Source organism: Mesocricetus auratus, unplaced genomic scaffold, assembly GCF_017639785.1.
Source record: "Mesocricetus auratus isolate SY011 unplaced genomic scaffold, BCM_Maur_2.0 Super-Scaffold_100004, whole genome shotgun sequence".
NCBI classification, from domain to species: Eukaryota; Metazoa; Chordata; class Mammalia; order Rodentia; family Cricetidae; genus Mesocricetus; species Mesocricetus auratus.
The window spans coordinates 41352374-41424462 of NW_024429189.1; the positions used below are offsets into that span (position 1 = coordinate 41352374).

At 43.4% G+C, this 72089-nt stretch overlaps 2 long non-coding RNA genes and 1 pseudogene across 3 annotated transcripts; all 3 read left to right on the forward strand.

Annotated features, from left to right (window-relative positions):
* The first annotated feature begins 13752 nt into the window (after positions 1 to 13752).
* Positions 13753 to 19343, forward strand: LOC121140386. Of its 2 annotated transcripts, none has more exons than XR_005877196.1 (4): positions 13753 to 13996; positions 14559 to 14736; positions 15016 to 15144; positions 18686 to 19343. It is a non-coding gene; the product is annotated as an uncharacterized LOC121140386 (long non-coding RNA). The 2 variants fall into 2 exon arrangements; XR_005877195.1 differs by having other exon boundaries at positions 13754 to 13996; positions 17772 to 19343.
* Positions 19344 to 33188: 13845 nt separating this feature from the next.
* On the forward strand, positions 33189 to 42218 carry LOC110342703. Its single transcript, XR_002384853.2, has 3 exons — positions 33189 to 33328; positions 34640 to 34702; positions 41924 to 42218. It is a non-coding gene; the product is annotated as an uncharacterized LOC110342703 (long non-coding RNA).
* A 16343-nt stretch (positions 42219 to 58561) lies between these two features.
* Positions 58562 to 59185, forward strand: LOC101838819 (annotated as a pseudogene).
* Positions 59186 to 72089: the final 12904 nt, after the last annotated feature.

The following is a 72089-nucleotide window of genomic DNA, read 5'->3' on the forward strand; positions in this document are numbered from 1 at the left end:
TCCATGAGCAAACGCAAGACGGCGAGGAGAGGGTTTGTTGGGCTTACACTGCTACATCACTGTCCATTGTGGAGGTTAAGTCAGGACAGGAACCCAAACAGGGCAGGAACCTGGCAGCAGAAGTAGATGCAGAGGCCATGGAGGGGCGCTGCTTACTGGCTTGCTCCCCACGACCTGCTCAGTCTGCTTTCTTACAGAACCCAGGACCACCAACCCAGGGAAGGTCCCACCCACAATGGACTGGGCCTTCCTCCGCTGACTACTAGTAATAATCTTTTAAATGGCAAAGAAAATGGATATGGATAAGCAATTAAAAATGATGTTTTAACGACTACAAAAACTGATAAGAAAGAATACTTTAAAAATTTTTTTAACTTCTGAAATTTTTTCAGTCTTATTTTAAACATATTAATCACCCCAAGACTAGCCTGGGAGGACCTTGGGGTAACCTTAGTGACAGGAACGCTTACTTTAGACATCTTATTTCTATCATTCTTAGTTCCTAAACTGTGGTGCTTTTAAATTATTGACTAATGGATCTTTCAGTGCTGAGGGCCACACGTTCCTTCCCATGAGCCCTTATCTGTAGAAAACAAACTGCCTCCAAGTCCTGCCTTGGCTTCACTGAGTCAGGAGAGGAGGCCAGGTTTTCAAGATTTCCCTGGTGCTATGAGCATTTTGGATCTGTCTCCGAGAGAGGCTACACAAGGCTTAGAGTATCAATTTAAATTCCTGAACTAAAAAGCCGCAATAAAAATCTGGCTTTCAAGAACTTCCATAATAGCATGCACTTGCTCGACTTCTACCAAATGTATTTAGTTAATCCTGACAATAAAGTTTTTTTCTTCTTCTTGATGCATGAACTAGTGATTCTCGCTTCTAGCCTAATCTACAACCTACTTAAAAACCAAAGGCCTGCGTAGCACACCACCAGGTCAAGACAGACAGTTGTCAGCTAGGGAAGGCTTTCACCAGATGTTGCAGCCAGAGGCGTCCAACAACACTGCTCGTTACAGCCTTCAATCACCCCATTTAGGATTTACAACAAACTGAGCAGAAAGCCATTATAGCACCCTCAGAATCAAGTCTTCCTTTGGGCGGCAAGCAGAGTTCATCAACGAACGGATGCACCATCTGCTCCAAGTTCACGTCATTCTTTTGTAGCCCTTCTGCCAATAGGAAAGAGACCCGGATAGAGTCTAGAAACATAAAGAGGTCATTTGCTGTCACTTGGGGAACATTAAAATCCCTAAGGGTTTCCAATAACACCTAGAAAAGAGACTTACACCATAATTAAATGAAATAATAACAAACCATAATCTAAGACATAAAATGAACAAACATTATGAATTAATCATACTTGGACAATTACAACCCATATGGCTTGTTAAACTCAATCTGCTACCTGTAGTGATATGGACTGCACACTGTACAGCCAACGCCGCAGCTTATCCCCCTGCCCCAAGGATATGATGACTTAATTTTGTGAATGAGAAAATGGGGGTATAAATGGTAATGTGCTCACAAGTTGGTGTCTGTTTAAGTCTCCCATGTGGGATCAAAGGTGGACCTGCTACCCATGGCTCTGAGGACGTCTGTATTCCCCCTTTGGAGACAGCAGTGCCTTCAGAAACAAATGTTCTTCTCCTTCCTACCCCCATTCTGGCCTCCCCATCATCTCCTGCCCTGTCTGAGGTTGTGTCCTGACTTCCTTCAGTGATGAATAGCAATGTGGAATTGTAAACCAAATAAACCCTTTTTTACCCCAACCTGCTTGCTGTGGTGGTTTGAAAAAAGATGGCCCCTGAAGGGAGAGGCACTATTGAGAGATGTGGCTTTGTGAGGGTGGGTGTGGCCTTGTTAGAGGAAGTGTGTCACTGTGGAGGCGGGATTTGAGGTCTCCTATATGCTCAGACCACTTCCTGTCGCCTCTCAGCTCCTTCTCTAATACCATGTCTGCCTGTGTGGTGCCTTGATTCCCACCGTGACAATAATGGGCTAAACCTCTGAACTGTAAGTGAGAAACCATAATTCAATGTTTTCCTTTGTAAGAGTTGCCATGGTCATGATGTCTCTTCACAGCAATAGAAATCCTAACTAAGAAACTGGTCACAGTGTTTTGTTACAGCAATAGAAACTGTAGCTAAGACAGTGACTTAAAACAACACAGTTGAGCCCTGGAGCTGCATATCTCAAATGCATCTCAATGATCTAAAATCAGGGTGTCAGCCAGGGAAGTTCCTTCTTCATACCTGAGGGCCCATTTCATAGTCTTTCCCACTCCTTCGCTTATGTCCTAGAATCTGTTCCTGTTGCTGTGATAAAACATCGTGGCAAAGAAGAAAGGCTTTTAACTCACTTCAAGTTCAAGGCACTGTCCATCAAGTTAGCCGTATGAAGGCAGCAGAAACTTGAAGCAGCTCGTATTATGTTCTTAGAGTTAGAAGAAAGCAGTGAATGCATGCGTGTTACTGTTCAGCTCTCTCTCTCTCTCTCTCTCTCTCTCTCTCTCTCTCTCTCTCTCTCTCTCTCTCTCTCTCTCTCTCTCTCTCTCTCTCCTTATACAGTAGTCCAGGATCCCTTCCCCCAGGGAATGGTCCCATCCAGGACTAGGATAGATCTTACCATGTCCATTAAGATAATCAAGATAATCCAGGCAGGCTTGCTCAGAATCCCAGATGATTCTGGGTCCTGTCAAGCTGACAGATGGCACTAACCACCACAGCTCAGGACTCCTTCCGCTCCCTGTGTTGACTGAGTCACCTCACACTCTCCATCACCTGCCTGTCTTCCACTCACAAGGACCTTTGTGAATATGTGGGGGCCGTCGAGACAACCCAGGGTGCTCAAGACCAGCAAGTAGCAACGTTAATTCCCTCTGCCGGAGGAATCTGGAGACCCCTGCGTGAGCATCCCTGGGGACCATGAGTCTATCCAGCAGAGTAGTCCTGCTAAACAGGTTCTCACACACTCTGTGATCCGAACTCGCTGCTACTGTGCTCACCACACACTCACTGTGACTCATGAGAACAGGTGCTTCTCCATGTTTCTCTGACCACTGTTGCCCTTCTCTCTACTCCAGCCATACTGGTTCAATAAACCAAGCAGCAGCCACTTCGGGATTTGTGCACTGAATGAAAAAGAGAGTGGCGGTGGAGAAGGAAAGGGAAGAAGCGAAGGGAATGGGGGAATCCAAAGAGAAGACAAAACAAGTCTGTGAATATGTGCTCATCCTCACCAATGACTTCATTTAAAACATCATACAAAGCAACGGCTAAAATGAGAAAGAAACTACCAGGTGTTGACGAGGACGTGGATCTCCACACACTGTTGGTAGAGGCTGTAACTCCTTATAGCTACTTCAGAAAATTTCTTAGCAGTTTTTGCTAAGGCTGAACATATCCATATCCTAGGCTTTAGGAATATCACATTACATCTTATTTGTTTTTTATAAATTCCATCTCTCACCAGCCACAAGTGCCTCAAAGGAAGGCATTGTCTGGTATACAGTTGAATCCTAGAATGATAGATAGCATACAGCAGGTGCTCAAAAAAATATTTGATATGAATGAGTGAAGTCCTCTATCAGAACAACCACACCTAGGTTGCTCCTGAGTTTGTCCATACCTGTTTTGGCTCCCACACAAAGACCAGGCTTCACCAGGCGTTGGTGGTGTACACTCGGGAGGCAGAGGCAGGCAGATTTCTGTGAGTTTGAGACCAGCCTGGCCTACTGAGTGAGCTCCAGGACAAGCTCCAAACAATACAGAAAAACCTTGTCTCAAAAAACAAACAAACAAACAAACAAACAAAAAAAGACCAGGCCTCCCTAAAGATCTGAATGACTGAGTAAGTGGGAAAATGGAGAGAGAGATTCTCAAGCAGACAGCCATAGTGGAGAGCTGACTACATTTCTCAGGCTGTGGGCCTCGTCTCTGACCCCTGAAACTCCCTCGAGCCAGGGGAGGCCTGGAGCACTTCAGATGGCGTCTATGCTGGCTATGTTCTCCCTGTGACCATATAGTCATTTCCTCGTCCCTACTTTTCTCAGGGTAGGGGTCTACATTTGCATATTTCCATGTCCATTGCTTATCTTTAAGCCCCTTCTTCCAGATGCCAGCTGCTCTTCTCTGTCTCTGTCACCCACAGCGCCCTGCATGTTCCTACGCACCAATCCAGCCTTCTCTATAACACCGAGGCACAGACGTTCCTCCTTGCTCCTGCAATATTGAGAGGGCGGCCCCTCCAGTTTGTGCAATACTCTGTCACTTTCCTACAAAACTAAAACTGTTCCCGTGTCCTCTGCCTGTGCTAGCCATCCCTGAGGTTCAAGGGATGGCAACCTCTCAGTCCCCTCCCCTCTGACCTAACTTAACACAACCAAAATCCTGGCAACGTTAGGCAACAACTATGGGTGTTCCCCATTGTTCCTCAGTTAATCACCAGCATAATCCTGTGAGATCAGTTCTATTTTTAACTCCACTTGGCAGAGGAGGAAATGAAGGCATGGGCAGATTAAAGACTTGTCTGAACTCACAGAGCCAGAATCTAAGGTCAAGTATGCCTCAACCTCCCACCTCACCCCACCCTATCCCACCAGTCTATAGCAGCAACAGAAGAAGAAAGGCAATGCCAGTTTGGTGTGCGGTGAGTACTAGGCCCTATTCTGAATACTTAATAGCTAATGCCCAAGATCTTCCCAAGAGCTAGGTTTGTGGGGATTTTGTTGGTGGTGGTTTCTTGAGACAGGGTTTCATGATGTATCACAAACTGGTCTCAAACTCAAAATGCTCCCTCCCCTCCTGAGTGCTGGGGCTCGTATGTGCCAACTCGTGCTGTATTACAGTCTTTTCAATAGAAGCGAAGAATCTGATGTGGGGGGAAACGTTCAGTATTGCCCAAGCTCCTGCAGTTTCTGAGTGATGAAGACAGCTTTGCAAGCCTTCTGCCTCTGGGTCCCAGACTTGCCACCTATGTAAGAAGTAGCCTTTGCCTGTGGAGGGCCATGTGCCCAGGAAGGTAATGAGGTCCACCAAGAATGCTTGCACCCCCTGATCCCAGCTTGTATCTGTAGTGTACACCCCATCTGGAGTCATGCTACACCAGGACCTGTGCTGTATGAACAACTTACTGTTTTTCTCCACACTGACATGGAGATTATATAGTCTTTAAGGGCCGCTTGAGTTGATATAGTCTCTAAGATGGCTTTCTCTTAAAAAAAAAAAAAAAAAAGAAAGAAAGAAAGGTTTCATACCAGAGTAGAGTAGTGTGGCCCAGGCTTGCAGAGAGTGACAAAGAGAGGGACCTGTTTACGTCCTTGCTGGCTCTCAGTCGGCTTCACAAAACTCTTGCCAAGAGCGCTCCGAGGGGAAGGCAGTGTATTTCCAGTCTGAACACGTGAGTTTCTTCTTTCTAGTTCCCAAGGAGAGAGTTACTTCCTGTTCACATCCCTGTACTCAGGAAGGGACCACGGCCCATTTCCCCAGAGCTCTGGAAAGGCAATACAGAGCACAGACAGCAGCTGGTCCCGCAATAAGTCCAGCCAAATCTTACTCCTCACAGCCAGGCTCTTCTGAAGTTTGCTACAGGGTCAAGGAGAAGATAAGGGTTTTAAAATAAATGTGATTAAAGGTAGGGACAAAAGGTCACACCTGTCACCTGCTAAGAAGGCAATTGTCAACAGAGTGTATGAAGACAGACATGGATAAACTCTCTGGCAAACATCCCAGAAACCAAAAGGCCTGTTGCCAACAATTTCTCATGAAATGTCAATTCCTGGAATCACCAACACTATCAAATTACTTCTGTGTGGTAAAACACAGTGGGCCTTTGTAAGAAGACATACCAAGCCCTGGATACTATGGAGATGCCAGTGAAAGCACGAACAGCTATATAGGGCAGCTTGGGAACATGTGGTAGTTTGAACATAAGCAGCCCCCGTAAGTTCATAAGGAGTGGCACTGTTAGGAGGTATGGCTTTGATGGAGTAGGTATGGCCTTGGAGTAAGTGTGTCACTGTGGGGGTGGGCTTTGAGGTCTTATATATGCTCAAGCCATGCCCAGCATCTCAGTGTACGTCCTATGGCCTCCAGATCAAAATGTAGGACTATCAGCTCCATTCCTAATACCATGTCTTCCTGTATACAGCCATGTCCTACCTCTGAACTGTAAGCCAGCTCCAATTAAATGGTTTCCTTTATAAGAGTTGCTGTGGTCAAGGTGTCTCTTCATAGCAATAGAAATCCTAAGACAGTACATAACATGGGCCCTGTGATTATTGGATGAAGAAATGTTCTAATTCAAACCTTTTTCAAAACAAAACATGGGTGCTCTCTTAGAGTTTCTATTGCTGCAATGAAACACTGAGACCAAAAGGCAAGTTGGGGAGGAAGGGTTTATTGGGCTTACACTTCCACACTGTGGTCTGTCACTGAAGGAAGCCAGAACAGGAACTCAAACAGGGCAGGAACCTGGAGGCAGGAGCTGATGCAGAGACCATAAAGGGGAGCTGCTTACTGGCTTGCTCCTAATGGCTTGCTCAGCCTGCTTTCTTATAGAACCCAGGACTATCAGCCCAAGGATGGTACCACTCACAATGGACTGGGCCCTCCCCCATTGGCCATTAATTAAGAAAATGCCTTACAGCCAGATCTTATGGAGGCATTTCTCAATTGTGGTTCCCTCCCTAGCTTGTATTAAAACCAGCCAGGGGAAAGTGCTGTGTGCCTATTGCTTAAAGAATTTTTTATTTTGTGAACCCATGGAGCCCAGACAAGATCCGAGGAGTCTTCATTTTCCATGCTCAGCACCCCACCTTAGCCTCCATGTCTCCCCATTATGTGCATATGCTGGAGACATCAAGTGATGCGAGTTTGTTACTATTATTTATGATTGAAAAATAAATAATTCTGAACATAATGCTGATGGAACAGAATTTTTCCTTCAACACTTTTCAGAATAAACAAACCACACTACCCAGGTACCTACAAAAGGCCCTTTGTCCTATTATGGCACAGACATAGACTTCTTGAGAAGCTCAGTTTTGTTGAATTGGACTCCCATCCAAAGGATGAGGCTGAGGCTTTTATTTTTTATCACATTTGTTTATTTGGAAGGAGTTGTGCATGTGTGATACAGCGAATGTATAGAGTCAGAGGACAGTTCTCTCCTTCCACCTCGTAATCCCCAAGGACAGAACTCAGGTCATCAGGCTTGGTAGCATGTGTCTCTACCTGCTGAGCCATCTCACCAACCCAATGCCATATTTTCAATGACATCTTAGCTGCTATTGTTTAAGAAGCTTCAATGACCAATGATTAAAAATCAGATGAGATATGAAGACTTAAGTGTTTATTCTGTCTTTAATACATGAACTATATTTCAGAATAACAGATTAATAATTGATGAGGGAAACTTTTCTATGGCGTTCCAGATAATAAAAATAAAAATAAAAACAATCCCCCAAAAACATCCTGTTGTAACTCCAATGTAATAATGTAATAGTTGACTAAGGCAGTAATAACCATGGATGCTAAGACAGGAAACGATAAAGAATAGGGTGTTTTCAGTAGATTGTTTCTAGCACTGAGAGAAAATACCATGTTGCAATGGAAGGTCTATCTCTGGCTACACTCAGTGACTAGCCTCGGTATCACCAAACTTCGGTGGCCCCTCTATTTCCTGCCTCCTAATGTGATAGAGCATGAAGAAAAATCAAATGTTGTACCCCGGTATGTTAAAGCCTTCATAGTTAAAATAGAAAGGATAGAGCTAAAACCAGAACCTCGGCCATCTGAAGAACAAAAGTCTCTTGAAATGAGTGGCATGAAATAAAAGGGAGTGTATGAGAGCTGCTGAAGGAAAGAGAGAGACAGAGAGAGAGAGAGAGAGAGAGAGAGAGAGAGAGAGAGAGAGAGAGAGAGAGAGAGAGAGAGGGAGAGAGAGAATCCATCATGTAGAAGCCAGAGGTTAACCTTGTCTTCGGCAGAGTTCCCACCAGCCTGGAGCTCTCCAATTAGGACAAGCTGGATGCTCAGTGAGCCTCGGGAATCCTCCCATCTTGCTACCCACCCCACCAGGATGACAAATGTGCACCACTGTGTTTGACCCTTTTACATGAGTCCTGTGGATTGAACTCAGGTCCTCATACTCGTGTGGCGAGCCTTTTACCAGCTCAGCTATCTCTTGGGATGACTCTGGATTTGAAGAGACTCACCAGGTATACAACCAGAGGTGATACTGATTTGAACAAAATGAGTACATAAACTGGGAGGAGAATTTGGAAAATTCAATGTGGACAGGCCATTTTAAACAATACTAAAGAATTGTTATTGGAATGTGGGGCAGTTTGAATATGAAATATCCTTCATGGCCTATGTGTTGATGATCTGGTCACCAGATGGGAAACCACAGGTGGGGCCTGGCTGGAGGAATTGGTCACTGGAGGCCATATTCTTTGGGACTGTGCCTTATTCTTCATACCTCTTCCCCTCCCCCTCCCCCATCTGCCATGAGGTGAGCATACCCATCTACATAGTGTTCTGTGTCAACACAGGTCCAGCAGTTGACTCAGGAATTTGTCACAGTGATGAGAAGAATGATAGCACAGATTGCCATGAAGGAGTGAAGTCAATGCGTGGAACTCATTTTAAACTTTCAGCAAAAGACAACACTGGCCAATCACACATAGCAAAGTAAGAAAACAACTGCAATGAAATAAATATGTGAGGATTTGCTGTTTTTTCACTCTTCTTGAATGAGTATTGGAACTTTTTAAAATAGTTTTTTTAATTGGACTAAATTCCACTTTGGTTCTCAGCATTGAAGAATAAGAGGCGTTAGAGTAAAACCTTTAAAATCCAATGGGAGAGCCAATTCGTAGAGTGAACTCCACTGCTGGTGCTGAAACTCCACTTTCAAAGAATCCTTTCCGCCTTTGATGTTTGTTAATAATGTGAACACTGCTAAAGTGAAATTGTAATATTTATAGATAGTTCTGGAGTATGTATGTACCTTTTGTCTATAAAAAAAATCACTGTCCTCTCTAGTTGACCAGCTGATGGTCGGGAAATTGAAAAATGCATATTCACTGGGCCATTAGAAAAAAACTTAAAATCATATTCAATTCTCACCAAAAAAAGGAGCTGTAAGGCTCTCTGGATGTTTAATGCTTCCCACATATCAAGGACTAAAAGTCATGAATAGGTCATGGTATCATAAAAATTTTAAATTGAGATAAGAATAATAGGTCAGCTAGTCGATCAGTTTAAATTTTTATACTCTGTTTGAAAGGGTTCATATGGAAAGGGTTGCAAAAATCTTTATGAAACATGTATTCACTGAATGTGCAATTCACCAAAGCAGCAGCTTTGACGTCATCAGATATATATGCATTCATTGTGGATCTTTGCCAGATCTAATTGCAAATAGACCTCTCTGGACCCAGGCAGTGGTGAATTGTTTTGATATTCACATTAAAAAAGGAACTAGATTCAACTAGATGTGCTGCTGGTATACACCTCTAATCCCAACATTCAAGAGATAGAGGTCAAAGAATCAGAAGTTCAAAGTCAGGAAAGTTTGAGTCCAGCAAGGGCTAAATAGAGGCACATACCTCAGAAGGCTAAGGTAGGATGATTATGAGTTGAAGGCTAGTCTGGGTTATATAGTAAGACCCTGCCTTAAACAAAAAAGAATTGCCCATCAGCCATCATTTCTTACCCCTGACATTACAATAAAAGTGACTGATAAGATTCTGTAAAACAACACAAAGTCAGGAAGAGGGGTAGGATAGGCTATGGCTGTTGGCAAGAAATTCTTTATGCAAATCAAAAGGAAAATGCGACTATAAAGCAGGAGAATTTGCTACTTTACAAAACAGCTCTTCAGTCACTCCATGCAGCGTGCAGTATCTGATAACCTAAGTATAACTAGCCTACTCTGCTACTGACCTGCCCAAGTGGCTACTGATGCTGGCTGTAGAGATCTGTCACATGGTGGAAGCTACTGAGTATCATAGAGCCAGAAGCTCACCACCACCTACTCACGTTTAACCCCAGGCCCCCAGAGGGGGAAATATTGTAAACTCACCAATTTCTATTTGATTATGACTCTTCTGGCACAAGTAATCAAAACTCACTCAAACGAACCAACGATGCAAGAGGGGTCTACCACAAGATATTAGATAAACACTCTGACAGAAAATGGAGACAGGCCTCACATTGGATGGGCCAAGACTAAGACTAAAATACCTGTCCAGAACTCAGCTGTATTCTTTTCCTCTAGAACAGAACTTTCTGGGGGAGCAAGAGTGTATTTTTGTTTTATTCTTTAATGCTGGGATCTTACTGTGTAGCTTTGGCTGGCCTGGAGTTTACTATGTAGACCAGGCTGGTCTTGAACTCAGATCTGCCTGCCTCTGCCTCCTAAACGTTGGGATTAAAAGTGTGTGCACTGTACCCAGCTGGATTGCATGTCTTGATGCCACAGAATCTCCTGCCTGAAAGAGAATTTGTTCTGGACACCAAGCTAGCCTTGAACTTAGGGATCTGCCTACCTCAGCCTTCAGAGTGTCAGAATTAAAGGTGTACACACGCACGGCCAGCCTGATATTCTTCTATACACAGAGCCAAGCATGGCCACTCCCACAGCTTCTGAGTGTTCACATCAGTAATTAAAGAGATTGCATTAACCAAGTAAAGTAACTCTTTCAGGACTAATTTTGTGTTCTCAAAGGAAAAATAAAAACAGTAAGAACATCCCAGTTCAGGCTGGGCTCTGTTCCTGATCTAACTGACTGCACCAGGGAATGTGCTGGGTTGAAGGAATCCAGACCTACCTCGTGGGGTGAGTGGGATCCTTATGGGAGGAGCTCAGGCTGCACAGGCAGCCCTAAGTGTGCTACGATCACTCGCTTGGCTCCTGTGCAAATAATCAAAGGTTGAAGGTAATGCTCTCTTAGGGTGTTAGGATGAATCCATGGTAAAGCAAAACCATGAAATCAGCATAGACAAATTAGTACTTTCTCCTGGAATCCCGTTACAGAAAGGGAGGAGTGATGGGCAAAGGTGTCAAGACCAGGCTGGAGAAACCCAGAAGAAGATCAGACAAGTGAAGCAGCCAACCACTAGAGAGTTCTTACCTCTAACAAGGTTGGGGTGATACTGTCCTCAGAGTGGCTGGAGACTGAATGCCCCATGAAACCCTGAGCTCCTGTCTTATATACCTCTCTAGTGTTAGGATTAAAGGTGTGCACCACCACCACCCAGCCTCTATGGCTAACTAGTGTGGCTGTTGGGGTTAACAGTGTGTGCCACCACTGCCTGGCCTCTATGGCTGTGGCTAGCTTTTCATTATGATCTTCAGGCAAGTTTCACCACAAGGATTGGCAGCACACCTGTGATTCCAGAGTTCAGGAGGCAGAAGCAGGCACTCTCTAGAGCGTGCTGGCTAGTAAAACAATCAGTAAGTTTGGGGTTTGATTGAGAGCTTATACATTGATGAATAAAGTGGAGAGTAATTGAGGAAGACATATCAATCTCTAGTCTCTAGCCTCTCCATGCACAGGCACACAGGTACATGCATGTATACACATACACACACACACACACACACACACACACACAGAGCTAGAGAGAAGGAGAGAGAGATGCACACAGATGCACATGCACACAATTAAAATTAAACATAAAGAAGACATTAACATTAAGAATTGTGAAGGACTTCTATGGTTTCTTGTATGGTTTTTAGGTAGAGTAGAAGATAAATAACTCTGAAATTCTGATATCTTGTAGAATCATTGGCCACAAGGCCACTCCTTTCCCTTGAAAGCTTATCTTTTGAATGCAGATTTCTGACAAGAATCACTTCTCCTTACCCTCTTTCGTTCCTGTGACTTGCTGAATAGGGAGTCCTGCATAATGGTATTGACTGCTCTCCGTGGGAGCTGCCTACACATGCCATCATGGTCTATAGTTGGTTCCCACTCAGGGATGTAGAATGGAAAAGAGGGAGAATGAGCTAGAATATCAGGGCTCATAAGAGTGATACAGAATTTTCTGCCAAATTAACAGAGAAGAATTTTGGTGCTTGGGGCCGTCAAGTCTACCCATTCAATGGACTGCAGGAAGTCGAAGCATCCCCCAGAAGACAGCTCTACCCTGGAGTTAGAGGCAGTGACTTTTACCAAATCTGCTCTCCTACCAACAGTAGCATGAGAATAGATGGAGTGCTATAGAATTTCATGTACTCTAAAAATCCAGTGGGTGCCCGGGCCCTGGGAAAGCTCCAAGAGAGAAGGAAGTGAAGCGGTAACATGCTGGGGTTCAAATCAGTGAAACATCCCCTTGTCTAATGACTCTTGACCACTGGAGGACCTGAGTGATATTGGGACTGCTCCTTCTTGTGTAGCACAGGTCCTTTCCTCGTTGTGTTGACTACACTTGGTATGCCAGTTTCTTCCAAGGCTCTTACAGTGAAAATCTCGGTACATCTGGAATCCTTTTATCCCTAGTAACCAGCATTACTCCTTACTCCATGGAAGACAGACTTCGGCTTGAGAGGGGCGTCAGCTGAACTGGCAAAGGCCCATCCTTCTGCTGTGCATATTTGACAGCCATTTGCATTTTTCTAATTTTGGATTCCTGCTTCAGTGGACACATAGGACATTCTTGAGAGTATCTTGGCAACCCACACCCATGTTCATGCGTGAAGGTGCACAGCCCCAGGTTGACTAATCCACTTGTCTAAATTACATGTCAGGTGATCATGGGATTGGCTGATTGTATTAGGTTCAGTGCAACTATGCGGGGCCTTTCAACATCTCCAGTTACACGAGACATATCACTGACGTTTGCTACAAGCTTTTGGCTCTGCCTCCAAACAGCGTCTCAGCCAGAAGAGAGAATGTGAGCTCAGTATTCTAGGTCCCTTTCTCTCAGCTGGACTTGAAAGAAGAAACAAGGAAGTCTAACATGCCCTGCCCTCTGTGTGTGGGCACACTGGAATCTGAAAGAAAAGGAAGGAAGCCTAGAGGAAAGATATGCACTAATAAAACACTCTCCATGGGATTGTAATGTGGTTTCAGATCTAGCCACAAAAGTAGGTCCCCATCTGTCCTTAGATACCTTAAGTTCCTTCTCTAAGGAAGGGAGCAGCTTGGATAATGGCTATAAAATACAAATATCAGTAGATGGATTGAGGTTGCCTATTCTCAAAGGATGAGTCAGGCAGCATTCTGGGATCCTTCCACTATAGATCTGTGCATCCAATAGATTCCATCAGAACTGAGCAACTAGCAGAGTTCAAGCAAAGACTGTGGCATCTCTGGTGGCTGCCAGGTCTGACAACCAAGGCTGGGACTGGAGACTGGAAGTGCCCCTGTGCAAGGAAAACAGCAGTCCCTGTGAGTAACTCATCATTAGCAGAAGTGTCTGCATGGTAAGACTCAACCAGTGACCTAAGCTAGAGAAGACGGGTAGTGCCAGGCACTGCAGAGAATCTCCATCATCCCGGGGGTCTCAGCCACTGGGTGGCCCATTTTAGCCGTGGTTTAAAAATAGCTCCAAATAGATTGATTACTTTTTCAGCTCCAGCCTCTATGAATACTAAGCCTCTAGAGTTGTAACTCTTTGAGTGTTGGGAACACCGAAGTGGGTCCCCAGTGCAGTCAAATTCAGATGGGCCTTCTCCCTGTAGTCAGAGCTCTGGACTGCACAGAAGCAGCCGTGAGAACCACAAACATAAAGCTCTTAGCAACAGCCAGCAAGACTGGCAACTCTCAGGGCCACCGTCACACATGGACAGCTGGTAGAATGCTAGTGTGGGCAAGCAGCAGTGCACTTGAACTGACGTGGACACTCAGGTTAGAGCCAGAAGAACCATTAAATGCCTGCATGACTTCATGGGTTTCCTGTTTTCCCGTCTCAGGCTGGGAGTGGATTGAGTAACTTAATGGCTGAAGAATTTTAATGGTGAAAGCAAAGGAAAATGCCTGCAGGTAAGGAGGGAAAGCATAACAAAGGGAGGATATTAGAAAGAGGAAGACTAGGGGCTTTGTAGACAGTCCTTGCTGACCGAGGACCAAACTCACTGTGAAACCCAGAGAGATCAGTTCTCCAGCAGGAACCACCTTTCTTCACAACTCTCTGTTGGTCATGCACTAAGCCCCGAAAAGAGTCCCCCAGCCTCAGTCCCCTACCTTCCATCCTTCTTATCTTTCTTACCCCTGAGTCAAGGCTGCTTTGGAGATGGCTTGCCAGAATTTTCTGCCCTGAAGAAAACCCAAATTCTTCAGAATGAGGCTTGCAGGCTACACATCTATTACACCAGCTCCCCTACCCCACTCCCCAACCTATGGGCACTCCCCACATCTTCTCGAAGTATGCTACTGTTGTCCAGTTTCTGCATGTTAAACTTACTCTCAGAAATACAAGACTATCAAAAAGTATGCGTACATTGATAATATCTAGGGCCATATGGTAGAACCACTGTACTTTCTTAGCCCAGTGACATGATCAGAGCGAGGTACACACTGTCCATGATGCTTGCTGTCATTGTAGAGAACCATGCTGACCTCCCAGTCTCCCAACCCTGTGAAACTGAGGCCCTGAGTAAAGATTCCAGCTCACTAAGACCAACCGGTACTAAGCAGTAACAGCTTAGGCAGCTGCCATGGAAACAGCATCCACATCTATAATGTGACTAATGAGCCGTCAAAGATACCACCAAGAAATTAAGGTACTGTGACTCTGTCCCAACCTCAAAACCATGTGTGTGGTATAGTGGTGCAGTAATAAGGTCTGTTTTAGTTGATTACATAATCCCACAGGGGCCATGCTCTTGAAGGGCTATCTAACTGACCTCAAATTACTGCACGAAACCAAAGGAACAAGGGAGAAACCGATTCTGCAGGGAGAGACTACCCCGGGAAAGGATGGAAGGGAGAAGGAAAACGAGGGAAGAGAAGAAACAAGAAGGTTCTAAGGACCACACATGGGCCTTTTGTCTTCTGTTCAGGCAAAGAAGCTAATAATCGCTTTTGCATATCATATCCAACCACATGTATTCAAAGGATAGATAATCTCTTGTGGCTACAAAAGTTCCACACAGGAGCAACACAACTTCAAATACCTCACTCAACTGCTGGTACGTAAGCTAAGCTAAGCAGGTTTAGTAGGTAAGTAATTAGCATAATGTTACGTTTCTTAGGGGCTGGGTGCCCTGGTTATGGGTGCCTCAGGCAGTGTTTCACATTGTTAGTGCTTTTCCAAATACAGTTTGGCCCAAGGGTCTTACAGAAGTCTTTCACACCATCCCATAGGTTAAAGCACAGCAACTATCAACCGCGGCGATTCGAGAGTGTGACAGTCCTTAAAACCAAACATGCCTCCTTCGTATCAAAGTACTGTCATTATTTTAAGATTCCATTTCTGTAGATTAAACACTGTCTATCTGGCAATTAGGGGTACATTTTTGTGTTCTAAGAAAAACAAAAACAAAAAAACGAATGTCTCTAAGAGGGTCATTTTTGCTCTTTAGTTTTTTCACAGAATTGGACTAAATCATGGCAATTAGTGTAACGGAAATGTTTACAGCCATCTCTGATGGCAGTTTCGCTAATGTAATGATTTAGTTCAAGCCCAGTAAAACATGAGCCTGTATCATTAGGATGAATCAGAATCAAAAGCAAGCAACTTTGTGCTTACAGTAATTCAACACACATCATCTCATCAGCAGAGGCAGCTATAAAATTAAGGATATACAATTAGTCAATCAGACGGTTCCTGAATTAATTAATTAAGCAAGGAAAATTAGCAAGCAAGGACAGGACCACATCCAACAGCATGCCTCCCCTTCTCAGAACAACCCTTTCCATTCATTTTTGATCCAGTTGGCCAACACACCATAGGATTCCATCTCCACCAGGTAGAGTTAGGGATCAGACTCTTCCAAACCAGCCTCTGTCCTGGTGGTCAGTGAACACACTTGGTCCCTTGGCTGTGTTTCCACCTCTAAGAATAATTTGCTTTCTTCTCTGCTTGGCAGAGCTGTGTCATGAATAACACCTCAAGGGTTCAAACAAGGACTACCATCACAGCCATGCAAAAACAAGCATCAGCATATTATCCGTTAGAAAACCCAGTGGACACAGGCCTTAGATTTCAGTATAAGAGATCTGAATAAACACTCTATTCAGATCCAATCTGGAACCAAGGAACATTTTATAATTGTAAAAGAAGTGCAGAACCGTGTGTCTAACTGAGTTTTACAAACAAGAGAGCAAAAGCCACCAATTAATGAAGCAAATTGACAATGGCACAATCATTGTTAAGGCATTTGATTGTATCCAGCTGGTAAAGATCACACTGCAAAGAGTGATTCCTGACATATGAAAATTTGATACTATATTGTCCAAAACTAATTACAAAGCGATATCCAGATTAAAGTATGATCCCAATTTTTTGAAAGCATTTATGTTGAGTTATATATGTGCAAATGAAAAATCATTAATAGTGATTATCTCTGCATGACATATAATTTTCACTATGGTCTTTGTATTTCCCTGTGTTTCCAAGTTTCCTTATGGAGATGCATATTATTTTTATAATAACTCAAAATAATATATAATCCCCATTTTTTTAAAGTAGCAATTTTACTAACCTAAAAGTATGTATTAGTGTTATGATTATAAAAAACAAATCAGAAACAAGCATTCAATGCTGAATGAACCCGTGAATAAGTCACAAGAAACAGCTTGATATTTTGGTTCCCAAACTAGCCTACCAAAGATGCTTTTCAGTTCTTCTAATTCAGTCAGCAAGAATCCTTCAACTAGCGCAATTTCCCAAAGGACATTTATATTTCCCCAGAAAGACAGGACAATGCATATATGCATCCATTGTTCAGGAGGGAGGCATCAGGCTGTGGGAAATTTACACATAGCAGTTACATGCCATAGCAAAGAGGAGTTGGGAGGCCTGGTTCTCTCCTGTGCCTTTAGCTTCAGGACACCAAGACAGCACCTTCCACCATGACTTTGGCACCAGAGCTGGCAGCAGAGTTTGAGGACTGAGTAGTATGTTTCTGGTGATAAGATGGGTTAAGGGAGATAAATAAGATGTCTTCTTGCCAAAACCAAAAAAAAACTGGGAGTAGCAAAGAAAAAAAGGGGGGGCGGATAGAAGGAAACTAGCTGAATCCCCAAGTCCTTGATAGGGAATTATGGGAGTGGGAGGCGCCAGGCAGAGCCATGGTGTATGAATTGTCCTGATTTCAGAGTTAGCACTTAGTTGAACAGAGATCTAAACAAAGGCAGATGGTTCCAGCATGCACCGTCTCACGCTGCCTGAATCCTCACTGAGAATTGGGGAAGTGGAATCAGACATCCCCTGTGTCATAGACTTCCAGAACATCATATAAAATGCTGAGGGCTGCAGGAACTTCTGTAGAGTCACCCTCTCAGCATCCTGAATGCCAATATGAAAGAAGAAAGCATGACTGAACAATTTCCCCTGCTAACTGTTTGTAAAGAGGAGGAGGAGGAGGGAAAGGCTAGGGAAGGCAACCAAGGCAGTGTGAGGATGTGTAACGGACACACTTAGAGTCGTGGTTGAAGGGTGTCATCATAGAACCGAGAGATCCCCAATTTGCACATCAGGAGCATCAGTCGTGTCAGTTATGCCCGTGACAGCCTCACACTCCGATGAATACGTTGAAATACTGCAGGATAGTTAATGGAGTATTAATACTTCTCCGATATGTGCTTCTTGTAGAGATGTGTAACATACAGAAGAGAAGTCATAAAGAAATGATTAGTAAGGACCTGCTGGGGGCAGGGTCTGCATTTGTTCAAAGTCACTGTAGCCCACCATCCTGGAAACATCGGAGAAAGTTCAAAGGGGACAGATGGTCTTTGTATTGAGGATCAAGGCCAGGACTGCCATTCTCAAATCCTGCACAGTTGTTCCTAACAGAAGATCCATACAATGGGAGAATCATGGGATCCCTGTCTTGTCTCAGTTCAAGAAAACCACCTTCCCTTTAGGCACAACCTGCTCCAGGATCCTGCATAGCTGCCTGCTTTTTAAGACTTTGAAAGAAAGTTGCCTTTGTTTCTCAGTTTTATAACTTTCTGGACCAATCAAACATTTCAGTTTATATTTTCCTTGATTTTTAAAATGAATTATTTTTATCTTTATCTGGATATAATTGATAAATGCAGTCTGTTTTTAAGGTGTGCAACTTGATATGTTGAATAAAGTGTATAGACTTAGAAACGACAAGCACAATAAAGATAGACAATGCACCTGTCACCTCATGATTACCTCTGCGTATGTATATGTTTGTAATGAGAGCAGTTAAGATCAACCAAGTGTGCAACACTGTATGGCTATGAATCCCAGGCTACACATTACTCCTCCAGAACTTACTCATCACACAAAACTAAAGATTAATACTTGGGACAGCATCTTCCCTTTTTAGCAATCTCAACACTTAGCAACCATAATTTTTTTACCCAGTGTCTCTGTAAGTTCAACCATTTTTTATTCCACATTAGTGAGGCCATGTGGGATTTGCCTCTTTGTGTCTGGCTTATTTCAGTTCACTTGGTGTTTCCTAGTTCATGTATGGCATCACAAAGGTAGGATTTTCCTCTCTTTTAAAATGAGTTTTTGTTTACTTATAGGAATGCTTTGCCTGCGTGTATGTATGTGCCCCATGAGCATGCAGTACCTGCAGAGGGCAGAAGAGGGCAGAATTCACTTGAACTGGAGTTACAAATGTTTGTAAGTCACCATGTGGGTGCCAGGAACCAAAACTAGGTCCTCTACAAGATCAGCAAGTACTCCTAACCTCCGAGCCATCATTTCAGCCGTCAGGGTTCCCTTCTTTCTTAAGATCACATAATAGTCCATCAAGTGCCCACATCGTACATTCTTTCTCCATTTACCTTTTAATGAGATTGTGCTTATATCCACATCTTTACTCTCTATTAATAGTGTAGTGATGAATACAGGAGTAGAGCTCTATCTTGAACATCATGCTTTCATTTTCTTTGGATATAATACTGAGAAGTGGCATTGACTGGTCATTTAGTAATTGTACTATTAATGTTTTGCTTTGGTTTTTTTTTTTTTTTTGGTGTGGAATCTCCTCACTGTTTTCCTAAATGTTTATATTGGCATCCTCATCAACAATGTACTGCAGTCCCCTCTTCTCCACATCTTTGCCAGCATCTTTATAACCGTCATGCGGTGGTGTCTCATTGTGGTTTTTGATTTGCATTTCCCTAAGTATTACTGATTGTCCTCCTTTGCTGTAATAAACATCTTGGCCAAAAGCAACTTGGAGAGAAAAGGGTTTATTGGGCTTACACTAATACATCATAGTCTGTCTTTGAGGAAAGTCGGGGTAAGAACTGAGGCAGAGACCATGGAGGAGTGCTGCTCACGGGATTGTTCGTGTTCGGCTACCTTTCTTACTCACTCCAGGCACCGGCCCAGGACCGACACACTCACAAAGGGCTGGGCCCTCTCACAGCAATCATTAATGAAGATCATTCCCCTGTAGACTTGCCTACTGGCCAGCCTGATGGAGGCCTTTTCTTAGTTGAGGTTCCCCTTCCCAGATGACTCTACCTTGTGTAAAGTTGTCATAGAACAGTCGGCACAGTGATACTGTCGGTTATCTATTGGCTTTTTGAGTATCTAATTTTAAGGAAGCTTATTAGGTCCTGTGAACCTGTGAATTTTTTGTCTATCTGTTGTGATAGCCCCATACATGGTTGGCAAGTGCTCTCAGTGAACTGCATTTGTATGATCACTTTTAAGTGGGTTATTTGTTATGCTTTGCCATTGAGTCATTTGAGGTCCTTACATTCAGACTCCTTATAACAGAGTTTGATATTAATCTGTGAACTGAAGTTCCTAGAACCAAAAAAAAAAAAAAAGAGTCATATCTGTTGTGGGAACTTCATTCAGTCAATAGTTTTAAAGGTACAGGTGCCTTGTGGGCTGGGTCCTAAGTGCTACCTGTGAACTGGGAACAAGCTCTTTCTCTTGGGTGGTGGTCATGGAATAGATCTCAGCTTCCAGCACATCTGGGCAGAAGACAGTGTCTGTTTTCTACCTTATTTGTCATTCGTGAGTGACTCCCCAATAAAAATCTGACTTCCCTTTATTCCAGGCTCCTGTGGATTTTATTACAATAATCCATTACACATATCCATGTTAAACACTTTAAAAGGCCGATTGACTGACTATAACTTTAATAACTGTGGAAGAGCATAAACACGGCAGATCCAGAATCGTGGTCAGACTCAAATTATCTGGGCTGTCTTAGTCCCTTAAATAGCCACTTATTGTCCACCCCCGTGAGTGACCCAGCATTCTTGTGACTGTTAGGCAAATCCTATGGAATGCATAAACCCAAGCCAAGGCTCTACTACTCAACGGCTGAGAACGTCCTTAGGTAGCATCCAGGCCTATAGCAGAGATTCTCCCTACTCCACAGCATCTGCCTGTCTGATATTTCCACCAACATGCTTGGCAAATACCTTAGTTCTTAATGATTTGGTTCTGTTTCTATGTAAAAAAAAAAAAGTGTTCATGAAGCTGCTACCAGATTGGAGCATGGTCGTTGAAGTACCCTGACTCTGTCCTTTGGTGATAGTCACTTACCGTTTGCTCTAGAAATAAACTATCTCTTATTCCCTTTGAGTTGATAGTTCTGATTTTTTCATCAACAAACCATTATGAGATGTATGGTCTGCAAACATCTTCCCCATGTCACCTTTTCATCTTATTGATGGTTTCCTTCCCTGGTAAAGTCCTTAACTTGATAAAATCCTACTTACCTGATTTTTTCTTTTATTGAAAATTATGTTGTACTTATTATGCCACATAACACCAAATGGTACCAAAATTGCGGAGTCTTCTGTAACTATTAGTCTCATCCCTTCCCACCATCACCAATGTTCCGACTTTGTTTCTTCTATAAGGGCAAACTCTATAATCAGTCAAGCATGTATCTTTTATAATACACTTAATAGATATTTATGTACCCTCAGATATGTAACTATGTGGTGATGTATTTTATACAAATTATATCACATTAAATACATACTGGTCTTTGACCCATTTTCTTCACTTACAAATGTAGTGTGTGTGTGTGTGTGTGTGTGTGTGTGTGTGTGTGTGTGTGTGTGTGTGTGTGTGTGTGTTAGAAGGAATGGGTCAGTCAGGAGTGGCTTGGTACATGTACAAGAGCCTGAATTCAGTCTCCACCACCCACACAGATTCTGTATGTGCTGCCATTGAAAACCTTCAGTGAGTCAGCCAGATGGCTCATCAGATAGAGGTGTGTGCTACACAAGCCTGATGAACTGAGTCTGATCCCTGGGAGCCATGTATGGGTGGATGGAGAGAACTGACTACACAAAATTGTCCTCTGATCTTTACACACATGCCATGGCCTGCCCTTGCCTGGACAAACACGTGTGCATGCATAAACACACACACATACACAGGAAAGGGACAGAGAGAGAGAGAGAGAGAGAGAGAGAGAGAGAGAGAGAGAGAGAGAGAGAGAGAGAGAGAGAGAGAGAGAGAGAGAGAGAGAGAGAGAGAGAAAGGTGGGGAGAAATTTAGTTTGGTTTTTTGTTGTTCAATGGTTGAGTTTTATAGTTTGTTTAATATAGATTTTTACACAGTACACTTCTTTATAAATTTTGTTTGCTTGCATGTTTGTGTATTTTAGTTGAATGAATCTATTCAAGTCATACCTGATGTCAACTTACTGAACTGCCATTTACAGTCTTTAGCCACAAGTGAAACTATCTTACAGATTTTCCATAAGTCATTTAGTTCTTGTTGTGTTTCTTAGCTCTAGGTGGTGAAATTAACTTGTTCTAGAGGTGGACAGTAGACTGATCCATGAGGGCACAACCCCAGTCTCTTATCTATGGAAAATGGTAGTCAGGTCTCCAGCGGAAACTTCTAGTTTGTAAACCTCTTCTAGGATCTCTACTCTAGTCAACCGAACAGCAGTGTTTGGGGCTATTTCATATACAATTATGCTATATACAATTTAATTTGAAAGAGAACTCCCATGATTTGGAGTTGGGGTTGAAAAATCACTATTGGGGGGCACTCTGAAGACAGATGGCCATCTGTTCAAGAATTGAACCAACTCAAGGCTACTTAATAAAGAACCTTCTGGCTGGGTTCACTGGGGCCCACTCCTTGTAATGGTGTATGTCCTACAACCTACCCTGTCCCCCTGCTGCTAAAATGTGCTCTGCTTACCGCCAACTACTCTCTTAGTTGCCAAACTCTAAAGGTCCCTCTTCATTCATATTCAACACAATGCTTTGACATTCTGGGTTTTCATCAGTCTGGCTTTCTATGCAGGCCTATTCAGTCTAACAGCTAACAATAGCAAAAGAGGCCATCAAAGGACTCTACCGGCTATACTTTTGTGAAGGGCACTCAAGTATTGTCCTTAGACAGGACTCAACGGACAAAAGGAGAAATAGTTGATGCTGTTGATTTATCTCTGAGAGAAATTATTTTCACCTAACTAAATAATATGTGCTTGTTTTGACTGAAGGTCATTCCAAGAAAGATTTGTGAATGAATGAATAATCAATACATAGATGTTCAATCTAATTTAAAGTGAATGACCTTTCAAAGCAGGACACAGTAATTTTGTCAGTGTAGGAAGCTTTATTTAGAAGCCTATTAGAAGCTGGTTGTGGGGTTAGGGAGACACTTGATGTCTGATTAAATGCCTGCCATGCAAGCGTGAGGACAAGAGCCTGGATCCCCGTAGCCCACATAGAAGCTAAACAAGTGTAGCAAGTGCCTGAAAATCCCAGCACTTGGGAGACAGAGGCAGGGGATGCCTGAGGCAGGCTGTACTATCTGGAATAGGGGACTCTGAGGTTTAATGAGAGGCTTTGACTCAAAGAAAAGAGTAAGAGAAACTAAGGGAGAAGAGAAGGAGGAGGAGGAGGAGAGAATATTCTCTTCCACAACACACACACAAAAATTACCTCTGGGATCTCTATATACTATAAGTTTAAATATAATTTCTATTAAATATTGTAATATTCTAAAAATAGAACCATCAGCTGGGGGCTTATTTCCTAGGACTCCCTGTGGATTTAAAAAGCTCCACTGCCTGTGTTCTCTTAGGAGGCAGAACTATGTAATAATCTGAGGGGTTTCAGGCTTTCTAACCACAGTCATTAGGAGTGGTAGGATACAGAAAAAGCATTGCTTTATTTGTACAGCTCTCTGGATATTACATCAAGGCTGATTCACTGTTTTGTTTGTTTGTTATATAGTTTTCAAGATCATTTTTTAAGGGCAGTAGATGGTTTGTTTTGTTTTTGGTGTTGTTGTTGTTCTTTTATATGTATGCATATAAATGCATGTCTGTGCATCACTTGAATGTCTAGTACCCAAAGAGGCCAGAAGAGGGCATCAAATACCCTGGAACTAAAGTTACAGACAGTGAGACCTGTCATGTGGGTGCTACGCATCAAACCCAAGTCCTCTTGAAGAACAGCCAATGCTCTTTACCATTGAGACGTCACTCTATCCCTATGATATATGGATTTGAGGGGATTGTTTTGTTTGTTTGTCTTTAAAGACAGGGTTTCTCTGTGCAGATTTGAAGCCTGGCCTGGAACTCACTGTGTAGATCAAGTTGATGACATAATTTTTTTGATGAGGATGTCATTCCATATGCTGTGAATATATGCTTCTCTTATAGATTGATGAATAAAACTGTTTTGGCCAATGAACTTACAGGATGTAGTCAGGCTGGAAGAATAGGCTGGGTGACCAGACTAGAGAAAGCTGGGAAGAGGAACACAGAGAGGAGGCCAGGGAGAGATGCCATGTAGCTACCTGGAAGATAGGAAGCTTGCACATTCTCAGGTAAGCCAAGACCATGTAGAGATACACAAATTAATAGAAATGGGTTAATAAACAATAGAGAGCTAGCCAATAAGAAGCCTGAGCCATCAGCCAAACAGTTTACAATTAGTATAAGCGTCTGTGTGTTTATTTGGGACTAAAGGTCTGTGGGACAAGGCGGGACAGAAATTTCAGCCTACAGTTTTCAATAATGTATTATTTTAGCATTTTTACTAAGCTTAAAAACACTTTTTCTTACAGCAATGCAAATGTTTTATAAAGGTCATATTGTACCTTTCATTTAGTTAGAAGAACTAAAACATAAATCTATATATCATACACATGCACACACACACACAGTTCTGAAATCTTTAGGTAAGCCTGGGACCCATCAGAGGAAACATAAAGTGCTATATCTCTGTTTCTATATGTCAGAAATACATGAGTCATCAATCCTCACAGTTACATGAAGATACAACTCATGGATACTTGTGCCAAAGGACTTTCAGGAAGAATAAGATATTGGGCACAGGAAAAAAATTAATGACTTCATTTTATTGTAATTTTTGCTTCGGTGTCTCTCAATAGGTTTCCAGAACAAACTATAATCAAAACTCCCTATAGCACCTGGCTGATGCAACGGACATTCGGCCACTGCTCTGTAGGGCCGCTGATTGACACATACAAACAGCTCTGCACTCTGCCTACTTCCCTGAAAACTGCGGATCCATAAAAACCAGCTGAGTGGTTTGCAGCACATGGAACGGCAGATGCTAATGAGAGTCCCAACGAAGCTTCTCTCTGCTTCCTGTCTCACCAGCGAGTCATGGAGCCTTGCCACACTTCCTGTTCTCTCCCTGCCTACTGCAGATGCATGGAAATGTGACCACCAGCATCCTGCCCTGTGTCATTATGCTTTCTCTGACATGGTGTGGCGTGGACTCTATCCCTGATGGACTCTGTCCTCTAGAACTGAAAGTCAAAACAAACCCTTTCTTCCTTAAGCTGCCTTTGTGAGAGTTTCATCACAGCAACAGGAAACGCTGGATCCCCACTTCAGCTTTGCCAATCTAGCCCTGGTGAGACTTCAAAAGTGAAAACAGTGACTTGACTCCTTTCATCCCCACAGCATAAAGTGGAAGCCCTACATGTGCATGGGAGAGCTTGCCTGAGCCTCTCAATAGAGGTTAGACTGCTGGACCATCTCCATAGTTTGAGGCCCTCAATATATTGAAAGGCAAATACATGCCAGAGCAGGGTTACAAAAACAACAGAATTCTTTTCAATGTTCTTGGCAGTGTCTCCTTGTGACTACAGGTAGCCTCATTTGGGGATAATGTCAAAATGTAAATTTCAAGACTCTTCGTAAATTTGAGCCCAGGACCAAAAGGTCTTCTGGGCACACCCTGTGATAAGCCCCCATTAATCCTAAATCCACTCACCCCGGTTGATTTGTGACCATGTTGTTGAAACGGCTTGCTATTGCTCCAGCAAAGCACTTACTGCACAGGGAAGCTAATAAGCACTAATTATATTCAACTGAACTTCAGCCACCGGATGTCACTGAGGCAACAGCAACAAAAATGCCTTTCTACCTGATGAAGTTATACTCCACCTCAAACCATTGGACGGACTGGAGATGTGAGTGGTTGTCTCAGGAGACACAACAAAGATAATACATATGATGATTCAGTTCTAGAATGTGATACAGATGACATTACTGGGGGAATCACAGGGGACTACACACACTATGCCAAATGAGTTCCCAGGGAAGTGTCATTAGGTCAGCTTGTGGAGACCTGGGTTTGGCACTTGCAGCTCCATGAGGCAAATTGCTGTAGCAACTCTGCTGTGGTGTCCAGTTGAAGTCCGCCCCCCACGCCCATGTTGGGGGTTAGCCTCTAACTTGGTGCTCCTGGGGAGAGGGAGGACTCATGGAAAGTCTTTAGAGGAGACAGTGGGGCCCAGGCTGCCCCATATCCTCTGCCTTTATTCCCTGGCTCCAACAGGAGCAGTTTTTCAAAACCAAAAGGCCTGTAATGTTATGTGTGCTGCCCCCAGAAGCAATGAGGTCACTGGTCAAGATGAAAACTCCAAAACTGTGAGCCAAACAAATCTTTTCTTGTTATGAATTACCTCCCTTCCTAGGGCATTTGTTACAGCAATGGAAGCTAACTAACGTGGACCTCTGTTGACATTGGGGCTGCTCGGCAATGCCAGGGCTTCCTCTTCAGGTCAATAAAGAGTACCTGAATTACCTCTTCATAAATTATTGTTTGAAAAAAACATTGCTTGTTCACATTTCACATTGAGTCTTAACCAGTTCATGATTAACTTAGAACTGACAAATTCCAAGTCTCACTCGAGTGTAATCAAATGGATGAATTTATGTGTCTTTTACAATGCTTTGTGTAACAATGGAGCTTGTGACTTGTCAACCTTTGATCTTTATGTCTACCAAAGAGCTGAAACATACCATGATCAAGTCTGACAGTTCTGACTCTGACTGATTTATCTAATCTCCACATCCCTGAAGCAGGACTGTTGAACAATGGCTCACCCATGGAAGTGCATTGCCTGATGCAAGCTTCAACAGCAGTTTGGAACTCAAAACTCCATCCTCAAACCATTCACTATTCATGTAGAAATATAACAAGTAACAATAATACAACATGTTTGTAAAATAAATGTGTTACTGATCCAAAACTAATAATGTAGTACATACTTTGATCCCAGCACACACACACACACACACACACACACACACACACACACACAATTTTTAAGCAGTGAGAAAATGATGCATAAATCTCCTATAAACAACTTCCTCACTCAGAGAGATATCCATCCCATCTCAGTCTCTCTCCTTACTGTTTGTTATGCTCACAACACACACACACACATACACACACTTTCAACTGACAGGAAACTAGAAGACAGTGTGAAGCACATGGTTTAGGTCCATACTAGTCCAGTGAAAACAGTCAGCTTCTTCCAAAACAAGCATGTGGTCATTTAAAAGCAGCAGCCATTTCCTGAGTCACACAGAAATTGAATTACTGGCTCAGTTAACTGGTGAAAAAAATTCATACTCAGTATAAAAGCCAATAGTTAAAAGATGTTGCCTATACATGTCAGCTGTCTCCACAAATACCTGTTCAGACTGTCTAGCAAAGTTGTATCTCCTGCACATTGTATCCATGATTGTGAAGCATCAATACGAGGTCTCGATTGTGAAGCATCAATACGAGGTCTCCGTGAGCTCCTCACTTTGAGACAGTTCCACATCATCATGTAAGTTGACTCTTTCAAAACTCAACACTTATGATGTGTTTCTTGGAATATTGTGTGCATAGATGTAACTCGGCAAAAAACCCAAGAAACAATAGGAAAACACCATACCTTCAGCTGGTCAGTGTGTTCATGCTTGAACTGAATAAAAGAAAGAAAGAAAAAGCCTAATTGTGCTCCTCTCAATTAGCACAGGGGAGAGTTTGCAGTTGTCTGGTATCTACCCAGAAAGCCCGCCTTGCTGATTTTAGCTACATGATTGTAAAAGCTGTGTGCTATGCCAATCTTTTTTGAGCCGTTCATGTTAAGTATATCATGAGAACTTGACATTTTGACATTGTTCTTAAACATACCCCTTGCTGAATACCCATGGCTTACCTAATATATTTTTATATCAATATAGACTTATAGAGTATTAAATTATCCCCAAGCAGAAAAGAGAGAGACCAGGGAGGGAGGGAGGGAGGGAGGAGGAGAGATGGACACTAAAGTTGAATCCCAAAGCATCAGGTCTGAGAATACATTCATTGTAGATCCTGTCTGTGCCTGATTTGCTTACAGAGTAAACCATAGGTCAAATGCCCCAGTCTGGTTACTTTCATGATCAACAAGACTGGCCTGTGTAACCTCTATGGGTATCATTCCTGTACTTGGACGTATGAATAGCCTTCTGATAAAGGGGCCATTGAGACGTCAGTCTCTGTTCATTTCCAAATAACTTGCGGCTTCATATGTAGAAGCCCTAACCCTTAATTCAACGGCATTGGCAGCAGGGCTTTGGAGATAGGTAGTTAAATTTAGATATGGTCGGTTGGTCGGTTGTAAGGTGTAAACTCTCATGGTGGGGTTAGTACCTGTGTAAAAAGAGACCCACGAGAACGACAAGTCACCAAGTCTCTCTCCCTGCTCCTCCCCCAAGCTAACGCTAGACTTGCACAAGCAGCTAGCTTGCAGTTCCAGCTGGCAGGGGACACCCACGCTGAGGACACCACTTCCTCCTGCGGTGGAAACGGCTCCGGAGGAGGAGGCTCCGCCAGGGGTTCACACTTGGCTGCAAGATGGGTATTTCGAGGACAATGACATTCCCAGACAGCTCCTCCTCATCCTCAGCCAAACTCTGCCTCCACCGTCTCTGTACAGCTTTGGGAAGAGAACCGGGAGAAGCTCCCCATCAGAGTCCCCATCACTGAGCTTTCTCTACGTCATGGCCGCATCACCGTTTTTGCCTCCTCTGCCCCGTAACTTCTGAGACCCTTCCACCGTATCCACCAGCTGAAACTCACAATGGGAATCCAAAGCAGACAGCAAAACTATTGCACGTTTTTCATGACCTGTCAAATCCAAAAGCCGCTGAAGCAATATAAGGGAGTCCCTAAGCCAGGTGGTTTTTATGCAGGTTAACAAGAAGGGAAGTTTGACTGAGTTCTACTGTGAGCTGAACAGTGCTCTCCCTTAAAACACAATCATTCTTGGAAGCCCTGATGCTCAGCTTGACGGCCCTTGGAGATAGAGGGCTTCAGAGAGATTGTTCACGGTGGTTCTCAACCTTCCTAGCACTGTGACTCTTTAATACAGTTCCTCATGTTGTGGTGACCCCCAACCATACAATTATTTCGTTGCTACTTCATAACTGAATTTTGCTACCGTTGTAAATTGTAGTGTAATATCTGATATGCAGGATATCTGATATGTGACCTCCCCCCACGGGCTTGTGATCCATGAGTTGATAACCGCTGGGACTCTCATACTAGAGAAGTACCCACATGAAAAGGGACAAGAGAAAGAAAGCTATGAACTTGCCCACCCTGTCTTTTCTCACCTACGTCCACAAATAAACAGCTCTCATGAAATTGTCCCTAAAATCCTTTCCACTTCCAAGTTATTTGTGTCTATAAGTAATTTATAAAAATCTGCTTCTGTTGGGCAGTGAATGAAGAGGAAGTGAAATTATTAGCTCAGACCATCAAACTTAATGAATTAAAGATCTCCCTCCAGGCATGATAGCGCACACACCTTTAATCCCAGTACTCGGGCTGCAGATGTAAGTGGATCTCTGTGAGTTCAAGGTCAGCCTGGTCTACAGGGAGTCCAGAACAGCCAGGAATATTTAGAAAAGCATGTCTCAAAAAGAAAAAAAGGCATAAAAACAAGCCATTAAAATTCTCAAAAGATAGGCAGACTGTCAGGAAAGCCCTCAGACATATCAAATCTTACTTTGGCCTGTCTGAAGACCAGTGATCACTATTTGAACTTTCTAACACACTAGGCAACTTAGTGAGCTGCCATCCTGAAAAATAAGTGGACTCTTACATAAAGGCACAATATGAATGAACCCCACAAACAGACTGCCTCATGGCATGGCATACACTAACATTTCCAAATGTATGTCAACTGCAGGCTTATCAGGGAGCTACTAAGATTGGCAGAGAATTACTGATGGGCTGATAAGGTGCTATGCTGGCTTGGCAACACTAGTAGTGTTTAAAATGATTCCTGAGCTCAATTCTTTCCATACGGGGACTGCAGCCCCATCTGTTCTATAAGACTATCCATCTGTTCCCCTTCACTTCTATCCTACCTATATGCCCCAACAGACCCTACCTACACACCCATACTCACAGACCCTACCTACACACCCACACTCACAGACCCTACCTACACACCCACACTCACAGACCCTACCTACACACCCACACTCACAGACCCTACCTACACACCCACACTCACAGACCCTACCTACACACCCACACTCACAGACCCTACCTACACACCTACACTCACAGACCCTACCTACACACCCACACTCACAGACCCTACCTACACACACACACACACTCACAGACCCTACCTACACACACACACTCACAGACTCTACCTACACACCCACACTCACAGACCCTACCTACACACCCACACTCACACTCACAGACCCTACCTACACACACACACACTCACAGACACTACCTACACACACATACTCACAGACCCTACCTACACACACACACTCACAGACACTACCTACACACCCACACAGACTCTCTACCTACACACCCACACTCACAGACACTACCTACACACACATACACACTCACAGACCCTACCTATACACCCACACAGATTCTCTACCTACACACCCACACAGACCTTACTTCTGCGCTCACGCACACACACACACACACACACACACACACACACAGACCCTCTACCTACATACCCCCCCACAGAGACCCTCTACCTACATATCCACACACAACCCTCTATCACACCCCCAAAACTGTTCCTAAAGCACAGTCTCTGGGTCTATACAGACACAGAGTACATTGATGGTTACTTAGAGCTAAGAAAAAAATGAAAGAGCAGGAGGTAATAAAAATGTCCTAAAACCAACTGTGATAATGATTGGTCACATCTGTGAATATGTTAGAAACCATTGACTTCCATACCTCAAATCAGTTCCAACCGTTGGGTATCAGGATCCCTACCCAAAGCACAATAAGGCCCTGTCCTGGAAACTGATTGCGTTACCCAAGCCTCTGCAGAGTACATTTGGTTAGCAGAGATTCTCCATGCAGGTGAAGGTGGAAGAGAGATGGCCTTAGCTGGTCTGAGACAGACTGCAGGGTACTGTGCTAGCCCCTGGAGTCAAGAAGGCGTTAGCATGCTGCTCTGGCAGAACCGTTGCCCTAGTCCTTGCAACACACCTCCTGCCTAATTCCTTTCCAAAATTCTAATTAATAGCAATCTATATTTTCACACAGCTCTGGCGGTTTGAATATGCAAGTGCCTATTCAATGCTCCAGAGACCCCAAGCACCCTTTCCAAACACATGGTTTTTTACAAGGGCTCCTGCATCTGAAATGCAGGCAGTGCCTCCCGTCACTCCCGTCACTTTCCGAACAGCGTGGCAGCTGTGCTCCCCAAAGCCAACAAAGTAGGTCCTGTGTGCAGAAGACATGCCTCAGCTACCAGTCACCATCTGCCTGGTTTGTGGGCACAGAGCATCAACACAGAGAGACAGCTGCCCCTGACAATGGGAGGAACAGCAGCGCTTCCTCAGGGCCGCTGGCAACAAGGGGGAATGTCTGCAGAAAGAAAATGGGAAATTGCTGGAAATTTCAGATGCAGCTCCTATTATGCCTCCTCACAGCTAAATGAGCATACTCGAGGGATGGGTTCTGTTTAGCAACTGTAACAATTAGGCGCATTTATATAGAATAAGACACTAACAAGGCTAAAAGACTATTGTCCAGGACAAAGAGTCCCTCTCACAAGCACCACTGTAATAAATGATACCTTTTTTTCCCAAAGCTCCCCAAACCCATCTTTTACACAAAACAACTATCACTAATTACTTTGTCATGAGTACAAATAAAAATTACTTTCCTTAAAAATTCTAATTTGAAATAAATTTCCCTAGTCACAACGATGTACTCAATTAATTCTTTATTAAGGTTGTTATACATTCTAAGTTTGTCTTTAGGGAAGTTAGAGAGTGCCAGAAAAACATTTGCCACTTCGCTTAGTCATGGCAGCGTTTACTCACAAAGTTTGAGTTGCTTCAAAAAAAAAAAAGGATTATTTATACAAGTCAATTCTCAAAAGATCAGGAGAAGCACTTGTGAGCGTAACTATTAGCTTATGTGATAGCCAGAAGCCATAGCCCCACCTGGGGCTGTCAGAGCTGGGTCTCAGGCAACGTGTGCCTTCCCGCCAGTTTTGGGGCGATCCCTGGGGCATGTCACGTGCTGCATTGCAGATCCCACAGAGAGTCAGAAAATGTTAAAATCTCCATTTTTAGCAACTATAGCTTTTGTCTTCTCTTTTTTTGAAAATAGTCTTCCCATGAGGCCCACTCTGACCCCAAACTGACAATCCTCCTGCCTCAGTCACTCCAGTGCTGGGCTATAGGTATGTGTCAATATACCTGGCTTATTGATATCATATACACAAGTATATGTATATATGTAAGTAATTATATGTATGTGAATATATGTAGATTTAGAAAACTGGGGTTACGTTTCCACTCGAGGACAATTACTCAAGAGACACTGAAGCTCTTGGACTGGAATGCCATGAACAGACTTAGAGGTGGATAGATGCCCCAGTCAGGACTGTGGCAGGTCAATGAGAGGTGACAGATAGGGAGGTGGGAAGACCTGATAGTTTTTTTTTTTTTTTTGGTTCTATTGCTTGAGGGTACAGGGATCAAGCCTAAGGCTTCTGTTCCTACTAGGTGAATGCTGTACCACTGAGCTACATTCCCAGACAGTAAGAGGTTTGAAGAAGCAGTTAGAGTCTAAACAGTTCTCAACCTGCGGGTCATGGCCCTTTTGAGGGCCGAAAGACTGCTCCAGGGGGTCACCTAAGACCATCAGAAAATACCTATATTTACATTATGATTCATAACAGTAATAAAATTACAGTTATGAAGTAGCAACAGAATAATTTTATGGCTGGGCGTCCCCACGACATGAAGAAATGTGTTAAAGGGTCACAGCATGAGGAAGTCTGAGAACCACTGGAGACCAAGGAAAGAAGCTGTGGCCTGCTAATGCCCCTTCGGAGAAGAGGCAGTCAGTCTCTCAGTCTCTCAGCAGAACCAAGCTTCTCCACACACTAGCTGCCAGGCTAGTTTCTCAGGCATCGTTTCCCCCTGGGAAGTAGAGCTGGAGCATTTCCCTGCTTGTTGAAGAATTAAGAGATAGATGAATGTTATTGCGTTGTCCCAGCCACTCATGGCTTTATGGCTTGCAGGTTCACTTCTCCCTTCTCTAGAAGGTCACCCTTGGCCATATGGGTCTGGCGTGTGCTGTCATTGCTTAGCGCCAGAGGACCAGGGACTGCTGGGTCACACATGCCAACTTCTGCAGTGATTTTCAATATCCCAGTTGTTCATGTGCTAAATTTAGATCACTCTCAACTGGTAAGAGAGTGAGAAGTTGATGACCCAGCCAGCCAGCCGCTGGAGTGGAAGCCAACCCGGCCGGCAGTCTGGGGCCTTAGTGTGACAGACATACAACAACCTTGGACTGTAGGGTCCTGCCAGCCACCTGGAGGACGTCAGGGAGAGACTTGGGGCCCTACCCGGTGTCAACGGAAGGACTTGCCGGCAGGTGAGCAAATATTTCAGAATCCCAGCACTCTGCACAGCCACCCTGGTGTGTATACACCAGACCAAGAAGGGTCCTAGCCGATGGGGACATGGAACTGTCCTGTTACTTCCCTTCTCTTCTCTCTAGTCTTGGATGAGATAGAATGCCCAGGCCCCCGGGCCAGTGTGGTGGGTTTTTCCACTAGAAAGATTGTTAGAGAAACTAAACACAGCACACGGGTAACCACAGACCCTTCCTCTGAGCCACTAAATCAGCAAAAATAAAGCTATCTCGAAAACCACAGTGTATACCACAGACTCCTGAGTCCCCAGCAGGCACAGAATAAATGTACATTTTTCCATCCTAATTCTTTTCAGACCACTGACTAGAATTACAACATAAAAAGACCGCTGTCATGTTCAGTATACATTTTTAATAGACATCTTTAAACATTTAGACAAAATATTATTTTTAAATGCCAATTCTTTAACTGGTAAATGTAATTATCTAACTTTAAAGGGGGGAAAACTGACAATCAAAATATTCTGTTACTGCTTTACTGAAGCACCTAAAATATATTTTCAGCGAATGAAATGATTCTTTATTTTATGCTTTTAAAAATGCATTAGGGTAATTGCTGTGCAACAAACCCCTTTCTCCTCTCCAAGCATGGCTGCCACATCCCTCACGTGTCCATCAACTGTGCACATTGTCATGATAGCCTGATGATCGCCAGGGGTGAGTCCCCCTAACAGCATGTGTGTGAGAGTATTCAGTTGAGCGATCTGTAAAATAATTATATTTCAATGGAGATATTATGCTGTGAAAAAAATCCATTATGTGTCAAGTGCTAAATGAAGCAGTTACAGAGCCACGACACATTTTATTGGTGCTTTTAATCAGAGCAAATAACTTTGTTGCAATCTGACCATTCCATTGTCTTCTTATGGTTATCATTTGCTTCTTTAATGGCAATATAGATGTAGATATAAGACGAGCACACAAACTTTTCAACCAGCAGCCGTTACTTTACTTCTGGATGGAGAAAACACCAGAACTGCTTGCACGTTCTTGGCTTACCATGGTTGGATTCCGTTTCCCCAAAGCCCTCAGGCAAAAATGTACGGATGAGTCTCCTCACAAAGGTTGTCCAAAAGTCCACGTCTTCCAAAGATAAACTAGCAGACCTTTGACCCCATCCGTTGGTGGCAGGAAAGCTGAGGGACTTTTGCTCCGGTGTGTTTTATTGTTCCTCTGTAAAGTTTAAGGTTCAAGGGAAGACAGCTCTTTGTGGGCTAAGCATTAAACGCAAGCGTGTTTTTCTTTCAACAGGCGGGTCATCACCACCATCACAGCGGGACACCTCGGCTACCTGTCAGGACTGAGTTTCAAAAGGTACATTTGTATTTCCAGGAAATTTTGAGTCTATAAAGAAGTCATTCTTTTAAACCTCAAAATGTAATAGAAAGCCATGAACTTCTGCAAGCCAGACCACAAACATTTGACCTATAGTATTGATGGAGTCCTCGGGAGAATTGGAGTGCAGGCTTCCTGAAGGCTAGCAATGGGTTGGGCCTTGGTTTGGGTCCCCTCTAGGCATATGCTCCCACATTACAATGATCCTGCAAAGTAAGTCCTGTGATCATCCCAATTTACACAGGAAGAAACCAGTGTGACAAAGGTGGTTACCCAACTAATTTCCCCAGCTCTCTCTACAGAAACAGAGCTGACGCTGACTGACAGTGGCAAGCTTGAACGAAGCCCCCTTCCTCTGAAGCCCTTTCAAGTCTTTACCCACAATTCAGTGGTAACCATTGGAGAGTGCTAGTCAAGATCACTGAAGAAGGGAGTCAGGGCCCTAGGGCCTCTCAGCATCCTCTCCTCCAAGACTCAACAAGACCCAGTCTACAGGGAGCTCCGGCTGGTTTGCCTTCCACTTCTGCTTTTAATCTTATATGCAGAAAAAAAAAACCTATTTGAAATCCCATCTAAACCTCATGATAGGATTTCCCTTTCTAATATCTGCCTGTTTTCCAAGCAGGAAGTGTGACTAATCACAACATTGTGATTGGAAGAGCCCGTGGAGAGCTCTCCGTGCCTGGCTCTGATTACACTCCATGCTTCTTCAGACTTGAGGGTGCTTCATCCCCACCTCACCCCCAAACCTGGCACCACAGGCCACAGTGAGGAAAGAGGGGGTGTTCTGGCTCTGGTCAACCCAGAATAAAGACACTGACAATGTCATCTCTACCGTCCGCTCCCACCCTCCAGCCGCCAGCTCTCCCCACTTGCCACTGTTAAAACTGTACCATTCAGAAGGGACTAAATGCTAGGTTAAATGCTTGAATTCAGTAAATCTGGGCCGATAGTGTGAATGCATAGCTTGTCCAGAACAAAGAGAGTCCTACCATGCCAGGCACTATGGGAAAAACTTGCTTGGGAGTTGCAGACAAATATGAGGATACGGATTTGAACGTGAGAGTGTGAGAAGTGAAGTGTGTGTGTGTGTGTGTGTGTGTGTGTGTGTGTGCGTGCACCACATATGTGTATGATACATGAGCACGTGTGTAAAGTCTGGGGCAAGGAGCTCCAGGAATGTAACCAGCAATCTGAACTTGCCATTCTCAGGAAGGAGGACAGAAGATAGCAGGGCATGGACCCGAAGCCACTCTCTTTTGCTGGAGAAATCAGAAAAGTTAGATTAAAAATTTTCTCCTTGAGATCACAAGAGTTGAGTCTCTTTGTAGCTGTAATATTGGGTAGTGCCCATGTGCCAGACTGTGTAAGCACTTCACCTGGGTCCCAAACATACATCCTATGGTAATGTATGTTGTTATCACTGCTTTAAAATAGGGAAATCAGGGCTCAAAGACATTGGACCACTAAGTCACCGTCATACAACTAATAAGGAATTGATCTATAAGTAAACTTGATCTAAACTCGGGGCTATTTCATTTTATTCCTAACATAAGAGAACCCCTCATTTTTACAACTACACAGATTATGGACTGGAGAGTCTCAGGTGTTGGTGATTGAACTCCTACCTAGAGGTCTTGAAAAGTGTTCTTACTTTGGGGGTGGGGCTGAGGCCCAGGGACTGAGTCCGTGCTCAGCTTGTTTGGCCCAGAACATCTCCAATACTAAAAGCAAGCAAGAAAGCAAGAGTACAGTTTCCATTGCATCCTAAAGACGTGGGCTCCTCTTGTCTGTATGGAGCTTGGGAACCTGTATTTACACCTAGGATTTGACCTGCTTCTGGAACAGAAACCCAGAGACCCTGGCCATCCACAGGCCTAGGATCTCATGTACTGATAGCTTTGAGGTTCCTGTCCTTTGGTTAAACTCGGTTGTCATCCTGCCTCACAGAGACACTGACTAGGACTAAGGGGATGAGAATCAAGACTCAAATATAGCAAAGCTTGCAGAGGCCACGCTTTAATGCTAAGAACTTTGTGCAATTCTAAGTCTGCACAGGAAAACACGTTTTGTAGAATCTCTATGTGAATGAAAATAAGAAGCAAGCACAATGATTTCAAGTTCTGGGAGAGCAGGTATGAACTTCTAGGCAATCTACGTATATGTAGAATGGATAGTTAAATGCAAAAAGAACCCAACCTCATGACTGGGGGCATTTATACTAGCAAAAGAATTTGAAAATGTTAAAACAGGGTTTCTCAGTCACTGCTCTGTTGACATTTTCGATCCAATATTTGTTTGTTGCAGAAAGATATCCTATGCATCACAGGATATTTTTATTTTGAGATAGAAACTTGCAGTGTGAAACAGGTTGGCCTCGAACTCCAAGCAATCCCCACCTCAGCTGCCTGTGTGCTGGTTCTAGGAGTGTGCCACTGTGCCCAGCATATATCAAGAGGCCTTTTAGCAATTCCCAGTTGGACAGCTTTTCATTGCTGCAACAAAACCCCAAGAATACGAATCAGTGGAGGAAGCTCTATGTGGGCTCACAGCATCTGTGGTCCCCATCAATGATCATGTGACCTACTGCTGTTAGCCTGTGATGAGGCAGAGCAGCAGGACTGAGTGTGAGAGGAGCAAAGTTGCTCACTGCACGGCGGCCCGAAAGCAGAACAAAAAAAGGGAGCGGCTGGCAAAGGCGTATCCTTCAGAGGCACGCTCCCTGTGACCTACTTCCTCCCACCGGCCCAGACTCCCAACCATGCCACCATGATGTCTCTATCAGCAGAGTGACCCGCCAGTAAAGTCACGGGCCTTGAGATCTAGATGCCCGTTGACTGGCAACCAAGCTTTTAACACGTGAGCTTTTTGGGGAACATTACGTATCTAAATGTGACTCCTGATCTCTACCCACCAGATGCCAGCCAGAGTCATCCTCCCTGTGCAGTTGCTACAACCACAGACATCTCCAGTCACTGACAGATAATTCCTTCCTGGCAAAACAGCTGTTGGTTGGGAACCGCTGCTCTAAAGGAACAAAAAATCCTTGAGGATTTTTTAATACATTTAAAAGTTTGTATTATTTTTAATAATTTTTCCATGAGCACCCTTCCTTCCCTCTCCCAAAGGAATATTTCATCTCTCTCTCTCTCTCTGTCTCTCTCTCTGTTTATGTGTGTGGAGTGGGGGAGTAATGTGTATATGAGTGCAGGTGCCTGTAGAGGCCAGGAGAGGGAGTTGGAGTTATCAATGTTTATGAGCCACCGCTGGGGCCTGAACTCAGGTTCTCTGGAAGAGCAGCAAGTGATCTTAACTGCTGAACTGTCTCTCCAGCCGCAGAATAATGTATATATCTCAGAAATTCTGGAAACTTCATGCCACTTTTCAGGACATTTTTTAACATGCTTTTGAAAAGATGTTAACTGGCATAATAATCTTAAGTCTTAGAACATCAGCAAATCAAGGAATATAAGTCACCACCTTGTCTAAGACTAGTCGTCACTGTGACAAAATCTGAGAGACAGTCATTTAAGGATTTCTTTTAGTTCGTGACTTCAAAGGTTTCCATCTCTTGGCCTCAGAGCTAAGGGCCTTCAGCATGATGGAGGAAAGCTGCTTGCTTCCCTTGTGGCAGAGATTTTAGAAAGGGAAAGAAATACACACAACAAGCGATACTGAACAAAATATAAAATTTCTACTAGATACTAGGAGACAAAGACAAATATAGTCAAAGTTCACCAGAAAAGTCATTCACCATTTAGGATTCCACACTTCACGCACTATTCAGTCAAATATGAGGCTGAAAACAGCTGTTTCTCATGTAACCCTTCTTAGTGCTTGTTTGCTGAAGACGTTCAATAGACGAAGGTGACATGCAGCCAAAGGTGGTGACAGAGAAGAGTCCTCACACCAAATAGCCCCTAGTCCAGCCTGGATGGAAGACAGAGGCTAAGGTGGCAGGAGTCTGTGCAAAGAAACAGAAATGAGCGTTTGGGAACTGGACAGGCTATTTATTGACATCTCTGCTAGCAGAGTCAGAGAAACTGTCATGATATGTCCTTAGAATTAAACAAGTGGGGAAAAAAAAGGATAATTGTAATGTGTAGTCTTCCTGCCTGACGCCAACTTCCTGTTGCTGCTTTCAGCCCCCAAATAACACACGGCACTATTTTAATTATGAAGCTGTTGGTCATTTGCTCGGTTTCTTATCGGCTAGCTCTGACTTGATTATTAACCCATAATTACTAATATATCTTTTATAAGGACTTATCTTTACGAGGTGTCCATTCCTCCTGGGAGATCACATGGTGAGAGCGCTCCTCACTACAATTCCCAGAATCCTCCTAGACTCCTAGTCCCACCTTTCTTGTTTCCCTATTGGCCAACAGTGCTTTATTCAAACCAATCAGACACATATTTATAGAATGATGTCTCCCAACAGATAATTATTTAATTCAGTAAGAAAAAAACAAGTAGGGTGCGCGTCCTAGTTTGCGTTTGATGACTGTGATAAACACCAAGACCAAAAGCAATTACTGGAGGAAAGGACTTACTGAAGCTGGGAGTTGTGGTCCCTCATGGAAGGAAGCCAGGGCGGGACCCTGAGGGCAGGAACTAAAGCAGAGGCCACGAGGAGGGCTTTCCCAGCCACTTTCTTATTCTACCCAGTCTACCTGTCCAAGGCCCCAGGGAGTGGGGCCTCTCACATTAATCATTAATCAAAAAATGCCATTCAGACTTGCATATGGACCGATGTAATGGAGGCAATTCCTCAACTGACATTCTGTCTTCTCAGATGACTTCAGCTTGGGCCAAATTGATAAAAAAAAAAAAAAAACTAACTGAGAAAAACTAGTTATAGAACATTATTATATATTATTTTTTCAATTTTGGTGTGTGAATATGTCTATGTGCATACATGCATGAGCATAAGTGTGTGGTATCTCTGTGTACATTGTACGCACATACTGTGCACACTCACAAAAGAGGCCAAGAGTCCTGCGTTATCCTTCTCCCCTTGAGACAGGGTTTTTCAATGAATCCGGAGCTAGTCTGGCAGCCAACAAGTCCCAGCAAGGCTCCTGTTCCCACCCATGGGACAGAGACATATAGTGATGGACATTCTCACGGGCAATCTCTCATAGAGAGTCTCCATGGACCTTCAAGAGACCTCGGCAAGCCCAAGCACCTATTAACATCTGGAGGGTCTTGGGCGGGCTGACTAGTATCAGAAAGGAAAAATGACTTCTTCACAGGGAGGAGGGTCTGTCACCAGGGTTTAAAACACAGACATTAGTACAGGGTCTCACACAAAGGATGGACTTGGTAAGTGCATATTTTTATCATTTACATTTTTCTAATTAGCATTTTTTAAAAAAGGACCCACACGGTTGATGAAGGGAAGAGCAAGACTCCCACAAGTTGTCTTCTGACCTGTGTGTGTGTGTGTGTGTGTGTGTGTGTGTGTGTGTGTGTGTGTGTGTGTGTGTGTGCTGTGGTGGCGGGAGCACACACACTACATACATGCACACAGGAGTGCGCACGCACACTTACAACAAAATGTAAGGATGTTTTAAAATTAAGTGTTTAACTTGAAGAACTCTCTACAAAAAAAAAAAAAAAGTACCGCAGGAAATTTGATCACCCAGACCTGAGGCTGACCAGAGTTAGACTAGACAATTGAATAATTTCTGTTTGATCTGGATGTGCTTTCCGCACGCACCCTCCTCTAGTAAAAGTCTGCCACACTCAGTTCTCAAATTAGCTTTGTTCGTGGAGAGGAGCAGTGACACCGACAGAAACAAACCACAGACAGCACAAAATGATTTACCGCCACTCAGGGTCCCCTCAGCCCCGGGCCCCTCCCCTTCCCCAAGGTCTCCAATCAGTATCTGCAGCCCCTGGCTGGAGGTGTCAGAAGGGGACAGTGGGTCACACAGATAATCTACTCAAGGGTAATGGGTTTGACTACAATTTAGCATTGATTAATTATAGTGTCCAATTTTAATTCAGTGCTATTCACTAACTAATTAGATAAGGTTTTTCCATGTTCTAATTTTGGCACAGAAAATTCCAGGCATAGGTACTTTAAAATTAGTAGTGCTGTTGAAAATTAATAATCATGCTCCCCATCCTTACAATGAGTGTTGAGTGTGGTCAGGAAGCATAGGTCCTTTCCAGTCCTGCGGCAGGGACTTTGTGGCGCTAGGTAATCCACTTGACCTCTAGGAGTGGCCCCCGGGTCTGCAAAGGAGGTCTGGTGGCTGCAGGGCCGCATTCTGGGGTAGGTCAAGGGTGTGGTGCTTGTTAGTTCTCAGCCCTGTAACCATGCATTGATGGTGCTGGGTCTCAGACAGAAATGATTTTTGTCCTCCCCACTCCCAACCCAGGAGACATTTGTCCGAGTCTGGAGGTATTTTTATTGCTATGCCTAGGGGATTTGGGTAGGAGTGGTACTTGATGTTGCTAGGCATTCTGGAATGTCAAGGGCTGCCTTCCAACGTTACTGGGTCCAAATGAGAACACTAAAACATAAGTATTTTGACACAGGTCTGTGGGTTAGAAAATGACCTATTTGCAGAGACAAATCATAATTTAAATTCATAGGGTATCAATATTAAAGCTGAACTTATAATGGAAGCATCAAAGATGATACAAATATGAAATTTCCAAAGTAAGGTACCACCTCCAGGTGGAATTGTAAAGAGCTACAAAAACTGGGCAGCCGGGCTGGAGAGATGGCTCAGATGGTTAAGAGCATTGACTGCTCTTCCAGAGGTCCTGAGTTCAATTCCCAGCAACCACATGGTGGCTCACAACCATTTGTAATAAGATCTGGTGGCCCTTTCTGTACTGCAGGATTACACGCAGAGCATTATATACATAATAAAATAAATCTAAAAAAAAGAAACTGGGCAGGCGGCCCTGTGTCTGCAAGGAGGACTATCGGGTAGTAGAAAGCACAGAGGACAGAATCAGGAAAGGCATTCTTCTGCCCTAAGCTGCAGCCCTGCTCTGTCTTAATCCTGTTACCCACCAGGAAACAGATCGCCTTGGTCATGTGTAAGTGTGCTCCCAGAGAACCTTTGGGAGTCAGAAGACTCTATATCCCTATCCCTCGTGGAGTGGAAACCCCAGGAAACAGGATATGCAGTGTGTGTATCAGCAGGAGGAATAAATGTGTTGCGCTCCCCCTCCCAGGCTTGACCCACAAAGACTCTGCACAGGAAACTCTGAAGAGCCTGCCAACAACACCCTGAGAGAGAGCAATTAGAAGCATCCCCGCAGGGAGCCAGGCCCGGGTCCTATGGCCTTCTCCTTTCCCACTCTGAGGGTCTAACCCTCGAGGAGCCTGAAAGAAAATGGAGAAGGAGAAAGAAGAGGATGCTGAATCCCTTCTCTGCAGCAGATATGAACAGGCTGTGGCCAGGGCAGCAAAAGAAGTCTTGATTTTCAGTGTGTATTGAAACAATAACTATGTTGCCCTGGAATTTTATTTCTAAGTCAAGACTCTGTGTTTGGCTTAAGTTAATGGTGGGACTTTCTCCTCTCTTAAGTGACTAAATATTCCTGACATCTGTCAGAGCTTCTATCCAACAGAAACTCCTCTACGGAATATATTCTAAAAAGCAATGGAAGTCAAAAATAGGTTTCATTCCACTTCCATCTTACTAACCACACTTGTCCAATATATGTTTTACATATACAAACCTAATTTCCATCCCCCTTGAAATGTAATCAAGATTTCTTATAAGCTCTTTTTCTAGAGAAAAGGAAACAGTGGGAATACTAAAGAAATAGAAAACTTTCTGAGTTCACAAGACAAAATTTTTTTCTACTCCTATGAATTTCTAATCAGCTTTATTGAACTTTGTACTGTGAGGGGGAAAGCTCACCTGTCTGTCATTAAATACAAAGCTCTTCAAAATTATATACACAGATGGGAGTTCTCCCAGCATTTACAGACCTGGCTTTATAAGCTCAAAGTGAGATCAAAAGCTGAGTTAAAAACATTGTCACATATTTGAGAAAATGCCTTTTCTGCCACTGACGTATATTAAGCATTTCAACTATACAACCTGTTAATTATAAGATACTGATTGTGATTCAAAACCATAGAGCCCAGAGTCTCTGCTTGCATTTGCATGGGGCTGAAGTAACTGCTCCTATGTTTTGCCAAATGAACAATAAAGAATTTTTAAATGGCCAGAAATGCCATGCACAGATGGAAAAATGATATTGCATTTATTTCATTAACCGTCACATATAATATGTCACTTAGAGAGTTTTGGGAAGTAAATGCTATTATTTCATCCTTTAAGATGCTTCTCATAATAATCAAAGAAGAAAGCCAGATGTTTTGTGGCTCAGACCTGTAATCCCAGCTCTCAAGAAGCTGAGGCAAGAGGATTAGTATAAAGTGAAGGCCAGCCTGGGCTACATAATGAATTCCAGGACAGCCTGAGCTACAGAGTGAGCCCTGGTCAAACAAACAAACAAACCAAAAACCAAAAAATAGTCCTTTGAAAAGGGGACTAATACTGAGCATAGGCTGTGACTCCACCACTCAGGAACCTGAGGCACAATGATGACACGATTAAGACCAGCCTGAATCGCATGACGAGACCTGCACCAAGAGAAGAAAAGGGAAGAGCAGAATAAAAATGACCTTAGAATGTTTTCTGGGGCTTAAGATCCTGTACCATAAGTGTGCACTGTGAAGCAGCAGCTTTGGCATGACCGGAGCTCGTGAGAAACTGCTAGACTATGGCCCAGAGCTAAAAGGTGAAGGAAGTTACATTGCAATATGAGCCCTGCCGTGTCCATTAGCACAGGTTAGAAAAGCAGGCCACTGGAAGGCTCTGCAGTGATTCAGAGCAACACTCTGCAAGCACTGGGAGCAGCCCAGTTAAGACAGATTGAGTCAAAGTCAACCCGTGTGATGGCTCAGTTGGCAGAACCACTTACCCTAAAAGCCTGAAATCCTAATTCAGTTTCTGGAGTGAGCATGCAAAGCCTGATGCGGCAGCTCATCGCCAACCCCAGCAATCCCACAGCGAGGTGAAAGGCACAATCCTGACAGCCTTCCAAAAGCTCTTGGTCCAGCTAGCCTAGAAAACACCAGCAGCCCAACACAAGCTAGAGGGAGACTCTTTTCACTAAGGAGAAGCATTTACGCAGGTTTTACTGTAGAGCTTTCTCAAAAGTGGCCCTAATTACCTAAGCACATTCTGAAATGGAGGAATGCTAAGCGCATGGTGATGCATGCCTTTAGTCCCAGCACTCAGGAGGCAGGTGGATCTCTGTGAGTTCAAAGCCATCCTGGTCTACAGAGCAAGTTCTGGGACAACCAGTGCTACACAGAGAAACCTTGTCTCAAAAAAGAAAAGGAAAAAAAAGGAGGAAAAGTTCATTTGGATGGATTCACTTTTAAAAGAAGTATTCACCTGTGAAACATAAATATTAGGCTTGGGATGTAGGTCAGTTGGTAAGTTCTAACCTGACATACATGTGTCAGGCCCTGGGTACCATTCCCAGCACTGCCAAAAGTTAAGATGAATGTGCATATCTTCACAGAGTTCGGTGCAAGCCAGCGTTGATGTGGCCTGTCCGTGTGTGGCAGTGACTTTTTCCTACATACATCTGCTGACATCCCTGGGCATGTACACCGTTCATTACATTAAGAGTTTACCACCCCAAAATTCAACAAACATTGATGTCATCTGACTAAAGAACACTCATCTTATGGGATTAAAAATGAGAGTCGTGCTTGAGAATCAATCAACAGCAAACACAAATAATAAATAACAACCTGTCTGCTGCCCACCAGGGTTTTAGTAAGCTATTAGCCCTAAGCTGTGATCCGTATTTGTTCAGCAAGGTTCATAGTAATTGGTTTACATCTGGGCTAGAAGAAAAATAAAATGAAACAAAATGTTCATGAATACCCTGAACTACATAAGGAGACCACAACATTTCCATGCTGCACTAAAGACACATCTTCCAAGGTCAAGGTGAGCTTTTCTGTATAGGTTGTGTTTATATACAAGATACAAGCACTTTTTTAACTGTCTGAAAATACTGGTAATCTGAAAACTATGACTTGCTTAAAATCATACACTCTGTGATGTCTTTTCAATAGTCCCTGTGATCTTCTAATATGGGGAAGTGGTTTTTACCAAGCTAACCACCAGCCTTGAAATACCTAATGATGCCCTGAGACTAGAGGGAATCATTCCAAATTGCTATAAATTGAACTTCCCATGGTAAGAACAAAGGGTGACACTTAACTCAAGGCCAACAGCCATGGGCCTTGGGGGGTCCAATTTTCCACTCAGGATTCCAGTCTTGGGAACTTCAAGATTTTAAACTACAGTATCTCAATCTGGCATGCAGAATGAACTTGCCTGCTTGCTCAGAGAAAGAACATAGTTGGTGGGTTTGCAATTTCTCAGAAATTCCCTTTCTCTGCTATAAGATGGAGACTCCCCCAAGCTATATAGACCATGCTAGGGAAATGTCATCATTGTCCAGATTCAGCCCTAGATTTTAATTTGTTCCCCTCATCCTCAGAATGCTCATCAGATCTCCAGGACAGACCTATTACAGTAGATCATGAATTGACTCCCCTCCCCACCCACAACCCCACTACCCCAGGAAAAATCACATTGGGGGTATTTTTGGTTGCGAGAAATAGATCTTCATTCGTGCTAGTTTAAGCAAAGAACAAGATGTACTGTTAACAATTCTTGGATATTTTAGGGAATTCAAGAGTAGTATTTTTTTTAAATCAAGCTTGACAAGGGACAAGAACCAAGAGCTGGAATATTGCAGAGGATTCAGAAGTCCTGTTACCACCTCAACATCTCTTTTGTTTTATTTCGTCCTCCTGGTGGGAAATGGCCATCACGTGAACACTCTCCACTGACGGGTTCTCCAGCCAAGAATGTTTGAACTGGCCTGTGTGTGCTTGCTGACTGGTTTACCTGGGATGAAGCACAGTGACAGGCTCTTCTCCTTTCCTTTAACTGAGGACACTTGCTCCTCTCTCAGTAAATGAGGACAGCAGTTAGAAACCCCGCTGAATCCACATTGTTCCTACAGCTGGAGATGGAAGCTACCACTCTCCGCTTTGTGCTTTCCAGGGGTAACAGAATTAAAGTTAAAAAGCCTTGGAATACATCTAAGAACAAAGAAGTTATCAAGGATGCCTCGTGTCTTGTTAAAAGGATCCAGGAGCTAACTCGCAGGTCAGTGCTGTCACAGAACTCGAATATAAGTAAACACAGTGACAACCATATCAAGACACTGACATCATTTTAGATAATGATTTTTAAAAATAGTTTTGAGGCTTATTTGTTTTTACTTCATGTGTAGGGGTGATTTGCCTGAATGTATGTTTGTGTACCATGTGTGTGCCTGGTGCTGGAAGAGGCCAGCAGAGGGCATTGAATGTCCTGGAACCGGAGTTACAGATGGTGTGAGCCTCCACGTGGCTGCTGAGAATCAAACCTAGGTCCTCTGGAGGAGCAGGCAGTGCCCTTAACCACTGAGCCATCTCTCTGGCCCCGTGAATTTTGTTATACTAAGTTTTAAAAAAAATCTCCTTAGCTTATTTATTACACTTGAAGGATTCTGGGGAGCCAAAAAGTACTTTGAAAACTGATAAAAGAATTAGGTATTTGTGCCTTTTTCCCCCATTCAAAATATACCACCAGATAATTAAACAGTACACAGGACAAGTTCTCCTTATTTAAAAAAAAAGACTTAAATGATAAAGAATTATGTGGGAGACTAAGAAAATCATCACTTTCAATGTTGAGTAGTTAAATGAATCGAGACAGTGATCATTGGTGGCTTCTGACCCCACAGAACAGTCACCCCCATGAGCCTCCTGATGGAGGAATCAATCTCTATCTACAAGGTAAGAAAAATGGGAATTTGATCAAGCATGTTCCAATTGTCCATTGACAGGAGAAAAAGAACACAGAAGAGCATGTTAATTGACACCCAAGTGATGTGATTGGTAAAATCCAGACTTGGGGCTTCCCCCTGGGATGAGTAACTGTGTTTCTTCCATAGTAACAAGGAAAGTTGCCAGGCAGAAAAGATATGGAAGGGGGCCTCCCCGCCAAACTTACACTTGTCTGCCCACCATCAAAATTGAAACAAGAGTAGTAAAACCCACTGCAGTGACCTCCTGGGAGGCAGATTCCACCTCCACTGTGGAACTCTGTCTATGTAACTTCTGAGGAGCAGAGCCAATTATCCCTGCCAGGATAATGACTTCACTTCTTGCTGTTAATCACTTGTCACAGAGAACTAGAAACGCTGACACAGCAGTTGTAACACACAGTTCAATGGGACCCTTTCAGTGTGCCCCGAAACAAGCGCTTCCCTCTTGGAATCATGGAATTCCACCCCGCAGAGCCCGAAGCCAAAGTATAGAAAGTGCAGGGAATTACTGAAAGTGGTCAGAAGTGAGTTCACCTACTTCTCCCTTGTCCACGGCGATGGATTCTCGTTCCTGGTGCATATAAAATGTCCATCCTCATGGACAGTGACATGGTCTCACAAAGTGTTACATCTGGGCTGGCACTTCAACTCTGCCTTTTGAAAGCCATCCTGACAGTTGTCTCAGGAGTGAGTGTGCAGTAGACTTTATGGCCCTGAGCCCAGAGCATATGTCTTTTTCTACACAGTGAGAATGCCACCCTGGCATTGTAAGCCCTCAGATGAAACTGCTTGGTGAGATCTCACAGACAGGAAACCCAGGGCTAGAGTTTGGGTCTTAAATGCCTCATTATAGGATTGGTTCCAGCTCGGAACTACCCTGTAGAATTCAGGCCCAGTATGAGGACATTAGACCATAGGGGTAGGATACCCCCAAAGGGGAGGATGAGACCTCAGACTCTTCCTCTTTTGCATCAAAGCCACAAGGTAGGCAGCTTTGTTTTGCCACATGCTCCATGATGTGTCTCTTTGCCACAGACTTAAGAGCAAGGAGGGCCAGTCTATCATGGACTAAAACCTCCAAGGCTACGAGTCAAAAATAACCCTTTTCCATCAGTTGCTTATCTCACTATTTCACAGTAACAGAAGCTGAAACACCAGCCTTGAACCTTGTACATAGCCCCACTGGAATAATCAACTTGTTTGATTAGACTTCTCAGGAGATGATGTCACATCTGTATTTAACCTTGTTCTCAGTAGCTGGCAGGAAAGACTTTGGGCTTTTGTACATGATTGGGGCTGTTATGACTTTGGGAACTGCTGAAGTTAGACCACATGAATTTCACATTACAAAATTCCAGAAGCCTTTGGAAGTCAGAGGCGGAATATTATAGTTGGAATCTGAACTATCACCTATAGGTCATGTTTAAGTACTTGTTCCCCAGCTGGTGGCCCTATTTTGGAAGGCCGTGGAACCTTGAGGAAGTGGGACATGACTGACTGAATTTGGTTACTAGTGGTGGCCTTGGAAGGTTATATCCACCCCTGGTTCTGGTCCAGAGCTCTCTGCTTCCTGCCTGTTGCATGTGAGAATTCTCTACCGTATCCTATGACTGCGAAGTCAAAGACACTCCTCCACCAAGCATTCTCCTCTACAATAGACTGGGGTACGCCAAACTCTTCCTCCCTCGTGACTTTTACTGTCAAGTATTTTGTCACTACAGCAAAAAACAAACAAACAAACAAAAAAAAACCATACACACATACATACAACACCTAAGTTGCCAAGGGGTTTGTTACCCACCATTTATAATACATGCATAATTCCAAGGCCTCCAGTGTACTAGTCAGTCATTAATTGCTGGGCACAGTTTTAAGATGGAATTGATGGAGTGGAGCAGTGCAGTGCCCTGTAGAATGCCCAGATGGTACATTTAAACCATATTGTGACGCAGGCTGGAAGAGTGAGCATGAACCTAAAGCAAGAGTGTATATGTATTCTGGAGTCTCTTCTGAGTGAATGCAAACTGTTTCTGTTGTCCTTGTTAATTGGGATGGAAAAGAACACATGTTGTCTAGGTCTGAATGTGTACATCTATAGTCCAGCACTCAAAAGACAGAGGTAAGAGGTTCTGAAGTCTGAAGTCATCTTCAGCTACATAGTGAGTTTGAGACCAACCTAGGCTGCATGAGATCCTATGTCCCCAAAACAATAAAAAAGAAAGGAAAGCATTCACCAAATCAATGTGGCCACATACCACATACCTAAAGCCATGTTAATCTGAATGGTCAAAGGTTGATTACATTACCTTTAGTAACAGTAGCTTTGAATACGAACACTTCTTGGTGGAATTTTCAGTAGCTTCCTGTCCGTCTTCAGAAACGCTTGATTTTCTAGGTCCTGATGGATTAAACATCTTACATGGGCCACCTCATCTCCAGCTTTCTGATCTTTAAGGGCAACACTAATTTTCAACATGTTTCATAGAATATGTTGTTTTTAGCTTACTGTCTTGGTGTGGTAGAGTCGGGAAAGAGAAGGGAATTTCAGAAAATTCTACTGAGTCCCTCCTATCATCACAAAACCTCTTATCTTTATTGGAAGACTCAGTGTGTGAGCCATGCCAACTACCAGATATCTCAGTTACACCCTCAAGGACTGGACAATGACAGGGATTGGGCCCCAGATCCATCCCATTCTACACATCATGAGCCAAACCTTGGCCATGTTCTGTGTAGACTCCACTTGTATTTCTCCAGTTGGGAGAGGATTGAGATGACAAGTGAACTCTGTGCCTAATTGCACCTTCCTAAAATGTTTGTATTTCCCTTGCCCCGTTGCACTACCGCCAAAGTAGATGGCTTTATGTGTCATCGGGACAGCCCCAGGACAATAATTATCATGTATACTTCTTGTGATTGTGTGAGATCTTCTTCCTGAAAGCCCAGATTCTTCTCCAATCAGTGGGCTCCAGGATGAGAGATTAACTCAGAACCAAAAAGCTCACCTAGGATCATAACTGTTTGGGAAACAAACAGTTTCATCTTCTTGATCTTCCACTTGATGGATTTGAGGGGTTCAAGGAAGTAGTATCACTGTTGCTAGATCATTTTTATTTCCACCATTTCTTTAGCTACCTCACTATCTCCTACAGATAAACTTGCCTGGGCTTCCCACTGCTACAATTATTGCTATTATCATTGCAACGATTGAAGAAGATCCCCAAACAGTGGGGGGTTTCCTCCCAGACTCTAGATTAGGCACAAACCACACCCAAACACCTGCTTTCACAGATCTTTTATTAAGCAGAGAAGAAAAAAGTGGTTGCTTTCTGACTCATGGAGAAAACAGCAGCAAATGACCTTGCAGGTGTAATTTTAAGAGGGGAAAAAGGGAGGTCTGTATTAGAATGGGCTAAGATGTAGTGGTAAAGGAGATAGAGGACTAGGAAGAAGGAGAAGGGGACAAGAGAAAGGGGCAGGAGTATCTATCCAGGAAGAACAAAGGACTGCCTCTGGATAGAGAGGAGACGGACATGGCACATAGGCAAACGTCAGAAACCCCATGTTAGGACGAGATGTTTAATTTTAATTGGGTGTGTTGCTTAGATGAGCCAAAGGGGGCTTCTGATTGCTGGATCTTGGAAGTCAGCCTCAGGAGGAAGAGGTGACCAAATAAGGGAATAGGCTTTGGTGGCTAGCTTTGGGAATGTAATCTAATGGTTTTTAACAAGGCAGAGGGAAGGGGGTAGAAGGGCAAGGCCTGCCAGAGCCACATGCTCCAGTGGGCTAGTGTCCCTTCAGTAATTGCTTCCATAAGTGTTGGAGCTCCAGCTTCATTTCCAGTAGGTTCTAGAAAGGTCCTGACTTTGACATAGACAGTCCTGGCTTGGTTGGAAAATTTCTCTTTAGAATTTGGTAACTGTGAGGATTATATCTTGGGTGTAGTTCACAGTTTCTCTATTCTTATATTTGAGTTGAGAGTTCTAAGCTGGTGCAGGCTAGCCCTTCTGTTCATTTAGTAATTGTATATGTCTGTCCTAGGCTTATGAGTGTGACCTTGGCAAGCTGATGTTTAAGGTAGGCTGAGTAGATGAGTCTTCCCAAACTCACATACTACAATCCTAATCCTTAATGTGACATTACTTAGAGTTCAGAGGTGAATAAGGTATGAAGTCAGAATTCTCAGACTTGGCTTAGATCCTAATAGGAGAGGTCGCAGGGCTATCTCACCCTTTCCCACACGAGGACACAGCAGGAATACCGCTGTCTGTGAGTCAGGAATCACAACTGAACAGATAGAATTTGCCAAGGCCTTGAGCTTAGACTTTTGAGCCTCTAGAACAGTGGTTCTCAACCTTCCTAATGCTGTGACTCTTTAAAACAGTTCCTCATGCCGTGGTGACCCCCAACCATAAAATTATTTTCATTGCTACTACATAACTGCAATTTTGCTACTGTTATGAATTGAAATGTAAATATCTGTGTTTTCCAATGGTCTTAGGTCATCCCTGTGAAAGTGTCATTCCATCCCCAAAAGGGTCACAGCCACAGGTTGAGACCTGCTGCTCTGGAACCATTAGTGTGAATGTCTGATATTTAAGCTATACAATCGTGTGTGTGTGTGTGTGTGTGTGTGTGTGTGTGTGTGTGTGTGTCTGTGTCTGTGTCTGTGTCTGTGTGTGTCTGTATGTCTGTGTGTGTCTTTTCTATAGCTACTCTAAGGAGCTAAGGCAGCTCTCTCTGTACTTGGACAACTTTTTGGGAGCCAATATCCAAAAATATCTGCAAACAGCACCCCCAGCCACCTACATCAACACATTCCTCTACAGAAGGGGACTTGAGTGGAGAGACAGTTCATTAAATCAGCCTCAACAGTCCTGTTTCCTGAGCTCGTCTTGACCCTCCCTGTCACAAAGTAAGCAATAAAAAGACATGCGTAGGTATTACTGTTTATGTCTTAAATATCTGTTCCTTCAGGCACCTAGATACATTTAAAAAAAATGAAGAAGTCTTACTACAAGCATGTCATGTCTACCACTTCTTTACACTTAAACCAAATGGTGTTGGTTTAAGTCCCATGTGGTGTAGACTTGTGCAGGACCATGCTGCCTTAGTCTCTGTGAGTGCCATGAGCTTTGATCATGTTGATTTAGAGGGTTTTGTTTCTTTGGTGTCCTCCATGCTCTCTGGCTCATACAATCTCTTTGCTTCCTCTTCCTTGGGGTTCCCTGGACCCTGAGCAGAGGGAGGGATTTGATGGAGACATCCCATTTAGATCTGAGTGTTCCAAAGTCTCCCAAACTCTGCATATTGTCTGGTTGTCTGACCGTGGGTCTCTATATTGTTCCCATCTGCTGCGGTGCGAACGCGGAGCGGGGGTCTTTGACGATGGTGGACCAAGGCACTGATCTGCTTCCTGGCTAGAGTCCTAACAATGTGCTTTTAATAAAAAGTAGCCCAAGTCCAACAGATGTGCCACGCTTGTTCTCTGATGGAGACTTTCCAGGTAGTTGCCATGAATGACACACCTGATCTGTCCAAAGTCTGATCCCCATGGACTGACAACAAAGTGTGTCTTTACTTTCCTAGAAAACATATCTTCCTCTCTGTGGAGAAATAAGGCAGCTGGCAGAGATATTCCAGATACTAAGAGTGCCTCCAAATAGGAGAGGATGTAGATGGTGGGCCAGTGTCCCCTTCTGACTGAATTATCTGTGGCCCCAGAGGGCACATACACTGTGTGGAGTATTCACTCAGCTGAACTAGCTCATGATGGGACTTAGGGGAGCAATGTTGTTTCCAGAAGAGATACAAGTCCATTTACCTTGACCTACCATTAGTTACAAGCAATTGGTCAAGCACAACTGACTGTCATGATGCATGTTGGCTTCAAGACCCTCCCTCTCCCAGCCTATTTGTCTGCTTAGGACAGCTTCTCAATGCTCACATCACTCGTGTAGGATTTCTCACACCCCTCCTTGGCACAGATGAGCATGCCAGCCATGTTCTATTCAATCTACTCACAGACTCTGCTCCTCATCTTCCCTGCAGTCTGTTGTTGTACCAAGATTTTCTCTAGCATTTCCACACTTTGTCCTTATTTCTGTCCCCAAGCTTCTCAAATACCAATTTCTTTCTTTCCTTCCTTCCTTCTTTCTTTCCTTCCCTCCCTCCCTCCCTCCTCCTCCTCCTCTTCTTCTTCTTATTCTGCTGCTGCTGCTTCTGCTCCTCCTCCTTCTCCTCCTCCTTCTCCTCCTCCTCTTCCTCTTCTGCTGCTGCTGTTCCTCCTCCTCCTCCTCCTCCTCCTCCTCCTCCTCCTCCTCCTCCTCCTCCTCTTCTTCTTCTTCTGCTGCTGCTGCTGCTGCTTCTGCTCCTCCTCCTCCTCCTCCTTTTTGTTTTTTTGAGACAGGGCTTCTCTGTATAGCTTTTGGAGGCTGTCCTGGAACTCGCTCTATAGACCAGGCTAACCTCAGACTCACAGAGCTCTGCCTGCCTCTGCCTCCTAAGTGATGGGATCAAAGGCATACACCACCACCACCACCTGGCCTCGAACTCATGATCCTTCTGCCTCTTCCTCCTTCAGCAAATCCTACTGGCATGTACCACCACAACTAGCTCTTTCTTCTTAGCATCAGGTCCTGGGTGAAAATGACTTCCCCATGGCCGTTTGCTCTGAAGTTGAGAAATATTAAAAATTTTTAATCATTCTTTTATCCCAGTAATGTTATTATCTAAAGCATTATCTTGTTTCACAGAAGCATTTATAGTTCCAGTTATGTTATATTTTTATAATTCATGCATAATATTTATGACAGGAGTCATTTTGCAGATACAATGCAAAAACATATAAACATATGAGTAGAAGATTATAGGGAAATGGGTGTAATTTGATAGTTTTAATGTATTATGCAGCATTTTGCAATATTGCCGCATGGTATAATATATATTTTTATGAGTTCTTGACAGAATTTAAAAATGTTTCTGACGCTGCACTTCAAGTTCTTTAACATGTTCATTAATTCTCTGTTTAGGATAGAGAGTTGATTGTATTTGAGAGAATATTCTTTACTGCATGAAACATGTATACCGAATCAGCCTATTTTAGAAACTATTTTGAGATGAATATGTTTCTATAACATGTTAATTTGAAAATCTTTTATAGTCAAACAAATGTTGGGAAATACTAGATATAATGCAACTCAACATGTTTTTACTACAGACTTCTCAGAGTCTGTAAGGTACTAACATGTATGTTGGAAGGAGCCCTTTTTCAAATGTTTTTTCCCCTCCAACAACTATTTACATTTTGTAAAGTAATAGTCAATGAAATATAGTTTAGGAAGGACCACCCTGGACTTAGTTGATACATAATTTATATTCAGACCTAGGAATGTGCTAAAATAATTTTAAAGCTGGGAAGACAGAGGACATGCATTTTAAATTTACCTGCTGGCATTTCTTTGCTAGATTCTTACCCTGACCAATTCTCTGGAAGTACTGCTCCTAAACCCACTGTATCAGCTCCTGGGGAGAAACAGTGCTGGGCAGGAAAGGAGTAGGAAGCAACTATGAAATTCTGCTTTACCCAAGTTCTTCTGACTCTAAAAGTAATGCTAAAAGCTACAATAGGGGCTGGGGAGATGGCTCAGCCAGTAAAGTGTTTTGCCACCAAAGCATGAGGATCTGAGTTTGATACCCAGCACACATGGAAAAGAGCCAGACATGTACATACATATATTTAGGTATGATCACTTGGGACTGAATAATCTTTCAAGGGGCTCATTTCTGCAGAAGACTGAATCTCCCTCTCTAAGAATACATTAATTGCCTGTAGCCTTTCTTTCATTTAGAGGTGGAGTCTTTTGAGATTAAGTACTCAGCAGGTTCTATTTATAAATGTATATATATATGTATATATATATAATAAATTAAAGAATAAAAGGTCATGGACCTAAGAGGGAAGGAGGGACCCATGGGAGAAACTGGACAGAGGAGAGGGAGGGGGAAATGATACAAATACAGTAATCACATATGAAATTCTTAAAAGTAAATAAATATTTTTTAAGCAAATACATTGGTGCATGCCTATGACCCTGTCACTGGGGAGATGGAAACAGGGGTTCACTGTCCAGTTAGTATAACCAAGTCGCCAGACTCCAGGTTCAGTGAAAGACCCTGGTTCAAAATATAGGATGGAAAGCAACAGAGAAAGGTTAGCCTCTGGCCTCTACACACACACATTTACATACACATGCACCTATACAGACACACAACTAGGTTAGTACTATAAGTAAATATTTCATTTACTTATTAATTAGGATTTCTGAGACAAGGTCTCACTATATCCCCTGGCTAGTCAGGAACTCTCTGGACAGACCAGGATGACCTCAAACTTGTAGTAACCCTCCTGCCACTGCCTCCTGAGTGGTGAAATTACGGGAATTGTACTACCACAACTGACTCATAAATACCTTTCAATTACAGAAGAAATTTTGAGTATTTCCTCCTCTTAGGATTTTGCTAGTTAGTGAACATTATCACAAAATGATAATGTTTAAAGGCTGCTTAATGGGTTTGGAGCAATGGCTGAATATTCTCTTAATAAAGTTGCCGGCTTTTCATTTCACAAGAGTGATGTAATTGCATCCCCGCCTTCACTAGAGCTCGCATAGGGCTTCGTGCTTGCTGGCCACTTTCCTTTGGTGCTTCCATTGCGCGCACACACAGCCTTGTGACCTCAGCGAAGCTGGTCCTCAGCTCCTTCTTCACCTCTTGTGAAGTCCCAGAGGTGGCTGAAGTTTGGGGGGGGGAGGAAGGGAGATGGCTGCTCAGGCTGCTGGCGGCCCCTCGTGCCGTGGTTTCTTTTCTGTTCGCAGCCGGTTCCCTTGTGCTCATCTAAGCCAACAAACAAGAATAGAGCTATAATTTGAACAGAGTCCAAATCAAATAACTTAGGCGTGCAACCAGAGGAATCCAACTGGAGTGGGAAGGTGCGTGATGGGGGAGTAGACCATTTTCCTAAGTGAGGATTGCCTGGAGGGCTGCCTGGAGGAGACCTAGGCTGAGTCCTGCAGGATTGCCTGGCAGACAAAGCAAAGCCAAAGCAGTCACAGGATGCTACCAAGATGTCTCAAAAAGGCTACCAAGATGGTACAAAAAGGGAAGGATGAGGTATGTCACTCAAGGAGGAGCCTGAATTACAAAACATGATTCCAGAATTGCATGGATGGGCCAGGCATGTGGCTGTTTCGATTTCTTCCTCGGATAGATAATGAGTTCAAGACCAGTCGGGGATACATGAACCAAACAAACACACAAATTGTTGTACATGGATGACAAGGGCAGAGGGAGACAGGAACGTACTTCTGGGCCATCCTCATCAACCTACATGACTGTCTTCTACAGTCACAGCTTAAACCACCGTATACCCAGCTCTGTCCTTTGAATCACCTGCTTTAATTAGCATACTTTACGTTATAAGGAAACTTTGGGCAAAGGGGCTTGCAGTCAAACCTGAGGACTAGTGTTCAATCCCCAGAACCCACATGGTAGAGGGAGAGAATGGAGTCCGGAAAGTTGTCCTCTGACCTCCACATGCACACAGTAGCATGCATGTACCCATGCAAGTACACACAAAAAAACATGTAATTTTTTATCTCGTCGCTATAAAATTTAACACATCACTTGCCATAAACAGAAAGTAAAATTTTAAAATGTATGTAACAGTCACAGATAATATTATCTCCTACATGTGCATGTATGGGCAGCAACATCTGGACAAGCTACAAAAAGAAAGAAATCCACAGCATTAGTGAGAGATATTGGCACACTTCCCTGAATAACTAATAAATCAAGCCGGTCTAAAAGTAGTCATGCCACATGCTAAGACACAGGCAAGTCTCAGCGTCTCCAGGAATCTAGCTACTCACTGTGCAGTCTGACTATAGCATAATGACGTTTTAAATGAATAATGAGGGGCTGGGGGTCTGGGCCAGTGGGTAGGAGCACCTGCTGTGCAATGCAGAGGCCCTGAGCTGGAACTCCCAGAGGCCACATAAAAGCAGGAGGTAGCCATGCACTCCTGTAACCCCAGCATGCTAAGGGAGATGAAGGCTGGCAGAGCCTGGGAGCTTGCTAGGCTGCTAACTTAGCAAAAATAGCAAGCATTTGATTGCATGAGAAAGCGTGTCTGAAAAATAGCGTGGGTTGTCCACATGAGGGCTCAGTGGGAAAGGCGCTTGCCTCAAGGCTGAGTTCCTCGAAGCTTCAAGCCCATCCCTGTTCAGAGCTTATGTGGAAGGAGAGAACCAGCTCCCAAAAGTTGCTCTCTGACCTTCACAAGCATGCGAGCACGCTGTGACTCGCACCCACACACCACATATATACATCAAATAAACGTAAAAGAATTAAACAGAGAGCAATAAAGGAGCTCACTGTGGGAACACCAGACCTTGAGCAGAGACCCACTTCCCCTTCTGCCTGGGAGTAGGCAGCTGTAAGACAATGTTTACTAAAAACATGTTTACTAAAAACAATACAATGCCTGGGGGCATTAAGTTCCTGGAAAAGGCCTGCCCACAGAAACCACCCTGACCTCGACCTTGTCCAAAGACTAACCGCCTCTTCTGCCAGGCCCAGATCAGTTTTTTGGGGTCAGAGCAGAACCAGCCAGGGTAGAGGAGAGAGCAGAAGCTTCTCTGGTGGGAGCCTTTCTTAGGAAGTTTTCTTGAACCTTTTTGGAGCCTGCTTAAAGTTTTCTTTACACCGTTGAACAAGTCTCTGTGTTGTCAATCCCCGACACCCTCCGCACGTTCTCAGACACAGGCCGCGCAGCAGACACGACAGCTCACATCCGGTCTCTGACTCACTTGAACAAACGCACACCCGTACACCACACACCTGCACACCACTCACATGTACACACCCAAAAATATGAATAATGAATTGTAACCCTTGAAATACTTAGAAAAAAAATAAACTTCTAAATAATGTGTGGGCCGAAGGCAGTATTTGGATGAAAATGAGAACTTAGAATCGCATGTGAGTGTACCAAAATTTACAAGATAGCCATAAAGCAGTATTTATAAAGACCGGCATTGCTCAGTTGAACACACCCGGACAAAAGACTCTAGAAGTGACTCCGCAGCTAAGCTCCGCCTCCCAGCTGGTTCCTAATTGGCTCCCTTCTTCAGCATCTTACACCATAGGCCTCATCGGTCTTCTCTCAAGTCTTTGGAATCAGGAGATGATTGGCTAAGAAACAAAAGCAAAACCCCCCTATCCCCAATGGATTCGGATGAAAACTGGTAATTAACTCGGATACAACTCCAGAAGACGCTAGACAAGAACGTAGCTAGATCTGTAGGATTCACGCAATGGCGTGGTTGTGACTCTAAGCTGAATCGTGGTCTTCTATCCCGCAGGATGGAGCTGACCATTTCCAGCCTCTGGAATCTTGCTCAGGTTTAAACTGGGGGCCTGATTTTCTCCTAGCTGCTCCAAGTGAGCTCATTGGTTTGTTCAATAATAAAATATAGAACCTTTAAAAAGTCACTAAACTAATAACCTGAGGTTAGGAGGAGGGAAAAAAAAAGAAACAAAACAAAAAGATAATAAAGATATCAACAAAGGTTAAAAGTTAATGAGACAGAAAATGAAGAAACTACCAAAACCTCAAAGAAACAAATGTCGAATTAATTAAAGGCCAATACAAGTATAGGTTTCTTACAAAAGAAAGAATTGTGCCACCTGGGGGGGGGGTAATTTGGAACAAAGAAAGGAAAATATAGAAAGAGATATGAAAATGAAAACATTATACTAATAACCTTGAAAATTAAGCAAAATGAAACACTTTCTTAAAAAAAAATAAAATGCTGCCAGGCGGCTGCCGAAGATGGCGGAGGGACAGGGTCTAGTGTTGGATGGCCGAGGCCACCTTCTGGGCCGCCTGGCAGCCATTGTGGCGAAGCAGGTGCTACTGGGCCGGAAGGTAGTCGTTGTTCGCTGTGAAGGCATCAACATTTCTGGAAATTTCTACAGAAACAAATTAAAGTACCTGGCTTTTCTCTGAAAGCGGATGAACACCAACCCCTCTCGAGGCCCCTACCACTTCCGAGCCCCGAGCCGCATTCTCTGGCGCACTGTGCGAGGCATGCTGCCCCACAAGACTAAGCGAGGCCAGGCTGCCTTGGAACGCCTCAAGGTGTTGGATGGGATCCCTCCACCCTATGACAAGAAAAAGCGGATGGTGGTGCCTGCCGCCCTCAAGGTTCTGCGGCTCAAGCCTACCAGAAAGTTTGCCTACCTGGGGCGTCTGGCTCATGAGGTCGGGTGGAAATACCAGGCAGTAACGGCCACGCTGGAAGAGAAGCAGAAGGAAAAGGCCAAGATCCACTACCGCAAGAAGCAGCTGGTGAGGCTACGGAGAAGAACGTGGAGAAGAAAATAAGCAAGTTCACAGAGGTCCTCAAGACCAACCGACTCCTGGTGTGAGCCCAATAAAGACTTTGTGCTAATGCCTGCCTGGCCTGCTCTTCCTCCATCGCCGACCAGGGGAGTGGGACAAAGGTGCTGTAGTCACTGCTCCTGTAGGAGGAGCGTGCTTAGGAAGCTGAAGTGATGGCCTCCAGTGTTTGAGTCTGACCCACTGCCTTATTCTGTAGCTATGAGAATGGGGGCCATACCTGGGCTGAGATTTAGAAGACAAACGGGAAAGTGTTGGCTGGCTCCATTGCAACACTTACCAAAAAGCAGCTATATTTTCTTGCTGCAGGGTTCTACTGTTAATAAATTATTTTTTGACGATTAAAAAAATAAAATAAAATGCTAAAAAGAAGGAAATTCATTAATGGACCCAGAACAATGTTATTTTAATCAATATTGTACAGACATACATGGGACGCACAAACTCATCACTGAATATCACCAACAGCCAATTAGACAAGGGAATCCTTTTGGAGATGTACTGCAACAGCAAAAATATGTCTAAGCCGTTTAAGAATAAATCTAACGAAAGACATACAAGGGAGAGATATAAAACCTTAACAAAGGACATAAAGAAGAGCTGTATAATATACATCCCGCTCAAGAAAAAGGACCCAGTGCATAAAAATGATAGTTCTCCCCAAATCATTCTATAAATTCAATGTACTTCTAATCAAAACCCTAAGAGAACATTTCACATAACTTGACAAGGTGATCTTCAAGTGTGGATGGATAGAAGAATAAAGAGCAGAGAATGGCCAGCATTTTTACATTTAATATCATTGTTTTTATTACGTGCTGGTGTTTCATTTTTGTTTTGTTTCTGAGTGGCAGTCTCATCCTGGCTGACCTCAAACTCACAGGAATCCTCCTGCCTCTGCTTCCCAAGTACCGGGGGTTACAGGTGTGAGCTACCACACTCAGCTTGAAAGTTTTAAGTATTAAGGGTAGAGTCATTCATTAAGAAAGATTGTTATAAAACTATATATAAATAGCGCAAATAAGGACAAACAAAAATCTTATCAACAGCCCAACATGTGAAGAGCATTGAAATCTGTCCAAAATAACACCACAGTCAGTGGGAAGTAATTTGGGGACAACAGGCCACACTGCCAGGTCATGCCTTCTTCCTTAGAGGCACAAGTGACACCCTGGAGCAAAAGCATAGTCGATTTTATAATCAGAAAAAGGAAAGAGTCTCAGATGTAAAACCAAAACACAGCCTAAAGGAAGATGCTGGGTTTGAGTGCCTTAAAATAAAGACTCGGCACTGTGGACATGGTTCAGTGGCTAAGTGTGTATCCCATGCATTAGCAAAGGCTCAGCTATGCTCAGTGGTTGAGCCCACATTTATCACAAGCAAGACCCTAGGTTCAATCCCCAACACCGGTGAACAGAAAACACATTGTTCCTCATATATAATGGACATAGTATTAGCTTCCAGAGCATGTATAGAAGCTTTACAACTCACCAGTAAGAAAACAATAAAAAATGAAAGAGAGGCAGAAATGGTAGTGTGTGCCTACAATGTAGCATTTAGGAAGCTGAGGGCCACTGTGAATTCAGGGTTGGCCTGAGCTAGCTAGAGAGACCTTGTTTCAAAAATACATATACAAAAAAAATAGTTTTGACCAGCACGAGCACAACAGAGAATTTCAATTGTATGATAAGCAAAAGAAAACATATTCAACCTCTCCTAAAATAAAAGACACTGGAATTTATGCTATAAGTACTATTGCAATCACTAAGATTAGCAAGATTAATAAATCTTATATCAGGTGTGTTGGTATAGGGATAGAACAAAAAAATCCCATATCTTGGGGATTATAAATACCCCCCAAATACAGCACCTTACAATCTGTCTTTTTAGCTGAAGGGAGTTAAAAAAAAAAAAACAATAAAAACACAGAAACCAGGCCAATTCTCTGTGTTCTCTTCTGTCACCAGAAGCATGGACATAAAAGAATTCTGTGACCTACCACCCCAGAATGTAGGTCAGAAGACCTTCATGCCAGAGGGCCTTGTCCTCTTCCCAGCCGCCTAGAAGAACCCTCGCAAAGGCCCGCTGGGTCCCCTAGTTCATTACCACCAAATCATACCCTCTTTCCCAGAGTCATACTTCTATGAAACTGCTTGCTAAACAGCTTTTCCTGGCTTGTTGTGTCGTCACGTATGTAAACCATCGTGTAAGCATGAGTAAGTTAGGTGGGCTTTTGTGTTCTGACCTGTCTTCTGTTGCAGTAGTCTCCCTGGAACACCTTGTTTCTCCTATTCGTCCATTCATTTTTTTTTCTCCCTGGGGAAAAGAACAAATAAAGTGGTGTATTCAAATACTTGACTATAACCAATATATTAATGTCAATTACTGGCCAGGCATGATAGTTGATACTGAAATCCTATCATTCAGAAGACTAGGGCAGGAGGGTACCTGTGAATTCACAGCTAACCTATTTTGCATATCGATTTCAGGCCAGCCAGGGCTACATAGTAAGACTCTGTCTCAAAAATAAGACCAGGCGGGTGGTAGCACACACCTTTAATCCCAGCACTTGGGAGGCAGAGGCAGGCGGATCTCCATGAGTTTGAGGCCAGCCTGATCTACAGAGCTAGCTAGCTTCAGGATAGCCAGGGCTACACAAAGAAACCCTGTCTCTAAATAAATAAGAAGGACCAGCAACTTGGTTCAACAGGCACAGTGCTTTCAGCCATGCCTGACAACCTGAGATCAATCCCAGAGTCCCACATGGTAGAAGAAGACAGCTGATCCCTCAAAGGTCATCCTGTGACCATAGCACATGGCATGAACAACCACACTGATACACATACACACATATAAACACTCGCAATAAGTAAATAAACAAACTTACTTCAACATAAATAAATCTCAAACATGGTTTGAGGTTTTGAGAATTTTTTAAAAATAAAGTTACAGAAGTATTCAATATGACAGCTATTTAAGACTTAAAACCCTGTAGCACCTATGCTAAATTATGTAAATAAAGTATATAATAATTTCGAATACTATCATATAACCAACAGCAAGATTAAATAAGAGGGCTGGAGAGATGTCTCAGTGGCTAAGAGCAACTTGCTGCTTTGGCAAAGGACTTGGGTTTGATTCCCAGCACCCACAGGCAGACTCACAACCTTCTGCAACTCCAGTTCCAGAGGATACAACACCCTATTCTGGCCTCCAATGGCACCAGACACACACATATAGACATTCAGAGAAAACACTCATACACATAAAACTAAAATAAATAGTCTTTTCTAAAGATTTAAATAGGATGCCAAATTTGGGAAGGCAGTGGATACAACCGTGCTGAGAGATGGGGGCTCTGGGGGGGGGTGATTAGGTCACATCTGTAAAGCACATTCATCCTGCCAGCCTGGTCCCAGAGCCACGTCAACCCTAAATAACACACAGAGACTCTATTAGTTACAGCACTGTCAGCCAATGCCCAGAGCTTCTCATTGGCTAGTTCTGTCTTAAGTATTAACCCATAACTACTAATATATATATATATATATATATATATATATATATATATATATATGGTCTTCTCTTACCTAGGACACCAGCCTCATGTGTCCTCTCTTCCTGGGATCACATGGTGACTCTCTACTCTTTACTACATTTCCCAGAATCCTCCTCGACTCCTAGTCCCACCTATCTTGCTTCCCTATTGGCCAACAGTGTTTTATTTATCAACCAATAAGAGAAACATATACACAGAAAGACTTACCCCCATCACACATCCCTCATGAATGTATTAATGCTGCTGTCAGGAGGCTGGCATCATTGCTGGGTTTGCTCTAAAAGCAAGTTCAGTCTCCCAACTGTCTCCTCCTCCTCTCTTACCACCTCGCCTGCTGCAGGTGACACTAGGTCATTCCTAATGTCAGCATTGACCTTGGACAGGCTTCCAAAGGGAAATGCATTTCTTTTCTTTGCAAGCTACCTGACCTCTGGTAATCTGCCACAAGGTGGTCTGAGACATCTTGAATCTCTTTATAATAATAGAAAATAAATTTTAAAAACCTGTCCTTATACACATACCATCCACACACTGCCCATTTGCAGTCTGTGTTTTTCAAGAGTGCGTGGATTTCTTCCACAAGCCTTCAGCTGAAAGGCCACAGTTAAGGTCATTTCCAAGCCCTCTAATTCTCTCCTACTCGCAGCCTTTGCGCCAATCTTGCCTTTCTCTCCCATTTCGCCTTCCCTGGGTGAAGAGCAGTGCCTCCACTTGTGAGAGTCCTTTCATTAGGTTTCTGAAGCAGCCAGCCTACAGCCCCAAATTAACTCGTGTCTGGCTCTTCAATGCATAATGTACTTTGTCAAAAAAAAATCCAGCCATGTAATGTATATTTTCTCCTTGTTGTGTTTGGGGGCATCAATTAACATCAGAAGTTTGACAGTCCCTGGACACATCCCTTTGGCTGTGGATGCTGGTGTGACATTGCCTGACTTCCGGGCAATATTCTCTACTTGTGATTTACTCATCTGGCCCTTGATTTTGATGACATTCTGACATTTTCCTTCCCATTTCTTGCTTTACTAGGGGCAGAGTCTAACAATACTGTGGCTACAGCAAGCACCCACTGAAGTCTTTCTCTTTATTTTTCCCTTTTCTATCCCTCCCTCCTTCTGAAAACCTCACTAAGACTTGAAAAAATAGGAAAGGGACATGACAGCGACCCTTTACCTTGCCTGCATTCCTAGAGGCACACAATGATTAGAGAGTTAAGGAAAGTCTCAGCCAGGTACGTTCCCCAAATGACAACTTCAGAATTTGCAAATAAGATTTTAATTGGTACTTATTTTGTTGTTATTGTTGCTTTAAAATAAGGACTATATGGTCTAAAGGGATGTATTTTCAAGAGGGACACAGAAGATGTTCTTGTATGAGGGAAAAACAAACAAACAAAGGAGACAAGATAGATCTACCCAGTGTGTTAGAAGGGCAGGGGTGACCTTTAGGAAATTTAGCCTGATTCCGGGAACATGTGCTGGGACCCAATAAGTTCAGAGAGGAATTGGAGCCTGCGTGTAACCTAGGCTCATGGAGGACCAGGGAAGGTTGGTTCTGGGGCATCCCTGATCCAGGATGAGTGTGTGTGAAGCAGGGCCTGGTCCCAAGTCTGTCTCTCACCTTCACTTCACCTGTGAATGTCCTCTTAGACCTCAGCAGGAAGGCATAAGCCACGCCCAGTGAGAGGAAACACAACATACTCTCCCGCAGAGCAGGATGGGACTTCCCAACTGCACAGCCTACAGTCCTTGAGACGGCTAGAAACGTGCCAGCCTTGGATTGTCTGGAGGGGCACGCCTACAAGCACCGGAGAGGATTTTCTTGCCTCTCTAGAGTCTGGGTAAGGAGAAAGTATTGCTTGTTTAGAGGAATTTGACCTTAAGACTTCACAGAAAAAGAAGATACAAGGAGGTCATCAGGAAAAGAAATGCCCTTTTAGATTTTTTACTATCAGTTCTGAAAAGGGCCGAGCCAAAGCGCGCTAAGGGAGCAGTAATTTGAATTTATTTTTCTCCTGGGAATCAGCTCAGCTGCACAGTTCTTCATCATGGTAAGGTCTTACCTCAGATAAAAATATTGTGGCTCCGAAAATAAAACTTGGGGGCAAGAGAGGTTGGGGACCTAGAAGGATTATGGTTTTAAAACTCCAAAGCCTTTTCCTTTTTAAGCACAAATTCCAATTAACATTTAAAGACCACTCCAGTACAATCCTTCCAAAACCAGCTCCGGAGAGACAGCCCAATGCAGCAAGAGATATACCCATTGGCAGTCCAAAGGGGATTAGAAGCAAGCCCAAGAAAAATCCCTGTAGTAACAAACTGTATCAGCGCCTTCACCTTTAAGCCCCAGTGAAATACTCCTGGCTAGAAAATGGCAATGCTGAAGACAGAGGCACCATCTGAACATCAATAAAACATTCCTTCCCGCTTCTCCCTGCATTTCTCAAGGTAGTCCTTGGACGCACATCACCTCGACACGGGCCCCGGGTCTCAGTCTTAAGGATGCCCTGATACCATCTCAGAACATGTTTCTGCTTTGATATTCTGCAGCGCTCAGAGACCGGTGGCGCATCTACATAAATCATCAGAGAAAGGATTCCATTACCAGCAACGATCACATCCCATTCAGTGATTGAAAAGCGCAACTCTGTTTTCCAATGCGCACTCCGAAATGGAAGCGTCATCGTGTGGAATGAAACGGCATGGATTACAGGCCGTTTCCTATCTGCTTATGAAGCCCTGTTTGCAGCAAGCCCAACTCTGCCCAGATTTCTAAATTGGTTTTTGAACTCCTGCCTGTAACATTGACAGGCACAATGTATTTATTCAAGGAGAGCTCTGTAGAGGGGAAGCAGGTGACCCACAGACTGGACCATAACTTTCCCCAAACTGCCGTTCATTAAGCACGTTCCGTCTCATGAACCATGAAGCATTTCAGCTTTAAGTACTCTTTTATTTCCTTTAAATTTATCTAAAACTTTATTAGACTCCTCCAGCACCATCCTGACAGACAGCCCGCACACATTTTAAACCTTCCCAGTGGAGAAGCATAAAACATTTAAAATCTATATTTGAACTGACAACAGCAGCACCGTGTTTGAATTAGAAGCAGATTAGACATAATTGAAGATAAAGAGAGGTGCAAGCAGCACTCCCACTTTGACGAAGCGGGCTTTAAATTATCAGATTCATCCAGAGTACATTACCAAGAAACACTGAATTGTTATCTTTAGACAGCCTTTTCTAAGAATTTACAATTTCTCAGTTCAGTGAAGCTTAGCACCATCTTGTTATCAGAACAAAAAAACGAAAAATCACCCGGTTCAGGGCACAGAGCCGACCTCACCTCAAAAAGTATACATTTCCCTCTGCTAACAGTCACTTTGTTGGATAGCCAACTGGAAACTACTGGGACAGCCATTTCAGGTGTTTCTTCTTTCCAGGCAACTCTCAAGCAGGCCGCTGACATGCAATGTTTACCAGTAAGGTTCCCTGCCAAGCCCCCCACCTCCATCCCTTAAACCACACAGGCTCTCTCTCTCTCTCTCTCTCTCTCTCTCTCTCTCTCTCTCTCTCTCTCTCTCTCTCTCTCTCTCTCTCTCTCTCTCTCTCTCATACACACACACACACACACACACACACACACACACACAGAGACACAGACAAACATACAGTATATACGCAGAGTCCACAAAACAGACACAAACATACAACATACACACAAAGACAACACACACACACACAGTCACAGATGCATGGGCGAACACACATCTTGTTTTTGCTTTGCCAGAGCCCTCCTCATTAGTAATGTAGCTGAATTCATTACGCAGAACAAATTGACAAAATTTTAATTAATGAAAGTTAAATAAACTAAGTTTGGGTACAGCAACATATTGTGTTTTTTGTTTTGGGCTTGCTTGTTTTTATACAAAAATATCAGACTTTGGAAAAAAAGAAAAAAGCAGATTTTAACACAGAAGAAAAAAAATACTGCTGTTAGAAGCAAGCTACTGAAGGCTAGCAAGATGGCTCATTGGATCAAGCCGCTTGCCACTCAGCCTGCCAACCTGAGTTGGATACCACGAGGACCTACACAGCAGAAGAAGAAAAGCAGCTCCATGAAGCTGTCCCCTGACCTTCACATGCACCCGATGACACAGGTGCGTGAACCCACACACACGAATCAATGTTTTGTTTTGTTTTGAGGAAGCAAGCTACTGCAAATGAACCTATCTAGATTTCTGTCCTCTCGTCAAATACATTCTTACTTATCTTCAGTGTAAGTCACAAACAATCTCATGAACATCAAATCTCCCATTTTCCGAGGGAAAAGAAAGGCTGAGGGTGTGGCTGGATTGTAGAGCGTTTGCCTAGCACGTATCCAGCCCTGGGTTCTGTCCCGAGCACGGCAATCCATCCATCCACCCACCAAATACAGGAAGACGTTATTTTGAAAATGTTGGGAGTCTGGGTTGACCACGAAAACCTCAGAAATCTTTCACAGGAGTCAAAGTTTAGGTTGTAGTTTTCAGCCTAAAGGTTTGCGTGTGGGAAGCAATGTTTTCAAGCAGCTAGCAACCTGCTGTGGCTCCCTCTTCCTCTCTCTCTCCCATCTTTCTCTCCCACCTTCTCCCTCCCTCCCTCCCTCCCTCCCTCCCTCCCTCCCTCCCTCCCTCCCTCCCTCCCTCCCTCCCTCCTTCCCTTTCATCTTGCTGGAGTTAAAGGTGACCTAAGCCATTTTGGAAACCTGCCTATGACAAACACGGAACCCAGCACACAGTAGGTATGCAAGTGCTGGTGTTGAGAGCTAACCTAATAATGATCACTGCCTTTCCTGCACCATCTCCAGCTCCGTGTTAATGTGCCCGGATCTTTTCCTGATAGATAATTTTATCCTGTTTTCTGTTTTATTTTCAGTTACTTTTGTTCTCTGGAAGTATTTTTTTTAATTAGAGAAAGCTTTGACATTAGTAATAAGGTTTAAATCTGGGAAGAACTACAAGACGTAAGGGTTAGGCAATAACTACGCCATGTACCTCCTCCTCATGCCCAAGCCATGCACCTCCTCCTCATGCCCATGCCATGCACCACCTCGTGCACTTGTGTGCTTGGACCCCGAGGAAAGTCCCTTTATGCTGAAATTCAGAAAGCACTTCTGAATCATGTAGTTTCTTAGAAGGCAGCCTCCTTGATTAGGAAATAACAAGAAGTTTGGGAAACAGACACACACTGGGATATTTTATTTTATTATCTTATGTTCATGGTTGTTTTGCCTGTGTTGCCTGGTGCCCACAGAGTCAGAAGAGGGCATCAGCTCCCCTGGGATGGGAGTAACAGACTGTTGCAAGCCACTCTATGAGTATGGGAATAAAACCAAGGTCTTTTTGAAGAGCAGCCAGTGCTCTTAACCTCTGAACCATCTCTCCAGCCTCTACACTGAAATATTACTGTTCTGCCTTTGACCAGCTGGGTGACCAAGGCAAATTATAGACTTCACAGTCTCCTGCCCAAGGAACATACCTCCCTGCAGAGCTGTCTCAAATGTTTAAGTTATATATTTATTTATTTAATGTGGCTGAGTGTAACATGCATTCTCCCCACCCACCTGGTTCCAGAGCCGTGTCAGCCCCAAATGAACACACAGGAGGCTATATTAATTATGAAGCTGTTGGCCATTTGCTATGGCTTCTTGGCTAGCTCTGACTTAATTATTAACCCATAACTGCTAATCTAAGTATTTCTACATGGTCTTCTCTTACCGGAGAAAGGGTCCGGACCTCTTACTTCTCTTGTGTCCTACATGGTGACTGACTGTGCCTCTTTTTCCCAGAATCCTTCTCAACTCCGAGTCCCACCTACCTTGCTTCTCTATTGGCCAACAGTGCTTTATTTATTAACCAATAAGACAAACATACACACAGAAGGACTTCCCCCATCAGATGAGTGTTTTGTCTGCATGTATTTGTATGTGCCATGTGGGCTTGGTGCCTACGGAGGTTGGAAGAGACCATCAGATCCCCATGGCACCAGAGTTGTGGATGGTTCTGAACCATGATATAAATGCTAGGAACCCAAACTGGGTCCTCTGCAAGAGCAGCTAATGTCCTTAACCAATGAGCCATCACATCTTACCGGTCCTTAGCCCAAACCTTAAAATAAGGTCACATCCATTAAAAAGCTCAGCACTTTGTAAGCTCAAAACTGCCCAGATATATCAACAGCAAACCTTCTTGAATTGTCATCACATGGCCGAATTAATCTGTCCAAGAGACAGCAACGGAAACCTCAAGAGAAGTGCTGCTCCCCACATACACTTGACAAGTAGGACGAGAAGAGGCCACAGAAGAGGTCAGAGGTCTAGGGGGTTATCAGGAAAGGAATCAAAGTCTCCACTTCCCTACATGGCAGAACTACACAGGATACAAAGGTTGCAGAGATAGGGAATTTCTAGTTGTTCTTCTTGCACACAGAGCAGCAGGGAGCCTGCTAGTGCCAGGGGTATCTGAGAATGCCATTTCTAATTCAGTGGAGCTGTGCCAGCAATTCAATCTATAAATATTCTTTTGATTCTTTATTTTCTGTTTCTGAATCTCCACTCCTGCATTTCTGTCTTACAATGGTTTTTACTATTGCCAGTAAATTACTCAATTAGGTTTTAGGATTGCTGTGTTTTTTCACCCAGTCGACCACAAGGCATTCTTCAATATACCTTTTATCACATCTCATATACTCCCTCTTATTCCTATGTCTCTTCTTTCTTTCATTATCCTCCTCCTCTTTTGACCTCTTGATTATAACCTCCCACAGCTTTAATAATTTCTAAACTCCGTAGACTATGACACTACCCCAGCTGTGTCCTCCCAGCTACTTTAGCCACCTCTACTTTCCTTTTTGAAGTTGATCTAACCCTTATCCCTACCCCCACCCACCTACTTCCTTCCTCCCCTGATTTTATTAACTAAAATCTGAGTATGCTCCATGCTATCCTTATTTGTTTATCTTCCAGCAATTATGAAGCCGAAGGAGTCACTGCTGTTAATAGGCTAGTGGTACATTTGCATAATGATAATATCCAATAGCTATGGTTGTTCTCACACTTAGTATTCTACTGAGGGACTAACACAGAGTCTTCATCAGTCACCCTGAGTTTCTGGACTAAGGAGTTATTTTCTGAACTACTTAGCTCAACCCTACCACTTCCAAGTCCCACTTAAACATTGAAAATAATTCAACTGAAATAGTATAGCTGATAAAAAAAACAAGCAATGAAATCCCAACTCAATACCATAAGAAACATGTTGTGGAATAATCTTTTTGTATACTATGAAGATTTGTCACTCTGATGGTTTAACAAAAAGCTGAAAGGTCAATTGCTAGGCAGGATTTCTAGATAGAGAGGATACTGGGAAGAAGGAGGCAGAGATGCCAGGAGATGCTGTCAAGCAGAATGGGCACTATGGAGATGATATAATAAAGCTACAAGACAGAAAATAAATTAATAGAAATCGGTTAGTTTAAGTTATAAGAGCTAGTTAGAAACAAGCCTAAGCTATTGGCCAAGCTTTCATAACTAATAGTAAGTCTCCATGTCATTATTGGGAACTGATGGTCCCAAGTCTGACTACAGAAACAGGAAAAGCCAAAGCACCATAACTCTTGCAGAATTCACTAACCCAAACTAATATCATTTAATGAGAGTGTGATAGATAATCCTCTTGATTAAGTATTGTACTTATACTGATCTTTTACAACGTAATGCATAATTGAATACAGACTATAGATAGTTACTTATAATAGAATTTCTAGTTACATAAGTTAGGTTTCTAGATATACAGAAATATATTTGAGATGGACAGTCTTCAAACCTCTCAAAGACCTTCAGAACATGGCATTTAAAATGGTCTAGGGTTTTTTTTTTTTTTGACAATGAGAAATGTCTGCTCCTGGCAGCAACAATTATGTCTGAGAGGAAGATGGGCATCGAAGAAACTTGTTATGGAGTTTGCTTTCAACATGGCAAGATTAGCCATTTGGGCAAGAAACTGCTCTTGCCTAGACTGTTTGACTGCTGTTGTATAAACTGGACATGCAGGACCCACAGGAAAGTGACTACTGAACTCAGTCTTACAGGGTTCCTGCTTCATGAAGAGTCTACGAGACTTTCTGCAGGACAAAGAAAAATGACTGACAGACTGCCATTGCAGATGGACAGTTTGAAATTTCCTGCTTTGCTGAGAAATCTTCTGGACACATTGTGGCCTATGGGCTGAAGATGGATGCCCCAACGTTACAGAGGAAATTCGGGTGACTGTCCAGGCAGTAAGATGTCTCTATCAATCCTAGTGTTATATATATTATCCTTCTGTGGTCTTTGATGGAGTTGAAGACAGATAGTTATAATTATAGTTTTCCTTAGTTATGATAAAAGATAAACTACATATAGAACTTTGGACTCACAAGGATGAGATGGATGATATTTTCTTTAAATCTTGCTAAAATATTGTAACTACATTCTTACTTGATAACTGTTCTGTCATATACAATTTGACTATGTTAAAATTAAGACCTTTCTTTTGTTTAAACAGAAAAGAGGAGATGTTGGGGAAGTCCTGTTATTTGCCTGTGCATTTGTCAATAAAGTACTGTCTGGCCAATAGAAAACCTAGATAGGAGGGACTAGGAGTCGAGGAGGATTCTGGGTAGGAGAAACACAAGAGAGTCGACATGTAACCGCATGGGGTAGGAAGCCCGGGACTATTCTCCGGTAAGAAACATACTTAGATTAACAATTATGGGGTAATTATTTAAGTCAAAGCTAGCCAGTAAGAAACAAGCAAGGCCAACAGCTTCATAATTAATATAGCCTCCTGTGTGTTTATTTGGGACTGATATGGCTCTAGAACCAGGCTGGCGGGAAAGCGGCTCTAGAACCAGGCTGGCGGAACGGCTCCTTCTAAAGGAAAAAGCTTCTCTTAACACACATATAAAGGCAGGCCCATCAAAACTACTGCAGCTCATTCAACTGAAATTAAAACCCAAAAGGGCTTGGAATGATCTATTTCAGGTTCTAAAAGACAACTGTCAACCCAAGCTAATAAAATGGTTCTTCCATAAGATACAAAGCAAGTTTCAACAAATAAAGGAAAATTAAATGATTATTTAATTGTGTCTGATCTCCATGGAATAAGAGTACCAACCAACAAGAGAAGCCTTAGCATAGAGACAAACACATGGAGATTGAACACACACTGTTGAACGATGAATGAGTCCTTGAAGAAATCAAGATATAAGTTTTAAAAATTCATAGAATCAAATGAAAGTGAAAACTCAACATGCCAAAAACCTGTGGGGGTTAATGAAAACTATCTAAGAGAACCATTTCCAGGTCTCTAA